The sequence below is a fragment of the Liolophura sinensis genome, chromosome 6 (genome assembly GCF_032854445.1).
Source record: "Liolophura sinensis isolate JHLJ2023 chromosome 6, CUHK_Ljap_v2, whole genome shotgun sequence".
NCBI classification, from domain to species: Eukaryota; Metazoa; Mollusca; class Polyplacophora; order Chitonida; family Chitonidae; genus Liolophura; species Liolophura sinensis.
In genome coordinates, this window is record NC_088300.1 from 51,351,194 (window position 1) to 51,423,282 (window position 72,089).

Sequence of the window (72,089 nt, forward strand, 5' to 3'; positions counted from 1 at the left end):
ATACGGCCTTTTGTCAGTTTACCTCATTTAGGGCTTTGTTCTAACTGTTCATGCATATTACACGCCCCCAGCACCATAACTTTAGCAGAATTAGTTAAAGAAAAGTAGTGGGTGATATTAATTACAATATATTAGATGTGACAGGTTTGGAATTACTCGACATACAGACATCGTGAATTGGAAGATAAAAGCATAACATCTCCAAACCTGCCTGGCAAGCCTCCAAGTATGAACTAGACGCAGACACAACGGGGGTTGGGTTTGAACTGACAACTTCGACGGGAGAAGGCTGGTGGTCTTCAACCATAGCATTTCAAGTGAAAGAGCTACAGATTGTTTGGTATTTTACAGATTCAAACTCATACGGGGAACATTTCTCGCCTAAACAAGCCAGTTATAAGCAGTGTGAAAACACACCATTCTCTGCTGTCACACCACACTGCTTATGGACTACTTCTTTGCACTACGAAGACAGAAACTGTGACGTAGATCTATTACAGAAAACATCAAATGGGTACACCTCGATGTCCGACTCGTTTTATGCGCGCTGTGTTCTCCATGTCAAGAGTCATCAAACACATTCCTTTCCATTTTCTACCTTTGTTTTGAAGTATCTATCTAATCAGTTCCTTCATTTTGCCAGTCATTAGCTTATCCGTTCGTTCTATCATTCGAACATTTGAGACATCGCTTTGTCACTAATTTTCTTCACCTTCCCGTCTGCGCACAAACTCTTTGTCTCATTCATTCACCTTAAAAAGGTGCAGGATTGCGTTCTCCTATTCTTACACCAGAGCACGTGTTCAACATGTGCTACATATTGGCTGTGCTAATCCATTAGCAGATAGTCCACAATGCCACTGGGCTAATGAGCAATTACCACATTAACAGGCAGACTACTGCGAGGTGGGCAGAATTCATACTTATTCCGTCGGCCTTCCCACGGTTCACGGTCGCCATGGCGCAATAATGACAGTAAGACTTCTACGACACAAACCACCCTCAGTCCTCAAAGGACGGCCAGCATGTCAGGCCGCTGGTCCTCGACGCAATCACGAGCAAGGCACGTATAATGTGTCCATTATTACCGAAGAATTGGAGACTGTTTTACAAAGCCATTGCAGACTTCGGTCAAGAATTGTAAACCAACTTAAACTCTTACATGTAAATATAAGCATCAATTCCATAAGATTTTGAGCGGTGATTCTGAGCTGTGGTGGTGAAATCCAGTGAAGTTTGAACACAAAGCTTTAAATGTTTTGTTTTGTAAAGAAGATTACAGTCTTGGACTTAAAGGCGAAATGGCTTTGTGTAACATGCCCCTTGAACCTTCTTGACAAGAAGACATTGCACAGTTATCGGTGAAAACTGTTCTCCTTCGCCACATACCAAGCTGCGTGGCTTAATGGCGTAGCTGAACCAGCAGGAGTGAGATTCGAACTCTCAACCTTAATGGTGAATAACCTGTTGTCGGTCAAGAACAACACTATTCATCACAGCCAATCTGGTTTTGAGAGGTCAAATATTCCAGTCAAGAACTGAACTTTACTGCTCCACATATGTTCTCTTTACGCTACTGCCAATGTGGTGTTAAACTTCTTTCTTGCAGTCATTCCAACTATACTAAATGGTAAAAATCCTGAAGAAGCAAAAAAGTGATTCTTAAATTATGTTAATGTCATTTTGAAAATGTGCTAAAAATACAGCGATATGGTTTACTGCGTTCATTTTATATGGTTTATTTATTTTTAATTTATTTATTTGAGTGGTGTTTTACGTCGTACCCAAGAATATTTCACTTATACGACGACGGCCGGCATTATGCCGGGTGGGAGGAAACCGGGCATGCCTGGCTGAAGACTACGACCATTCGTAAATTGCTCACAGACCTTCCCACGATCGACAGCAGAGGAAGCCAGAATGAGCTGGACTTGAACTACATTGGCGGGAAGCTCCTTAGGCATTGTGTTAAATGGTTCAAGTGCGTCCTGAAACGCTGTTGGTTGAATGGGATTACCTTTAATGGCCTAGGTGTATGTTCAAATTATACAGTGTTAAGTGGGGGGGGCGCTCAGTTGGTTAGCACGCAAGCGCAGCGTACTGATCCAGGAGTCTCTCACCCATGCAGTCGCTGTGAGTTCAAGTCCAGCTCATGCTGGCTTCCTCTCCGGCCGCCAGTGGGAAGGTCTGTCAGCAAGCTGCGGATGGTCGTGGGTTTCCCCCGGGCTGTGCCCGGTTTTCACCCACCATAATGCTGGCCGCGGTCGTATAAGTGAAATATTCTTGAGTACGGCCGTAAAACACCAATCAAATAAATAAATAAATGCGGCGTGAGAATACAATGAAAAGGTGCGTCTTAAAATGATACCAGCAATGTACCGAAATGATTTCAGTATATAGGTCGGAGTTCCAACATAAACCATTGTAGTTCTGTGGTCGGTTCGCCATGTTCTCAGCACACCTTCCGGATTAACCGATCTGAATAGTTACATTCATTAATCTGGAACTCGGTCCTGTCGCCTGCGCTGGTCTCAAAGTCACAACGTTTTACGCTTCAAAAAGAAGTGTCTCGTTAATTGAAGTAATTCTTAATTCATATTACCTCATTACAGGTAAATAATAAAGTCCATAACATCGCAAAAGACACAAATGTGACCGACGCATCCAGTCCAACAGTATCAGAACTTCGCAAAGCACGATTTTCGAATCATTTTGACTCCGTTGATATGGTGAAATGAGCTGCTTTTAAGATAAATTATGGTTTATTCTGTTCATTATTAAAACGAAAATTACAGCTGACTGCGAAGTAATTTGTAAATCACCCTTTAGATGGTATAATTCTGAATCGTTTCAATTCAGTCATTCCACGAGTTTGACTTTTGCCGGACGATGCCAAGTGCAGCCAACTCGAATTGAAAATGGCGGTTATGTATATGGTACCGCTAGGGAATACTTATCCTTTCGTGAGCGATACTGTACAGCTTAGTAAACGGTGATCATTCAGTCATTCTGCTAGGCACTCTTTATGTCTAGCGAGGTCGGATATCTGCTACAGATTAGCAATGACGCTTATCACATTAACATCGCACACTTTAACAACCGTAGGGAACACACAGACATATATGTTATAAAGATTTTGCTTGTGTTGGCAGGCGATGGCAAGTTTAACTACAGTTATTCTGGAATCTCTGTTTATTTATGGGCATCCGCGGCAGAGGTGGTTAGCGTGTCAACACGGCGCAATGACCCAGGAGCCTCTCACCAGTGTTGTCAGGACATCTGGACACACCACTATTGAGCCCGAACAAGATGTAGAGAAGCGGTCATTCGGTCTTGTGACCTCAACAGTTCACTCAGGAAATGTGTAAGGCCATTTTGTACTGCATATGGCCGAAACAGAGGTCCTGAGTTTTGAATTCTTCTCTAATGACTACTCAGATATAGTTTACTGTAATATATATATGATCCTTCAAATGAAGTCTGGGTGTTTCCAACTGACGAGCTCATTTGGTTATTTTATGTTTTAAATTCCTTAGTAAAGGATGTTCTTCCCCAGCTACATAACAGTCTCCTACGTGCGCATTTCAAAAGAACACCCCATGCATACATGATCAGGACCAAGAAAATCACCCCCACCCGAACGACAATAACAACAAAACCATCCACGTAATGAAAATAAGTGTAGCCCTATTCTCATTTGTCAAATCAATAGTTTTTGTTGACGAATTACGTGTTTTTGCGCATGTCTGGGTGCATGCGTTATACGTATCATTGTCACTTTGTCTTGTTTTTCCAGTAATGTATCTTTCTCGAAACTCTCCATTCTAGACAGGATGATGAAGAGCGTGTTAAACTCTAATTTAGTCATAATAAACCGTTAGATTAATTTAACGTTTGAAGATTAACTTTATGCTGCTGCTTTTCATCAATAATGTCTTCACCTAATTGTGCACACGACATGCATATTTCTGGATTGCTTTCGTTCATTTATCTTGTACGCATGACATAATCGAAAGTTTTCTGTGTTAGTGTGGGTTTTTTTTTCCTTTTTTTTTCACCGCGTCACTACCATGGCTCCGCAGTTCTGTCCCAGGCCAAGAAGTGCTATGTTGAAATACAGTGGTAACGAAGCGTTCAGCGTAAATCAGTTAACAAGTTAATCTATCAATGAACACGTCATTTGTCTCCCGGCATTCTTCACCAGTGTCTCTGTGACTTTCTTGATCTTGTTCTGATAGTCTCAAGGGAATTCCCCGAGTAACTGACGAGTGATCCGCCAGAGGCTTGGAGTTGGAGCAGCACCATGGCCGGAGCCGCGAAGGTCGTTTCGCTCTAGAATCTTAGCCCACCATCCTGCCACAACTTGAGGTTTGGTCCTCCATGCTGACGGCCTAACAGATTCTGACAAATCCATTAACATTGGTAGTCCACCGACTGCGATGTCATAACTCATTTTGCGTCGACACGCGAGTCCATGACCTTATCTTTCGTAAATCAAGTCAGTGGTAACCTTCCGCGGTTACTTTCTGCGTAACCACATTAAGTGATTTTTGCCTGTCTGGTGAGTGACACCGTCTGCCTAAGGTCACCGTTATTTCAAATTATTCACGATGTCTCCTATATAAGACGACGTAAGACAAAGTACATAAATAGCAAAGATGCATTATATAATTGACGTCACATTCGATTTAGAATCACTCGTTGGATAGTTCGATTAACAACAATTTTAGCCACATGAATATGATATATCTCTGTACTTATAACCTGTCCAGATTGCTTTTTAGTAAAGTCTCCTTAAACCGGGATCCAAATTTCGGTTCAAATAAGAGAATCGTACGGGGGAAGGTCTGTCAGCAACCTGCGGATGGTCGTAGGTTTCCCCTGGGCTTTTCTCGGTTTCCTCCCGCCATAATGGTGGCCGCCGTCGTATAAGTGAAATATTCTTGAGTTTGGCTTGAAACACCAATCAAATAAAAAAATAAATAAATCAAATAAGAGAATCAAGACAGCAGTCCTAGAATATAATCCCGGAATTGTGAAAGTGAAAAGTTTTTTAGCTCAAGTAAAATTAAAATTTTAGCTGGTTACAGTAATACACCAGTGTTATTCTCAATATTCAAATTAAAATTTCAAATTTACTGCTTTTCCATTTAATCCATATTTGGCCTAACTGAGTCTTGGGTTATTCCACTCATCAATAACCACACTTCCAGGGGCCAGTTTCCTAAAGCCTACCTGGCCTTAAGTAGCTTTTACCCAGGTGTACTTCATATCTCTACAACATTTGTTCTTGCTCCAAACGGATACAGAATCGACGCTGATTGGCTGACAGTGGAGATAGGGTTTCCTTGGTTAAATGTTGCAGCGGTGGTCACGCTTGAATAAATGTACCAAACCTAAAATTCAGTTTACACAAGGTATGGCCTGGATTTGCCTATCTCTCACCAGTCAATAAGAATCGATTCTGTATCCCTTTGGCAGTTAATCCATATAGGGGCCTAACTGAGTCGTCTTGATTTATACCACTCATCACTTTATCATCATTAACTTCATTTCCAGAGGACAGTTTCATAAAAACCTATTTAGCCTTAAGTAGCCCTTAGCAAAGTGTACGTCAATTCTCTACAACATATATTGTTATTGTGTTTATGACTCACTATTGCTAAGTGCGCTTCATGAAACAGGGGTCAGGAATTCTGCTATTCGTTTTTTCTTCGTCACGTCTGAAGATTTGTCTATATAGAGAAAATTCTGTGGTTTCATTCGAGCTCTGTCAGGTTTCCCCATTTTGAAAACCTAGCGCAGTTCTTTGGTTCTCAACATCTTCCGTTTCTCTATTTATAAACTTAATCGCCGTCGCATGTGTGAAATAGTCTTGTGTAATGTGTAAAAACACCCTTCAAGTAAAGCAACAACGTAAGTCTCGAGACAAGTTAAAAGAGGTACTTTCGCCCAATATAATCGCCAATATATAGTGACGAATCTCTGCATCAGTTTGTGCATTTCACCAGTAAGATTGCTAAGCATATACAAAGCTCAAGATTATTTTGCTGCTGGTTTACATTTTTCATGTGAATTAAGATACATGTATTTATTAATCCAGGTATTATAAGCGACTTGTTGAAGAAACTGTAACAAATACATTTCCAGTATATTCGTGATACAAAATCATCTCCCGGGGCAGGAAAATCCGCAAAGCCTGCGCCATGTCGCTATACCGTACACCACATGTTTCTATGCGTTGCAGTGAAAGAATTGATTGGGAGGCAAAAAATCGTGCAGCATGGTATGAAAGAATGATTTGTCACAACGAGGCTGTGGTCTGAACAGTTCTAGATATATTTAAACTGATCAAGATTGGAAAAATCACAACCATGCCATTATCAAAAATATTTTTATTTCAAATATTGGTGTTTACGTAGAATTAGAGTAACCAGCGATTTACAAGAGTACCATTTGACAGGTTACCTGGGGAGGGGTTGACAGAGCTGGAACTAACTATCTACAAGTTTAGATACCGTACACTGGGATTAACTTCGCCGATATCAATCTGAAGACGAACAGTGGCAATGCACAATTTAGTAACCGGTGTGCATCACGTCAGAAATATTCAATTCAAGTCTCTGTCAGAGAGCATTGCGATAATCAGTGTGTACACTTTCACACAGGAAATGTTTAGAGGTTCCTAACACGTTAGGGTCGGAGGAGCTATTGAACACGGTGTAGCCGGCACGAATTCAAGGAGGAATACTATAATCCTGACACATTTTCACCCCCATTCATTCTCCCTTAATCTGGTGTAATTAAAATAAAATAACCTAAACGAAAGGTCTAACCGTAAAATGTATGTACAAAAACCGTATCTTTCAACAGAAAAATATGTATTTCCATAGCATCACTCCTACATTGCCCTTTACCCTCTCGTCGTCTACCGCGTGAGGTTTCGCGGGTATGTTTCAGTGAAGAAGTCATTGCTCACTTCTTTCCCAAAACGCATGAATCTTTTGTCCTTTTCAGTATCTTCCTCAGATTGTTCGTTGTCACGTCCGAACCGCATGAACCTTTTCTCAGCCGGATCTCGGCCGAATCTCATGAACCGCTTTTCTGCGGGATCTCGCCCAAAACGCATGAATCGTTTGTCTTCCAGAGCTCTACCAAATCGCATAAATCTCTTGTCTGGTGTTTCTTGCCCTCCATCAGACCTTCCAAAGCGCATGAAGCGCTTACCTTCTTCCGTTATTTGGTTTTCTTCGCCGCTTTTGCCAAAGCGCATGAAACGCTTTTCAGCCTCAACTGGATCCCGACCAAAACGCATGAAACGTTTATCGGCGTCCCCTGAATCTCTGCCAAAACGCATAAAGCGTTTCTCAGCCTCTTCGGAGTTTCTTCCGAACCGCATGAACCTTTTCTCCTTTTCTGCGGAATCCCGACCGAATCGCATGAACCTCTTTTCTTCCTCCATGGGAGTTCTACCAAACCTCATGAAACGTTTCTCTTCTCCAGATTTTCCAAATCTCATAAAGCGCTTCTCCGGGTCTCCTTCCATTGCGTTTTCATCGTCATCGCCATCTTCAAGAGCACGTCCGAATCGCATAAACCTCTTTTCATTATCCCGCCCGAATCTCATGAACCTTTTGCCAAAACGCATGAATCGTTTCTCGTTATCTCGTCCAAATCGCATGAATCGCTTATCTGCCATTCCATCTCCCATTTCTTCACCACCACGACCAAATCGCATAAATCGCTTTTGTTTATTGTCCGTTTTGTTGGCGTTGTCATTGTCTTCCTCTTCGACTTCCGACGTCTTAATCTCGTCTTCAGCTACTTTTTCCGTCTCAGGAGGAGCATCAGCTGATCGTCTTCTCCTCAACTTTGTTCCCTCCGCCCTCTCGATATCATGAATTCTGAACAAGGCCTCTTTAAGAAGGTCCTCAATAGCCCTGTCCCCACGGCCAAATCGCAGGAACCTTTTGTCTTGGAACGGTAAACCTCTTCCGAACCTGAGGAAACCATCACCGCTTAGAGCTCTCCCAAAACGTAGAAATCGCTTTTCTTTTGCGTCTCCATCTGAGGACTCTGTAAAAAAACAAATGAAAGAAAGGTCATCAGAAAATGCGGCAAATATACATAGATCTAATCTGATGCTGTAAAAAAAGTTTCATCATTGATAGAATAACCAATCGAGAAAGAAACAAGTTGTGAATTCAACGCACGAGGGCCACGCCATGCAAGAACACCACACGGGGACCAATTGCTAGCAAGGCAGGAAACAAGACGCCTACCCTATTAAATCAGCTTTGGGCGAATTCGCTCAATAAATCGTTACAAATTATCTGTCTAGGTAATAATGATCGAATGGGGCGCCTGGAGAGCCACGTCAACAACGTCACTTAAAACTGACGGACAGTCGGTTGCGTAAATCACTCTAACCATAGTGATCTTTCGTCATTGGCCAATTCATGTTGTAGACGCTATCGCTTGACGGGGCGCATTTGCGTAGGGAAGGAGAAGACCTGGACTATAATTAACCTCATACATATTTCATAGAGTTTAGGGAGAGGCTAATTTCAGTGAAGACGACGATGCAGGCTGCGGCATTACGGGTCAGCTTTGGCCACATAGTCCTCTGTCATCACCGGTTTCTTGGGAATTGTCACTATCTGCTTTCTGCCCAGCTATCAACCTGACTCATGAAAATTCATCCGACTCAGAGTTCCTCGGAAGGTGGAATCTCGTCGCGTGTTTTCACCTTCTCATCCCCCAGCCCTTTAATTATTTTCACACTTTTCTCAGGACTACTTTCTTTCCCGACTCACGAAGTGCCAAAGTTCATTTTCGCTAACTCCCAGAATGGGACCATCATCGTCCCTGAGTTTTCCTCACCCTACGCAATGCTTTAAAATGCTTCTCTTCGTCGTTTCTTTTTCCAGTTTATTGTTAATCCGTTTAACCCCAAAACTGTCATTTGACCCCACCAATATTGTTACAAATGACATTAAGTAGGTCCTGAAATCCCAACCGATAATGACACCAATCGATCATCTGAACTAAACGTGAAGTATTGTACATTTTGTCCGGTTTATTAATGCTTTATACGTTGAATTCACATGAAGACATGGCGGATAGGTACTGAGATCGTAAACATTTCACATCTGGTGCCTTCGCTGCGCAGGTTGTTGTTGTCATAACTAACGCCGTATAGATACCTGTATTTTACCACTGTTACCGACCGTCTATTACGAGCAAGAGATGTCTGTTTTTATGTACCACAAGTCTCATTTGTTTTTATGATGTCATCATTACATGTTAAGCGCTATTAACTGTATCAGGTTGTTTATCAATACTAGTGTCCAGAACACAGTGTTAACCAACTTTAGTTCTGGTGTCAGCAATGCTGGTGTTGTTAGTAAGGACGTAAGCTCTAAGGTCGGGTGGAGAGGTTTGTCTGTATGGCCTAGCTGTGGTGTTCAATTTACCAATTTTGTCAATTTTGCGTGGATTATACGAAACATTTGCCTTGCATAAATGATAGGAGTGCCTGTGTTGCGGTTTTATGTTTGCTGTTAATTATGTTTATGGAAACTGATATCTCGCTGATTATAACCCACGAAGTCCTAGCCGGCGACAATTGTCACTCGGTTGCAATGGGCTATTTGTTCCAATACATTCAACATCAGCAAAACAATTAATGGCTTAAATATTGTAGGTGATTTGGCGAGTAATGATACATCGTCAAAAAATCGATTTATTCGTAACGTAAAAAATGTTTTGGTTTTCATTTTCATCTTGACAAAGCCCTGTGGCTAGAAAGCTAGTCTACGTTACGAATGGCACATAAATATTGTCATTAGATAAGCCATAACGTCAGCTTCAGATACATTTGTTCTCAAGCCAAGACCACAAGATACACGGATGGCAAGCATGCTTTATTCATTGAGTAGCATGTTCTTATCATATCGTCCTACTTCCTGCATATTAGCCGATACGTTTATCTGCGGGTCAATGAAGACAAGCATGAAAGTCAGTGAAGACAAGCATGTTGCACGCATAGTCGGTATAGATGACGGCTGCACGATGATACAAAAGGACTAAACAACTATAATCCCTTTGAATTCATGTACTATCTTACCTAATTCGGATTAGGCCATGACAATTGGTATGTGTAAGTTGTTACTGTTTTCTTCCACAACATGAACAGTTTGAATAAAACCCTAACTGAGGTAATTGCCAAGAGTATCTATTTAATTTCCTCCAATTTCCTCAAGCAGACCCACGTATACAAATAAAAGTATAATAACACGTTGTCATTTTTACTATAATTTACCATTCACAGACGAAGTTATTGGCGTCATTTTCACACATAACGAATGTATAACGAATGCCAATTTAAGAAACAGTGCTTGGATATTCGTCACCTCACGTATGATGTATGCGCTTGTAGACCTACACAGTTTCTATTATTGTGCCACGGATGTTTCCGAAAACTAGAACTGCTTCGTCTAATCTATATTCAATTGTTGCAGATTAGCGTTTTGTAAGTATCAATACACCAGTGCATATTTATCACCATATTTTCAGGTACATATCAGTTACCAAAATCGATATCAAAAAGTCTCTATTTTTTGTTTTGCCCTGAAATAGGGGAATGAAATGGAAAATGTCTTAAGCATGCGTTATCTCACAGATTCGATACTGACCGATGTCTTCTGTTCCAGTGAATGAAGGAAATTTCAACAAAAATAGCAACTTGACGTGAATCACTGCAATGCTAATTTATGATATGACTCGTAGTAAGATCACACTGAGGTGGAGGACAGAAGTTAACTTCTTATATGATGATAGATTTGATTGTACATACAGAAAGAATTTTTTTAGAATCTCTTTCCTTTTTATTTCTCGTTGAGAAAATAGAGAAAATTCAAAGGCATAGGTGATTAGGGTCTTACCCTAAAGCATAAAAAAGGACCAAGAAGCAAATAATTGATACTAAACTGAGAAAGTAATGTGAGAAAATTGAATTTACTTGCGGGCCCAAAAGGTTGCAGTAATTTTTTCTTTCAAAAATGTGGTTTTACGCCAGGAATTTCAAAGAAATTTTGAAACAGAGCTTGATGGATAATCTGATTGGATCTCGAAAAAATCATAGTGCCCGTAGTAAACCCTCAACCTTAGTCAGGTACCAGACAAACCTAATAACTTCGAGCCAGAACGGAACCAGCAAGAGCCTTCGCCATGGTTGGCCAGGGGACGAAAAGAACGCTGCAATGTTGAGTGAAAAGGTTTTTACTCTCTTTTAAGAGTACGTTTTTACTTTTAAAGTTATGCTTGAATAGTCGGAAAAGAACCCTGATTGAGAGAATTAACAAGAGGTTAGGTGTGACCATTTTGCCAACTATCACTCTGTCTTTACTACCCCCGGGTTTACTATCTATGCTGTACTCTTTAATATTTTATTTATTTATATTTATTTGTTTGTATTGAAACTGGGAATGTTACCAAATTACAACCTAGATGGGCACCGAAAAATGTTGGAATCGAGGGCAAATGGTAACCTATTAGAAAGAGCTAGCGACTGGTTGCACTGGTCATGAGTGATCACTGATTCAAATCCGTCGTATAGCACGGCCAAGGGGTCGTGTTCAAAACGTCTAATCTGCGATTCCAATTCGTAAGAGGGCCACAGACAGGTCTTACATGACCGTACCAGTAGTCGGGCAACTGGTCCTGCCACGTGGACGTTGGTGGCCGAGTAGTTGCACGGGCGATTCAGTCGCCTAGAACATACATTGGGTCTTTCCAATATCAATGAAAACTGTTCACTTGCTCCATTGGCATGTTTCCGTCCTATTTTCGTACTTTCTATACTTTATTAGTTCTTTGGCTATTTATGTTAAACGTCGTTATTGCGATAATTGATCTGGTTGACAGCTAGTATACGAATGTCTGTTTTGACACATAGGCGCGTAGCACCATTCGTACGATCGGTCGCTGATCGCCACCACAAGGCCCACAATTACCTGTATACGTTGGATCTTGTCATTATTGATGACTGCACAGCCATGCGTAGCACCAATCGTGCAATGACCTATACTACCAGTTTTACAGGGCAATCGCAGCGTCACTTACAAAAAAGTGAGAGTGGGATTGTCCAGAAACTCCCTGTCTAAAAATCTGTCCTCATCAATCTTTGTGTAACTGGGACTGTAAATTGTCGTTAAGTAACTGAATTAATATGTTATCTTGAAAACGGAATAAATAACGTTAAATAACTGTAAATTAAACAAGCACATGTATGTAAATACATATACGCTGTATGCAAACAAATTTTACATCATGCATTGTAGTCAGAATTATTAAATTTTACAAGTTAATCAAGTGGTAGTTAGAGTGGTTTGTCTTTTTTTTACTTTATTTTTTTCGGAAGTAACTTTGTCTGGGTTCTAGTGCTGAATGGCGCTGTGATTTAGGAGACAATTTACGAAAAGCAGATTTAGAAAGTTTTGTCAATGCCGGTATTTATGGAGGACGATTTCAGCCATAACGTAATAAAGTATGTCGAAAGTTGAAAAACTTGTGAAACCAATCGACCAAATCTAACTACCAGATGAAAGCATTATCTCGTACAAACACGAGAATTTAAATGTCAAAGCCATTCCATACAATGTATACTTTCTTGGATTGTGTTAAAGAAAAGGCCAATGAAGACTTCGTCTTCAAGGGTTTACTTTCCACTATTTGTGAAAATATCGGAAGCATATGCCTTATGTTTGCCTCTCAGCAAGCCTGGTTATTATGCGCTGACATGCTGGAGCGTAAAAGGCCCAGCAAAGGGAGGCTTGGAACTGTTCGGGGCAGAGCAAATATCGTCCAGTGAGTTGAATTTGCTTTTACCAAAGAATATGTCCATGCATGGCCCATGGCAATTTTGAAAAATGGCTACCAATGTGCAAGATAAAATTAGATTTGGGTCCGTCCATTACCGGTGAGCCCGTAAAGGGAATGTCCCCCTTGTAGAGCCAACAGAGCAGACATGTTGCTTTACACGCCCGTCAGCTGCTCGGAGAGGCGCTTGGGGAACTGGCTCTGTTGAGAGTGCTAGAGCACGGTGGTTAATAAAGCTTTCGTGAGGCACGTCATAACCCTCTGTGTAAGCCTACAGACCAGGCGGCTTGAAAAAACAAGCACTTTTTTTAGGCACTGCCTTATAACTGATTCGATTAGAAGCCGATGTAGCTGACCTCCCCACAAAGGTCGATGGGGTTAGAACTCATCCCGCTGTGTTGAATAGCCGTCAAGTTTTAATGGTTGGATTGAGAGCCGTTAGATATCCTGACAGGGACACCGGTTCTTAATCTCCCCTTCAAAATTTAGTTGTTCAACCCATCATCAGATTTAACTCAAAAGTGACGAATTTTGGTGTCAGAAATAGGTTCGAGATAAAATGGCGAGACGCAGCTGTTAATCCACATGTCTTTCTTTGTGAAACAAGGTGTCTCACGGACATATATATATATATATAATATATATGATAAATATATGACAAAACTGTTTCTTTGGGTGCATATATCATAACCATAACTTTGTGGCGTTCCTATACCGGATAAAATAATACAACGTCTATTGTCTTTATGTTACCAAAAACAGCAAACACAGAGAAATCTACTGATTTAAGGTTGTGCGACCACGAATGGTATTGTTTTCGTAAAACCTTTCCAAACAATGACACACAATAGAATTGCCATGGTGAAAAAATAAACCTTTGGGCTCATAACTCCATATGTAGGTATTCCATCATGTTTGTTTGCAGTAAACGAACGAAAAAGCATTTTTCCCAGAAGTATTTATTTATTTATTTGTTTGATCGGTGTTTTACGCAGTACTCAAGAATATTTCACTTATACGACGGCGGCCAGCATTATGGTGGGGGGAAATCGGGCAGAGCCCGGGGGAAACCCACGACCATCCACAGGTTGATGAAAGGCCTTCCCACGTAGGAAGTCAGCTTAAGGTGGACTTGAACTCACAGCGGCCGCATTGGTCAGAGGCTCCTAACCGACGGAGGCCCCCTTCCCAGAAGTAAGCTCATAACAGTTATTATGTCTCAGCCATGAAATGCAAAAACCCAAGCACTATTCCCAGTGCGAAAGCAAAAGGACCATCAGTGCCACGGGGTATAAAAGGTCACAGTTCTATTTGCCTACAGCCTCTCAGACTAATATAAAAATACCCCGTTAGTAAATACTTATATTGACTTTCATTCCCGGAAAGACACATAATGTTTAACTCATAGACGAAGGGAAAAAAACCCGATATTCTCTCTTAAGAAGATAACCATCGATCAGTAACAAAAATGGCGCAGAGAGAAATGCACGATGTCTCTTGGGCTGCCCTCATGGGATAAAGTTGAGCTTGAACTAAGACTGAGAAATAAGACTTCTTATGAAATCAAATTGCCTTTACTATATCATAGGCTCAGAATCTGATACCCTTAGTAGGTTTTTGAAGAAAGCTATTAGTGGGCTGCTTAACCTGTTGGGGGAAATCCTTTTATATGAACATTGTTCGAAAAAAATTTACCAGTAACAGGCCTTTAGCTCAGAGTGGAATTGCTAGGTCAAGTGCAAAAGCTCACTTTGTCTCCAATGCGACAGTCCAACTGCTGTGCTTTAAATTCTCAATAATTATATATAAAACACTGAATGTTGTGGAAACAAAGAGGTTTTGAAGCAGAAAGTTCGTTAATCTTTTCAAGTAGTTTTACGTCTATTAATCATATTAAATCTGTTGGTTTCATTGCAAAAGGCCACACTTTGGAGAGTACAGTCAGAGCAGCGACAACAGAGCGATCGCTGGCAAATGGCCACACGTAACCGGCAAAGTCCAGCCTCTTCTCAGTTTATCTCAGTTGGTGTTTTATGCTATATTTTCGTGTGAATGATTAAATCGTAGCTACTCAAATGCCTCCTATATCTATGGCTTCAGAACTCTATGACTTAAGCAGAGAAAACAACACGGTGAAGTAAAATTTGCTACTCATAATCTAAATATCTGGTTGATGCAATCAAGGCAGTAAAACCTATAAACAATATTTAATCACGAAAAATGAGACGCATATATTTGGGTCATGGACAGTTTTCAGTCGCTCTGTTTTCTTTATGTGGCTACACAAACCAACCTGTTTTCTAGAGGGACAAATAAACTACTTACTTGTACGTACAGCGGATATTAAATAATTAACAGTGCTAGTCTTGAATAAAATCTACTCGTTTTCTTTGACCGCTATTATCCTTGTCATAACAACGAAAGTAGAGCTATACAGAGAAACACGACCTACGTATATCTGTCATGGCGCGGTAGGTTTGATCGCCACAATAGTGGTTCCTTATCGCCAGCCCTCCCCGTTGTCATCAGAGATGGCCTCGTGTCTAAGTGTTATCGCTCTACAAAGCACCGGCCAGTGAATGCCCCAGGCAAGGCTTTCTGTCGTTAAGTGTTGACAAAAATCGGATATAAGGCTAACAGTTAGCCGCAGCCTCTCCAATAAGGTTAAAGCACGTTCAGGGCAGTTTTAAAGAACAACTTTGAGTAACACTGACATCAGCTTTCCGGTACTTCCGCGATTCCTTTCAGTTCTTCCGTCAAACTGTCAATGTACTTTTCCGGAAACTTCACCTGTTTCCTTGTTACACCTACAAACTGTCTGTGGAACAAGATCTGTTTTGAGAGAAGAGTGAAGACGCCTTCTCACATCCAACGGCAAACATCCACAAAAAGACATTAGGACATTCTCCTCTTGACAGCAATGTAAGGCACTTAGTACAGCTTCAGAACAAAATACTCCAAGTAATCACTTAATCCAAGAAACCCTAGAAAAGTAGCTCCCTAATTTATGTCATGGTTATGAAGTTCATGTTAAATATGAATTAACGGCAAATACCCTAATTATGACATCGAAACCCACAAAAAGTATACAATGAACTGCCGCGAAGTTAGGTGAGAAGGTGACACAGCCTTTACACGCGGAGAGAGCGGCATTTGTGTGCAGTAATCCAAATCTCTTTATCCGCCATGTGTAATGGTTATGTTTAATACGTTAGCTGTCTAAAGTTGATGTATTTGTTTCAAATTTACCATGACTAGTATATGCACAAAATTTTGACGATATGGTACTGATCAATCTCCTGTGGCTAGACTGTCAGCTTTCGATATAGGTAGTTCAGCTAAGGTCAAGGATAAAAGGAGATAACTTCATTATTCAGATTCTGCGTTCATAGGAATAGGAAAAATAGTGTTTTAGTTCAAGGCCACCAATTGACTGATGCATTTCGATTTTACATATTGGCGGCCAATACAATTCAACCGTAATACACATATTCCTAAAAAAAACAAGCACAGGCCAAATCATTTTTCTCCACACATGAGCAAGATGATAATATCATTATTCGGGCAAAAATCGTTCGTTTTAGAAAAACATGTGTATTTAAAGGGACTTTACGAAGGAGAACAGGTTAGCCTCAAAGTTAAGACCGCTTTATTATGCTGTGATCTTCTGGTCTGCTATTGTACCACGGCCTTAGTATAAACCGATCCGGTTATTTAGTCACGTTAAGACCACTTATACAGAAACTGTCGTTATGTATTACGAAAAATAATGTTTATCTGTATCAATATTGCATATTAATATATTTTACTTTATTTCACTTGTGAAAAATTACTTGTGCCATCCTGTAGTAACAGTGACCCTGTTTTCAATTGCCAATGGGCTAGATGAATTCCTATAATCATTCATTCATTATTTGCTTATGATGTAAGTATGTATACTTTGGGTTTTACGTCGTAATTTTTCGGCCATATGACTTCGAGGAGTCATGAGATGTAGATAGATATACTGTGTCTTCTTGTAGCAGGGCGAGTCCATGCCGCCAAAGTGCTACCACACTGAAGCATCATCCCGAAGACACCAGACACGACACCCCACCGAGTCACATTATACTGACACCGGTCAACCAGTCCCGTTTCCTTGCTCTAACCTTTCGGTGCTGAGTGCCAAGCGAGGCAGCTACAAGTAACATTTTTAAAGTCTTTGATATGACTCGACTCAAACTATTATGCGGGGCCTCCGTGGCTCAGTCGGTTAGCGCGCTAGCGCAGCGTAATGACCCAGGAGCCTCTCACCAATGCGGTCGCTGTGAGTTCAAGTCCAGCTCATGCTGGCTTCCTCTCCGGCCGTAAGTGGGAAGGTCTGCCAGCAACCTGCGGATGGTCGTGGGTTTCCCCCGGGCTGGGCCCTGTTTCCACCCACCATAATGCTGGCCGCCGTCGTATAAGTGAAATATTCTTGAGTACGGCGTAAAACACCAATCAAAAAAAAAAAAAAAAAAAAATCAAACTATTATGCCACCGAAACGGTCTGCTTACATAGAAATGATGATTTGTGCGATGATTTTGTTTGCTTAAATATGATAAACTATATCGATAAGTGGAGTAAATCATGCGCTTGGGTAAATACGATGGGCTCCCCTGGTAGGAGTTGATCGTTTGAATTTAATAAATACAATACATTATCCAGGTAAGTTTATTGTTTGCTTTTATAAAGATGACGTACGGTGCCCATAGTCGTGTTTATTATATTACTTAAATATCACGACGGCCTTTGCGGGCAGGCAGAGTTCGGTGTTTTCTTGCATAAAGAAACTGCTTACCTTTTTGTACATACGCCAAAGTTTCACATAATTGCAAGATGCCAGGGTCTGAAAGTAACTGTGAGTCTGCGCATGCGGATAGGTCAGCCATCACACCGGAACTTGCCCATTGTATTATGACAAAACCCAGCAGATAATGCAGGGGCCGGCAGTACATGGTTGCCCTTCCAACAGATATCTGAATGTAGAAGAAAACATACAAGATCAGTTCTTTTTCAAATAGTTGCAGAAGTTTATGCCGTATGAGGATTTCCAGAACCATTCTGGACAATTAGCCCATCATTCTTAAAGACATTAATCAAAGGGCGAGATAACTCTCTAGAGTTCTAGATTTAGTTGTTGAATTCATGTAATAACGGGTTTCTTATATTTCATGAACTGGCCCTTGTTTACTTCATAAAACAAAAAGCTAGTGCTCTAACAAAAATTACTAACTTGGTAACGTTAGCTTTTTCACACAAGGACAAAAAAGCACACAAAAGTTCCAGATCTGGCTCTTCAGATGATAGTTTCGGGAGTTTTCAATAAAAATGCGTTGCTACATGATTTAATAGTTGAAAACAGCTAAATTCGTCAAAGCAAAGGTATGTTAGCGACAAGTTGATCGTCAGTATATTAATAGCCTACGCAATCTATGATTTATGTCATAGCTTTCACAGATCATAAAGGTCACACATTAATAACATCCTTTACTTGTTCTGTTACATATAACACGCCGTCTGCGTATTTCAAACGAACAGAAAGCACCCAGTTAAAGCTTCCCGAAGACTGTTGTTGATAAGACGGCTTAGAACATCTGGCCCTATGTGAACTCAACGTGACAACGAAGCTACATGTATAGCTGGAGCCCCCGACCAATGTGACGTAAATAATACGTTCACGTAAAACTTAGATCTGGATGGTAGGTTTCAATCATATTTAATTAATTAAAATCAGACTTTGAAATGTCCAACGTAAGACCCATTGTTTTGTCTTTCGCTCATCAAAGAATACAAGGGTTTGTTTTTTTGTTTTGTTTTTTGATTGCGGGAACATTTTTTTCCATTGCAGCTGTCCAGAGATGATGTGTGTTCATATCCGTGAGGGATACTCACCCCCTAAGCCTATCGTTAGATCAACTAAACTGTAGCTTTGTTTCTTAATACTTCATAAGTTTCCCAAACACACAAAGGGACTAGGCAGATAAATGGGGTAGCTTCTTCTAGCAATGGAACTAATATTACTACCGGTACATAATTTGGCTGATAATTCTGTTCTTTCTTACGAGTTTTACTGAATTCATTGCCTTTACAGTATTGAGAATGCGGAAGAGTGGTGAGTGCTTGCAGATGAAACTCTACCCCTTATGTTTATCCCCTGACTTAATGTCCCTCTTTACATAAGCTGGAGAAGTCTGATCTGATGTAGTTTAGCGTATTAACTCTGGTTATTCGACCGTGTGTTATACACGACATTAAGCACCCCTAAGCGTTTGGCGTCACGAGGACACAAGGCTTCCTCGAAACAATACAGAAGTTTGATTTCATACGTCATATTTCCAAACTATATATAACGGAGTAAAATTGTATCATAAGGATCAAGATCAGAACTTACCAAGAAAAACGAGCATTCGGCATTGTTAAATTCTGCGAAAATCCTAATGGGTTAACGTTTTGTATATATATACCTACTTGGATTGATTTGTGTCTAGTCTAAGTAAAATAACAGCCAGTAATACCGGAATTGACCCTTAGGGCGTAGTCTCCGATGGTTTCCGTGTTTGGTTCAAGGAAGTCCGAATGAAGCTGGCACCTGGTCAAAGGTTCGCCCGTGGATTTGCGAGAGTTTTGATCTTGTCAACGCTTCGCGCCCCCAATAACTTCCCGATAACGTCAGAAACAGCCCATTGGCAAAAGTAGCGGCAAAGAAAGGATTATGTCAAAACCACTTGCTGCAGACAAAGAGCGCGAGATGGAGATTATAGAGTCTTGGACTGACGGGAGATCAACAGCAGCCAAAGAAATAAATGGCCAACTGCTTCCTAATCACTGATGCTCCTTAGTCCGTGGCACCGTGAAGGATGCACCCACAATACTGATAGCTCGGGGAAGAAGACGCCAGAGCCACACTGTTGCCCCGTGCGAAGAATAGGTAGGAATGATACTGTCACCTCGAACGAAGAATGTGGTGTAATGCACATCTGCGCCGTTGTCATCTCCCATACACAACAGGTAGCAACTGACTACGGTGAAACATGCAACGGTATTTAATTAACATTGCTTTAAAGTTCTAATTAACTCATCGCTGATCGATGATACCGGTTATCGATCAATTTACTGTTTACCTTGAATTACCTACATTCCTGTCAGTGAGGGTAGCAAATTTAATAAGGCACCGTTATGTGAGAAATTCACCCTATAGCATTAGCGTTTCTAATTGCCATGTTGTTATGCACAAACACAGACGACCTCATCTTGACAATCAAGTTATTCATTATGCGAATGAATCCCAGTCTTCCAGTTGTCAACAGCGATGCACTGAATAAAAACTTCATCAGTATTAATTAGTTTTTATGACGGTTCTTTAACAATATTGATCATATCGATATTTGCTTATTAAAAATATTCAAATCGCGGCGTCGACAGCAGGATATTTGAATACTACCTAAACTGTTGTCTGAGCAAACCAGTACAGTACCATTTACCGTGTAGCTTATTTGCTGCGTTAATATAGACTTTAACTTACTACAAGTAATAAAGAGGAAATTGAAACTTGGGAATGTCGTTCATGGCTGGGATAGATTGATTATTCACTCTTACCTTGGAGATGACTTTCTTCGACTTCGGAATCACCAGTTTATATATAATTCACAGCAAATTACACACGGACCGTATCCCTTTTGTGGCCTCGCGGATGGGAGATGCTTTTGACTCCCTCTGGTGTGCCGCTGCTCGGTCCGTCACAAGTTCCAGTGAACCATCGAGTAAGCTAGAAGCTTTTTAACTGGTTAGTCACGTGGTCTGTTCTAGTGACGAATCCAGCCTTCGACTGGACGGTGACTACTGCGTTGTATTCCGCCCACTCGACGCTCCCGTCTCCATGGCTGCATGGTCATAAGGCGTTCATTGATGAAGGACTATCCTCTGTAGGGTAACAGAGAAAGGGCCTCAAGGGGGACACCCCTTCGATTCGGAAAACAGGAAACATTACCTAGAATATCCAACTCTTTTAAAGAGATGAAGCCGAAAAAAAAAATTAAATGTATATTAAGTCCCCGATGAAATGTAACTTCTGGCGTTTGGGATTTAAAAAAAATTACAGTGCTAAGCACTAAGTAAGACTACATACATTAGAACCTTTATTTCTCTCAGAAAACAAAGAATGCGGAACACTTGTACTTGTAATTTGATTTTCGGTTGTTGATTTGTGAACACTATATTTGCTGCATGATCCGCTGTCCGATTAAACATTCTCAACCACGTGCGTCAGAGTACCGTATTGTTGTCTCAGTAAACGACACCACTACAGATAACAGAATAATAGCCGAGTTAAATGCAACGCTGCTTTATGCAGTGTGAGATATCAATAGAAGGGGATCTCAAGCAGTTAGCATACATGTAGCGTGGAAATCACAGTGAATGTGCCTCGTCAAGATAATTGTTCATACACAGACAATAAACAGATTTCAGTGTTCAGTATGGTCGATTCAACAAGTTTTTCACGAAACATGTGAAAACAGTTCATCACTTTATCATATCTTATCGACGTTTTGACCATATCTATATTACTTTGTACGCATCAGTTTACATCACCAATGCGGTCAGTGTGAGTTCAAGTTTAGCTCATCCTTGCTTCCTCTCCAGCCGTAAGTGGTAAGGTCGACAAGCAACCTGCAATGGTTGTGGGTTTCCCCCGGTTTCCTCCCATCATAATGTTGGCCGCAGTCGAATAAGTGTAACCTTCTTGAATACGGCGTAAAATACCAATCAAATAAATATATAATCCCCTGCGTTATGCTATTTACGCTATCCAAATATACCTGGTCAGGCGGGAAAGCTAGCTCCTTGGATTATACCATATTTCTCGACGGTTGGTCCCTGCCCGATGAGGTCGCAAGTTCGAATCCAGCTCACGTTACATTTCTAAAGGTTGTGGTTTACCACGGGCATTAGTTTAATTTCCAGATTGTTCAATAATGTGAAGTTTTTCCTATCGTTAACCACTACTAAAGAGACTATACCGGAGATCTTTGATAAAACACAAATCTTATCGAAATTTTTCCTATTTTTACCTATTTTGTTTCAGAATAGTCCAAATAGTCACAAAATATCACCGCTAAAAATTGGTAATAATGTGTATGTAGGCTTGAGGTTTTATGATGATCCCAGAACTTTCGACTTCGAGGTAGACAGTCTAAATATTAGGCCAGCGAAGTGGGCAAGTGCTTAACACCATGAAAAGTGTAGCTACGCGTCTGATATCTAATGGAAGGCAGTAATTTGAGCTATTTCTAAGTAAATATAAAAAAGTATATGATAAGCGAATATGTTTTTTTTTTGGCAAAAAAGTGTAGCATCTTTAAACTGAAGTGAATCCCTTCTCGTGTGTACGTCTGTACTGGTAATCAAACTTAATGCACAACTGGTGTATATATAAACTTAGGAATCACTACTAAACTTAAACGGATAGCTTTAGTAAAGGATCTGTATTTTATTAATCACAATTAAACTTAATCACATGGGCCTGTGTATTACTAATCACGATTGAACTCATGTGATGGGCCTGTGTATTACTAATCACGATTGAACTCAAGTGATGGGCCTGTGTATTACTAATCACGATTGAACTCAAGTGATGGGCCTGTGTATTACTAATCACGATTGAACTCAAGTGATGAATTCGTGATGGGTAAACACGATCAAACGATCCAGTGAATCTTTAAACGCGATTTAACTTACTCGAAGAGATTTTGTAGCTATAATTAAGATTAAACTCATGCAAAGTGCTCTTTATTGGTAATCAAGATTAAACTTTTGGAAAGGTAATTGCCATTAAACTTAACACAAGGGCTTGAATATTGATAAATCGCGTAACGGTAATTGCGAATTTAACTGGCATAAAGGATTTGTGATAAAACCTTCAGTGGGTTTTGAATTGTGCGATGTTTCTAAGATGTTGTAAGCTACGACAAGATTGCGCATCGTGTCGTCTCTAGTTATGGACCATTGTTTAGCGTAAGTATTTGCAGTAGGCCAATAGCGCAGAATATCACAGACCACCGGTGATTGAGAGATACAGTTATTGTGTGATATCGCCCTTTTACACACAAATAGGTACCTAAAGGTGGAACTTCTAGTTGGTCAGACGACGCCACTTCCGCTAAATAACCACATAAAATATCATGTACCTAAAATATGGTATTGTGATATTGCAAGAAAATGTTGAGGTTCCGCTCACGTGAATGCTTTGTGTACCTTAAACACAACTTAATATAAGTTAATCGTTTGCGTATCGTAAACACAACTTAACATACGTGAATGGTTTGTGTATCGTAAATACAATTTAACATATGCGAATGGTTTGTGTATCGTAAACCTAACTTAACATACGTGAATGGTTTGTGTATTGTAAACATATCTTAACATACGTGAATGACTTGTGTATTGTAAACACAACTTAACCTACGTGAATGGCTTGTGTATTGTAAAACCAGCTTAACCTACGTGAATGGTTTGTGTATTGTAAACATAACTTAACATACGTGAATAGTTTGTGTATCGGAAACCCAACTTAACATACGTGAGTGGCTTGTGTATCGTAAACACAACTTAACATACGTGAGTGGCTTGTGTATCGTAAACACACAGCTTAACATACGTGAATGGCTTGTGTATTGGTAATCACGGTTAAACTTACGCGAAGTACCGGTGTACGGCTAGCCACTGTTAAACTTACGCGTGGGGCTCGTGTATTTATTTCATTTATTTGATGGATGTTTCATGTCGTACTCAAGAATATTTCACCTTTACAACGGCGACCAGCATTATGGTGGGGGAAAACCGGGCTCGTGTCGGGCTCGTGTATGGAATATCACTATTTAACATAGGTTATACATGTATGTATGGAGTGAGTACTGAATTTCAGATCAGCATAGGAAACTTTACTCACCTTCACACCCAATAGCATTGTCAGTCTAAGACCACACTGCCCTCTTTTGCAATGTTGCTGTGTATGTAAATGTCCAATTGGTTTACTACGAAAGAACACAGGAAACATGAACACATGCAAAAATTGAATCTCATGGATTCCATTCGTTATGCAACAGAACAGAGATCTCTTTTTGGAAACAATAGGTATTGCATATATATATTCGCTCACATCCAACAAACGATGTATTGGCATCACTGGCTAAAACATCGGCTTCTGTGTAATATTTGTTAAAAGAAAACATTTGTGCTAAACTGCCGGTTATTCTCTTGTTGCTCTTGTCATGACTGAAAATATTCCAATTTTTCATAGTCTGCTCATGAGATTACCAAATACTGCATTATTGCCTGCCGACAGATGCCTCCGACTCCTACTTCCAGACATCTGTGGTATATGATATGGAAAAACAGCAAGAAATACACGGCCTCCGAGTCTCCTTATGCCAGCCAAAGTTGATACGAGCCTCCAAGCCGTCGGTGTAAAGTCACGCCAAACTAGTCCGTCAGGGGCTCACCTTCCGCATCCGGTCATTATACAGGTTGACCTCAATTTTCCAACGCGAAAATCGCACGCAACTGCTTGACGCCGCAAATACAGCAACATGTTAGGATCCAAAGAATATACATACATGCAAGTCTTGGTGGCTTCCAAGAGTATGTTTTTATATACCAGTACATTGCATATTAACCTTATTACCAGCGACATGTACTGACACTTCATGTGACTGACATGTACAGTCAGCCACATGAAGTCATACAATGGTTTTTCTGTGAATGCAAATAGAGAGCACTAAAGGACATTGCCATACCGAGAAGTAAGGGAACGTTTAAACCGTTAAAGCTTGTCCTGAGTTCGGTGTGGTTTGTTTGACTGGTTGATTAAACCATGTTGGAAGCTAAAAAATAATCCGAAAAGGGCGTCCCATGAATACATTGGCAAGAAACATTCATTGGAATTAATAACTAAACAAATTACGCATATTAGCATGTAACACGGCTGGCTATACTTGATCATTTAGTAATTAGATAAATTGCACTGATATAGTATTTCTTGAATGAAATTAAATTCAATTCAAATTCAAAGCGTGAAATAAACATTTACTTTCCTTTTCAAATACTGACTAAATGTGATTCCCTGCAATGTGATGATTAAACAGGGCGAGGGTTAAGACAGTTACAATGATAAGTTACCCTCTTTACCGAACCACATCTACATGTTCTAATATTACTATGAAAATATTTTCGCATTTCCTGCTGAAATTGTTCTGGACCATAAAGTTTTAAATCTCTGAACAGCTTTGTTCTCCGTATTTTGTCTGCAAGTTGTACTGTTTCGCAGAATACCCAGGATAAACCAGAAATTCTGACGCAGGAGTGGAAAGACTGGCCCCAATAACAATCTCCGAACGGTATTTTTCAAGGTACACATATTATTTTTGTTTCCAATTCGACACTCGATGGCGACCGGAATGAGACATTGCCTTAGATGTGTACAGGCCAGACGTGTGTTTACTTTCAGCTAATGAACCTTTGTCTCAGCCCATAGACTTGTGGGTCGGGAACTGCCACGTCTCTTCTCGCAGCCTCCAGATGTTTAATTGAATTGCACGTGGTTCGGCTGGGCACGTTGACTAACGACGAGCCGTGCACCTTATAGACACCGCAGCCGGAGTCCGTTCGGTCGAGTCTCGTAAAGACGGCAGCCGTAAAAGGAAAACTAATCAGCCGATAAATACGTTAAAACACTATGGCTATAGAGCAGTGGTCCTGTTGCTTTCTCCTGGCCATTCTGTCATCGGTTATTCTTCCCCAGGCCTTCTTTGAAATCTCCAAATTTGACGGCGATCACTGCTAAGAATACAAGGAAGGAATTAATACATTTAGCCTAGGGATGTAAGTGACTTTGCTGAAAGTCTAAAAAGAAATCGCTAGGGATTAAAATACATCCAGACGAAGGGTTTTGTGGTTTTAATGGCATCATGTTCTTCCACAAACATTTCCTATTATTAATGCAAAATCTGTCAACCTTGGATATGTAAAGAAACATAGTATTTCGTATCGTCGTCTTGTAACCAGATCATCTTACATATTAACATAGCAACATTCCAAGTAGAACACTGAGCTAAAAAGTAATCCTGGAAGTGCTAGTTGTGACAATATTGTTTTTTTATTGAATGCAGCTTTCAGCTTTTCACTTCTGAACAATCACTCGTGATGGTGATCTTAAAGAGTTCAAAAGGTTTATCGTTTGCCATCTCGAAGTGGTCGTAGTGCATCGCTGTTCTTTAGTGTTTCGCTGGACAGTAACCATTCATTCTGTGTGAACACCTTCAGTGGTGGCTGCCGTGAAACATGGAGTCCAATTAAAGATAATTGTACACTGTTATATTCAAGATGTGCTGAGAAGACGCATCAATCAAGTGTTAATGACTGTCCTCAAACCACGTTCAAATGAAGCATGAAATCATTGCATATAATGGTTTCTTGTATATGAATTCGTTGCAACTCTGTAAAACAAAACTGTTATACTTTCACAATGTAGGAACAGTACACGTCTAATGCAAATGTCTGGCCCCATGGAAACTGAGGATATAGATTTAAACATTTACAAACATTGCAGAGGACATTGCAATGTGTCTGTACTAGTGTCATCAATGTTTCTCACAAAAGCGTCCATAAATGTAGCTACGCGTTGTTTTATAAAGGAACGAACGGGAAGCTGATCCACAAAACTATTTCTGACTTTGTGAAAATTTAAAATATGGTTACTAGAAAATGACCACTTAATCAATGTTATGTTCATACAAATGTGTCAAAATTTCATCTTCTGGTACCAAAACCAAGCATTGCACAGAGGTTTTAAGTTTTCACTTAAATCAAAATAGCTTGTGGAATACGGCCAGATCCGTTGCTTCTCTTTGGTATGTTGTTTTTGTTTCTTGTTTGTTTTTTTTTTCTCTCCAAACGTTTTTGAAAGCCTAAATAATTTGTTGTGAATCCAGGAATTATGCGATGTCTGACTCTTGCGAAATCCCGTGTGGAGGAAAGACTCACAGCACCCCAGGCAGAGATTTACCTGACAAGGGACTTCGCTCTACCCTCATTTCAGAGAGAAGAAAATGATATCAGGGCAGCGACGTTAGGAAATGTTAGGAATTAAACACGGGATTGGTGAAACAATACACAGCTGAATTCTCAAGCAGTACTCAGCTGTATTCTTTGATTAATTTTTGCAAGGTGCTGTAATTAGTACCCTACAACAAAACCAATGAAAATACCAGAATCACACACTTCAACAAGGCTTCAACAATAGAACAGCTACCCAAAATAAAGCATTTGGAGGCCAAATTTATAATTTCACTCACTCACGCATTTGGCTGGTGTTCGGCATAGCAAAGCAGTACTTACATTTTTTGCGAGAAAATGTCTTTTAACTGTACCTGTTGGGAATACAAGTAGAGTGCAAATGATAAGCCTGAATATTTGGCAGGAAAAAATATAATTAAAGCAAAGAAAAATTTTCAAATGTTAATGACATCTATAGTGAATTGTCATATATATTGAAGCAGAATGCGTAGTTGTGTGTTATTATCTATAACACTACCTGAAATAATATTTCCTATTGGCCTTCTATGTCAAATTCTACCGCAATATGGCCATTCTTTCAAAACCCATTTGCAATGCCTGAGGCCTTTGATTGGTTGGCAGCTATCTATTTTTAGCCAATCCTTTTGGACAGATTACAGTCAAACGCTTGTCAAAAGCAGTTGGAGGAATGCCTTCGGTTAAAGCCAGAGATCACAAAAGTGGCTTAAACAGTATTGGCATATAAAATTCTGTATAAAAAATATTATAAAATTTTTACAGGGTTGCCCTGTAGGGAATAATATCTCTACAACCTCGTTGCAAGGGTAAACCCGCCCGATGCCTTGACTTTTAATATCATGTTTTGCGTTACTGCTGATGTGCATACCTTTCTTTCAAATGTGTGGACGTACTTGTTTTTAAAATAAAAAAATATTACTGCATGCAAATTATGCCACCTTTCCTTACCATTTTTGTCAGTGGTTAAAAATATAAAGAATTTTAACGTTTTTCGTTGTGAGAAAAAAGGTATCTGACAGTTAGGTAATGTCTAACTCAGGCAAATACGTTTTCTAAACCTGCTCACCCCTCTCGTATCGCATACCTTCGTGTTCTCTTACTTTGGAAAACCAATGAATACTAATTTCAACGTGGGTAAGAAGGCCCATACCTCTTATCTATATTTTTACCAATTTCACTGGCATTTTACGTGTCAACGTTTTAGTTAAAGAAGTTGCTGAGGAAAAGGTTCTCACTTCCTTTTTACGGTGTCATTTTGTTGGAGACACGCAAGTAGCTGATGTTTTCTTTCATGCAAACTTCTTTTTGTCGTAGAAAAGTGTCAGTTCTATAAAAACAAAACTGTTGTTTCTGATGTGACAAACATTATTTTTATTTTACACTTATCACAAGTAATTAAGCTGTTTAAAGGGTTTTTTGTCCAGATGAACTGCATTGATGTTTGCCGTCTTATCAACTTCTCACCAAGTAGATCTGTATGACTGATTACATAACGAATGTACACATCAAGATGCCAAATATGAACTGACCATTGTTTTAAGTCAAGAGTCCAGTCGAGATTTTACAAAGCCATTATTTTGGACTTAAGTAAAAATATAAAACCTCTTCCCAATGTGTAGTTCTTGGTACTGAAATTTAACACGTTTGTCTGAAGTTAACATGCAATTATAACGGTGGTCGAAGTCTACGGCCAAAAAATATCCTTTAAAATTGTATTTCAAAGTTTGCCTAAAGACCTATAAAGTCTGTGTGGCAGTATAATCCATCCAATGTTCCAGCACACTTCAATTCGGAGACAAATCTTGGACTCAGTTGCACGAGTCGTACATAGAAATGGCTTCCTGGAATCGACCTACCATCTGTTAAAAAGAACCTCTTGTAACTAGATGGGAAATCGTATCACTCTGATGCAGTCGTGAGATGTGATTTTTTTCATATAGGGAAACAGGCAAAACTTACATGAACGTAAATTACATTTACTGTACATGATGCCTGTGAAAAACTGAAATGCTTTTTGCTTTATGGGAAGGCAAAAGCAAGGTCCATTAAGGTTCCTTAGGCTATTCCCGGTTTCCTCGATCTATCCATTCATCTTAGCCCTTGACCATTAAAGTTCCCTGGGCCATTCTCGGTTTCATCGATCTATCCATCCATGTTAGTCCTGATAACTAAGGTTCCCTGGGGTATTCCAGGTTTACCCGATCTACCCATCCATCTTAGCTCTTGATCACTGAGGGTTCCATGCGATACCCCTAGTTTCCATCTATCCATCCATCTTACCCCGTGAACACAGAGGTTCCCTGAGCTATTCCTCGATCTATCCATCCATTCTGGCCCGTAACCACTGATGTTTCCTAAGCTATTCCTGGTTTCCTCGATCTATCCATCCATCTTAGCCCGTTACCATTGAGATGACTTGCCCTATTCACAGTTTCCTCGATCTATCCATTCATCCTAGCCCGTCACCACTGATTTGATCTGCGCTATTCCCGGTTTCCTCCTTAAAAACTGAACCTTCATCACACGATTCGAAGGTTCTGGAGTACGGCGTTATACACTAGATATCGTAAGTGGGAAGGTCTGGCAGCAGTCTGCGGACGGTCGTGGGTTTGTCCAGGGATCTGCCCGGTTTCCTCCCACCATAATGCTGGCTGCTGTCGTAGAAGAGCAATATTCTTGAGTACGGCGTAAAACACCCATCAAATAAATAAATAAATAAATAAATAAACAGATAAATAAAGACAAATAAACAAGTCAAGTGTATCTATATTGTAGAAACGATGTAACAAACACAGTTTACATGAAAAATTATTTTTATTTCAAAATAGCACAGTTAACATTTTCGGAGAAGCTTATTTAATTGCGGCGTCAGTATAGGAGACTGGTTCCATCCTAGTCTGTAACTACTGAGGTCCCCTGGATTATTCCCAATCTCCTCGATCCATCTACCCTTTCCAGCCGTAAGTGGGAAGGTTTGGCACCAACCTGCAGATGGTCGCGGGTTTCCCTCCGGCACTGTCCTGTTTCCTGCTACCATAATGCTGACCGCCGTCGTATAAGTGAAATATTCTTGAGTACGTCGTAAAATACCGGTGAAATAAAAACATAAATTTGCACCAGACAGACAAAAACGACTAAATAGGCACCAAAAATGAGAAAAGGATAAGTGTGTCTGTAGTGTAGAAACGACGTAACAAACAATTAGAATAAAAAGCTGAGTTAATTGTTAAGAGGCCGTTTTGCTCATTTTGCATTGATGGTGACCAAATAATGTAGTTATCTGTGCAGGTGGAACTTCAATTGATGATTTGGTTTATTGAATGAATAGTGGACGCAAGCAAAATGTAGTGAATGAGCAAAGAGTACCAGGAACGGAGCGTGGCTGAAGGTATGTAATATAGAGAGTATTAACTACGTTATGAAACAGAAATCACACTACAATAATGCAGATTCCTCTGATATTTGCGCCGTCCAGACATTCAGTCCATACATGGAATGTCAGTAAACGGAAGGCGCGATCATGCGCAAAACCATGCTTACAAGGATTATGCTCGTAGGTGTGGCTTGTGAACATTAATGAGTGCGAACTTAAATGACGTCGTCTTCATTGCATTCAAGCTCATATATGTGTGTGTGCAGACGTGATCTAGCATGTACGGTTAGCCGTTGTGTCCTTTGTCCGTTCACAACTTAACTGACTGCATGATTCACGGAGTTTAACCCATTACAAGTATTCATAAAATGATAAGATTGTGAATGCTAGCTTTTTCACAATTTGATATATATTGATAAATTTTTCGGATTCTTCGGATAAAACGCCATGGCATGGAAGATTAATCTATAAGATTTTCGTCATTCCATTCATCCAGACATAGTCAGGATAGTGTTATAGCACTGTAATGCCTTAAGTTGTTCATTTTGCAAAATAGGAGAACCTGAAATTCAAACGCCCAAACAAGGATATTAAAATGGTTTCTGGAGCTATTGTTTCCTCTCTGCTTGATTTTGGGACCTCATAGGTCAATGTCGCCATTTCTCTTTCATCTGGTTGTTTCCTGAAGAGAGACAAGAAGGGTAAATTTCCCATATGTAATGCAATGTGTGAAATAAATATTCGGATTTGAAAAAAATAAAAAGAACAAAACATTGCCGAAAACTTCCAATGGTCTTTTGTACAGTGTTATATGTTGCTATCTCCCTAGCGTTTACATGAACAGGTTTAGAGTAAAATTCCAACTGAGGTAAATAGACTAAAGATGGGATTTCAATGGTACGGTATGATCCTTTGCCAACTATCACATTCACACCGCTCCTTTAGTTCTCTATACTGCAGTTATTCACATGACCAATAAATATCACCAAGACATCTTCTTATTTGAATCACCGGCCCTGGATATCACAGTTGGTAGAGTGTTTGCTTCGGGAGAGGTAGATCCAGGATCAATCCTGGGTCGAGTCACACCTGAGACTTTCAAAGAGGAAGTTGTAACTCAGTGGCTTAGTGAAGCAGCACTAGATAAAAGAGAGGCGGAAATCGGTCCTGCAATAAGGAGGCACATTGCATGCACTCTAAGGCTTCCTTCGCCGTTAAACCCCCAAGCACTCACTCTAATTTGAATCTTGTTGAGAACTCCGGGGCTGAGTATTCAGCGTGCTAGCGCAACATAACGACTCGGGAGCAATGACTGCAGTCGCTGTGATTTCCAGCCAAGGTTCCACGAGGGGAAGGTCTGGCACTAACCTGTGAATTATCGTGGGCTTCCTCCGGGCTCCGCCTGCATGTTCTCCCACCATATTGGTGGTCGCCGCAGTATAAGTAAAATAATCTTCGGTATGGCGTTAAGGGCCAATCAAATAGGTTGAATCTTGCACAAATGTTTGTAGTTTTCAAGTTTTCGAGGTTGTGTCAATACAGCAACACAACCAGACGCGCATGCGCAGTTACAAACACTAACTGCCAATGCCGTTCACCAGAATGCATGCAGACCGAAGAGGTCGCCTGGGCTATAAACCAACTCACGAGACCACAAAAGTCACTAGCCATGAGTTCAGTCATCAAGTAGTCAACTTATTAAGTGGTCAAGTGAGACTATTGGGCTAAGACGCATTGTTGGAAAGGCAAGATCAGTTTAATTCATGATGGCGGAAATGTTTATGAACAAGGAAGTCCAGAAATCTCGATCGATACACGGGACTGTCGAAGTTCTTGCGTTTATCGCAATATGAATGTGTGTTTTTTTCCGTGTTAAGTAGTTAAGCCTCGGATGGTAATCAATTATAAGAGGTTCCTGGAACATTGTAAAAAAAAAAATAAAGCCAGCGCACACTAGGAGAAATTTTAAGACTCATTTATCACCTAATATTACGCAATGTTGCGGGGGATATGCAACAATATATGTATTAATAAGGGCGACGATATTGACGTATGTCCAATGCAGCCGAATCTCTTTGGTTTTTAATTTTTAAACAACAGCTTACGTTTTATTACATTAGGATATTGTATTTGCAGCACTACCTTGCATCATTTCACTTAAATTTTTTAAATAAAAATTTTAATATCATTTATTTTCTGTATAAAAAGGGCAATTTTGAAGGTGTCTTTTAAGATGTTTCATATTCTGTATGGAAACTTAAATGCGTAAAATTTAAACCTCGTTAAAATACAAATATGAAATATGTGGAGGACATAAAAAATTAAAAAGCCCTTCAATTCTAAACATGGTTAGATAATACATATAACAGATGTGATTCCCAGTTTTGATTACTGATTCCAGGCAAGCAAATAATCTGGCGCGCGTGAGACGCGTGACGCCTTATGGCGTCTAGTTCTATGCCGGTGGAGTATCAAGATAGATCCCAATGGTTGGTTCTTTGGTGCCAAGCCCTTCAGATAACGAAGAGAATACAAATACAAAGATTTGATTCTTTTAAGTTGAACACTTTTGTGGAAAGAAAAACTTTGTCTTTCACAAAAATCCAGGACGCGCGTCGGTGTTACCATAAATTTGAACCTAAAAACTAAATACCATGCCGCTTACATTTCTCTTTCGCAGTATGTAGCGTTGACCTTCAGTAAGACTTCAAACGTCTTGTCTTAACTTCTGTTAAAAGGAAAGGCAAACAGCTTCATTGATGACCTGTTTTCGTTGACAAATAATCAAAGAAAAGCATGATTTTTGTTCCTCTTTTGCAAGACCCAAAACTCGTCTTCCCTGTACGCCTACGTAAGGGTAGAAGCAAAAACCCATTACCCTAAGGTCTAGCTGGGTTAATTACTGGTTAAAGCAGTGGCTACAGAGCCATAGTGCAGGTTAAAGGTGCGTCAAGGCAAAGTCTGGTCGAGACAACCCAATACAAATACCTTCACTGCGGTTCCCAATGTACACACGGTCACATGCAGGACGAGCTGTCATATATTGTTATGTAACATCTTTTCTTTCTCTACAAATCTTTTCTTTTTGTAGGATCTTTTTATAAGTTTGCTTTTGATATTCTGATAAAAAGCAATGATGGCGAATCAGCTACACATATGATCCGCGACCGTTGGTTTGTCAGTTGGAGTCTGACTTCCGGAACACTTTCGGATGGCTTGTGGCGTGAAGGTGTCGTTCAAATTACTTTTATTTAATAATACTTCTTAGATCAATACAACACGTATAAAAAGAAGTAGATAGGACATTCTTTGTAAGGCAGACCTTTGTCTGTAGAATTTAGACACCTAGCTCTGCCCAAAAACAAACCAGCGAGGACAGTTGGACAATTCGTTAACAGAAGTCAGTACCTGTAGCGTTCTTTTACCTCAGTCTGCTGGTTATGCTATTTCATTCATTTATATCATGCAAGTCGATTTAATGTACCTCAACTTAAACCGTGAAAAAATACAATTTCAGAATTGGAAATAAAGCCGTTCGAAAGTCACAATGCTCTCAATGAATGAACCTTCTAATCAGCTCTTCTTAGGGCCACAAGCGTCTGACCAGAAAATGGTTCAGTGAATCAACACTAAAAAACAACACGTTATGCTGGGTCATTTCTTGGACTGTCCTTGGTATACTATGTTAAACTGTTCAGTGTAAATAACAGTATTCTACGCACCCTGAATGCGTATGACTTACGTAAGCAATGAAATAAAGAATGATGTCTTTATTGGCCACAGAAAGATGCTATTAGTTCCAATTATGACATTACCAACACGCGTACCTTTCCTATCTGCCTATCTAAAATAAAAAGACCAAATGCAGAGACGACAATGTGAAAAAGCAGTCTCCAAAAAAATATATTTATTTTATTTGATCGTTGTTTTACCCTATATTCAAGGTTATTTCACTTTACGACGGCGATCAGCATGAAAGTGGGAGGAAACACACGACGATCCCCAGAATCCTGGCAGACTTAAAAAAATTAGTCTGGGAAGATATAATGTGTAAAGAATTTTCTTTGAAACATCTGTTCTCAATCCAGAAATGCAATACATGATTTGAATTTGTCAGAATGTCAAAGACGAAAAAGGTCTTCTTTCAAGCCGCCTTTACGACGAAAGGGATAAATTCAATTTTGATATTGTAAATTATCCTTATTTGGATAGCAATATACCAAAGAGTCCTGCATATGGCGTATACATATCTCGCCTTGTAGCATTTGTCAGATCTTGCTTTTGTGGTGATGACTTTAATCTGCGTCATAAGTTGTTAGTTCAAAAACTAGTTTGTCAAAGATACTCCATCAAACGGCGTTATTCTAAGTTTCTCAAATTTTACAATGAGTGTAACACTCTCGTTGGCAGGTATGAACACAGCGTTCAGAATCCCTGGCGATCTGCATTGTGATCAACCACATAGACGGCGCTGTTATCCTTATGTACAGATCTATCGCGAATATGGTATTTAACAACATAGATGGTGCTGGTTGCCCAGTGTAACTGTCTATCTTGTAGACAGCTTTTATACAGACCAGCATGTCATGTGTAACATCATAGATGGTGCCTCTTGTCTTATGAGATCTGTACATATTAAAGGGGAAGACGTAATCGTCCGTCACTTTTGAATCACACCGTGTTCGGTTGAGGTCTGTAATGCTCGTCATTTTCGAACTGTATCTAATACCGCTTAACCTGGGGCTAGGGGCCGTAAAGGTAGCCATGCTCATTATATCCGCATGATGCCTTTATGAACAGTTGCAATCAAAGCGCAACTGAGATACCTTGTTTAATTGTTGTTTGACCTGGAACTCATTCATTGACTAAGAATTTGAACTTTGATATGGGATTCATGCCTGGAATATCCATTGTCTGCCCGGCATCATTGAAAACTGATGACCGCTTCTCTCTTGTGTGTTACCTGCTTTATTTCCTATTTGTATAATTTCTTACATACCCTTGTCTTTGGGAGCTAGTGTTAAACGTTGTTTTGGAAATGGATCTTGCGATTATCAACTTGGAAGGCCTTTTACGGACTACGAATGGCATATGACTGTCGGACGTGACGCTTATATTCATAGTCCCACGGCTGGAGCAATGTGTCATGTACTTCAGGAATGTTATCATTTTAGTTTCAGATGAGTCTCTTTGGAGACGGGTATCGGGTCAGCACATACAAACAAGACGCTATCTAGCTGTATGTGCACGTACCCAAGAAATGTAGCTGTCTGCCTAGGGAAATATATGCTATCGAATTCCACCAATTTAAAAATATAAATCAGGCTATTAGGTCGCTCAGAATTAAGCTGCTTTCTTTTCAATCCGCGTGTTCAACCTCGACCACTGACGAAGAAATTTCATTTATTTATTTATTTCATTGGTGTTTTACGTCGTACTCAAGAATATTCACTTATACGCTGCGCTAGCGCACTAACCAACCGAGCCACGGAGGCCCACGAAGAAATTTGAGATTCATTCGCTCTTACTGTTTGGAGGGTGGGGAGGGGGCCTAAGTGACAATAATCTCGTGGCCCTTTTGTGTAGCATATTGATCGCTGAACGCGACTTTCTTCGGCCAATATCTTGTGTATGTCTGTACATCACACGTGGGAAATTCATCATGAATTACTTTGCCAATGGTAGATGGTTTCTATTGTCCATAGAAGTGGCCGCCACGGAAGAAATTGAAAATTCTTGAGTATAGCGTTAAGCAACAACTATGTTTTACGTTTCACTTGAATTGTTGTCTTTCTTTTCAGAAATAAATAAATGGTTTATAGTAAACACAGGAACACGTTTGTCGTGGTACTAGCGTCATATATTTGGATGTATTCAATTCAGTAGGAAGAGTTTGTTAATGTAAAGATCATCTATCAGGCTAGACAGACAAGACAGAGCAGGAACCGCTTAAATAGTAGTATACATGTGAGATCTCCAGATTCCTTGGATGTTTCCCTTCACAATATTATAACATTTTGGGGCGTGACATCACCACTTTACGAATCTGTGCATCTACATGTCTGCGTTTCAGGCAGCTCCGAGGAAATCAGGATATTAAGGGATGAGGCGGGGGTATAAGTTACAACTATTTAAGCATTTAATGTACAGTGCCATCATCGGTAAGAAAGAAGAAGGGTGAAACATTAATCGCTTTGGAAACGTCATCTTTCAACATGACAATCCTCAGAACAACCGTCAAAAGCAATTTCCAGTGATTACTGTCACAAATAGCTATACTGACAAAACGTACAGCACACGTAACAACCGAAATCATGTTAGAGAGCAGTCAGGGAGCTACAGTTGTGTCGAGAAAGGACATCGTCGATTCCAGACACGGTATCTAAAGCCAAAGTAAAATTCGTCCTCCAAGTCATAATTGTTTCAAGTCCATGTCCCAGTTGGAATAACCAAGTTCATAAATAAATTAGAATTTCCGACTCAGATTCGTTGAAAATGGTTATGGTATAAATGATGGTCTCATTTATTTGATTGCTGTTTAAAGTCACACTCAAGAATTTTTCACTTATACGATGGTGATCGGTTGTACGCGTGAAGGTAACAGGAATCCCCGGGGTAAAAATACCGATCGGGTTTATATCTGCTGGTGAATCCAAAACGTATCAATTACATTTATATCACTCTTTGGGTCGTACGAAGATATATACATAGCGTATAAAATTCCGTCGTAAGAGATGCTTGTGAACATTGTGATCTTCCAGTTACTTTCTCTCCAATCATGCAATCAATGTAAACGCAATCATCCGTCTCCATTAGCCGCGCTATTTGTTCTGTGGCTCAGAGTTGAAATTTCACACCTGTTGTTTAAATCCCCATATGCAAAAGCGTTCTCAGTACTCGAATAACCTATATTGTTTTCCCCTCATCGCTGAAAACTGCTTGAGTGCTTCTGTCTTTGGAATGTGTTGTAGGCTCTGTATATGAAACGTCCCACCCTTCAGATTTTATGAGTGGTGTACGAATGTGGGACTTGACGCTTTGATCACGTATACCATGAATGTATACCAGTATTATGGGTGGGCTAAAGCCGAGATGATCGTTGCTAACTTTGGCAATTTAAAACTGGCAAAATATTGCACGTGTGACGTCACAAGTCTTATGGAGAGGACACAAGTGACCTTCGGCGAACTTCATGCTAGATTAACAAGACTGCGCAGTCAAACACCTTATTTCCACAAAGGTTGTGAAAACAAAGGAAGAGGGAGAGTCTTGGAAATTACATGTCCGAGAATGGTATTGAATCTATGTCTCGCTTGATAACTTAGGCTTCCAATCTGAAAGCTGGACAGACCATCATGTTATTGTTCAGACTAAAAGTCTAACACCTGTAGGACTGGTTCCTGGTCCGCTCCCTATTGCCCTCTCAACATTCAGCATACAGGCACTGTATTATATAACCTCATCTCATAATTACAAGCCCGGTTGGGACATACCAATGACTTTAAAAATAGTACTTATTGCTGCCGGCTTAGCTCTCAGCACTAAGAGGTTAGAGCAAGGAAAGAAGACTGTGACAGGGTGGATTGTCATGTCTGTTCAAACATTGTTTAGCGTTTCCTGATGTGGCATTTGTCAGAATATGTGCCTGTCTGTATTTGAGTGTATCTTTGTCCCGATTTTACCCAGCACAACAACCAACCCATCAATGTACCCCTCAGAACACATGGAATATACATGCCATATCAAGACTATACAGGAATTAAATCCTTTGTAAATATATGGCATTATCTTGTGTGACAATGGCAATGACAAGAACATGCAGAAATGTCTACATTTCAAACTTAATAATGGCGCAAAACAAGCCTTGTGCATCCCCCTTGGGAACCCTACCCACACTTTTGGAAATTTCTGACAATAACGGGGTCAAATTAATCATCCAAAGTTTGGACTGATGTTGGTCAAATTTTTTAGTGGTGTGATGATATAAAATATGATATTTTCAAAAAACAGAGATAGGGTGCCCTACATTAACACATGAGTGTTGTTTTACATGATAGTGTATATATGTATATGAGAAATACAAAGAGATGTGCATGTTTTAGTCTACGCCACTGTCTTTGAACATTATAAGACTAATCTTAATTACAGGTGATATCATATATCTTGTACGTATTCACTTTTTGCTAATGATTATTTCGAGCCCATTATTATTGTGCAACGTTAAGTATAAACCAAGATATGGCCAAAAACAAAATTGCATGTATGTGACCTCAGGAGACCCTTAAGTACGACGTAAAACCCAAAACATACACACATACATACATACACACACACACACACGTACACACATACATACTGTATATACATACATACAGGCGCGGTTGTCTGAGCCATCGCCAGCTATTTGTGAAGTGTTTGGATCTTGGTAATTTGCTGACAGAGCTAAGCAGAATTGTAGGTTGGCAGACATATGTAAACACAAGGGTTGTTCGAGGAAGATCTGGTATGTGACGTGTGTGTCATCTTTAAACAGGTATCAGTTGTTGTCGATTTCAAATCACCGTACAGAAAAAAATCCAGACAACCCAACGGGTACTGCCAGCATACGATGGAAATGTGGCTTTGCTTTATACCATGGCCCCGCTCCTCAAAGGAATTTTAGTATTCATTGTGCTAAGCTTAGCTACGATCACAATAAATAATTTGAGCATGTGTGGCCATTGTACTGACGATTATCCTTGCATTTAAATGATTCTCTAAAAGAATACTATGGAATAAGACACATCAGTACTCGTGAATACTCTCAACCCGAGGTTTCAACAAACACAGATATGGCGCCTTCATCTTGGGTTTCAAAATCTGTTTATAGAAATAAAGCTTCAGACATATCCCTTACTTTACTCAGGCAGGCTGCAGAATCCATCTGCACTTTGCGCGTGTCTGGGGTATCTTCAGTTTCAATGTCATCTATTCATTAACTAATACACAAACATTTGTCAAAAAGAGAGTCTTGGTATATACACCTATATGTTAGTGTACATGACAAATCCTATGACATATACCTTCTAGTAAGCCAGTTTCATTTCTTAAAGATACAGATAGCATTTCTGTTGTTAATTATTAACAAACAAAAATCGGCAAAAATGTATAAAAAGGACATAAAGCTTTTAAGGTAATTACTGATGAACAATTAAATTAATGGAAAGCATCCACAGAACACATGAAATGTATCGGTGTCTCGTAAATTGGAAAAACAAGTCGACAACAAAGTAGATACATATCCGGATGTTGCTGCTGTCAAGAGTCTTAAGGGGCAATTTTAAGACTCTTGGTGTTCCTTTGCAGTGGAACACCTTAAGCTGGTGGCGAAAAAGACACCTGTAATAACTGTTTGAAAGCAAGTGTTCACAGCTCCAGACAAAGATGTTTATGTGAAGAAGTAAGAGGAGACCGACCTCCCAAGATGATTCTCAATCTCATTACAGCAGGTAGTTGGTTGGACAAATAGACAGAAAACATTCTCCAATGACCAAGTGCTATGGGCGTCCGTTCCTTGAGAATAATATTTTAGGTTCGTGTATTTAATACATGACTAAAATATATATAACTATAAATGATATTAGATGCAGATTTTTTGTTTCTGTTATACGCCTGTGACAGGATTTCTCATTTTAACTTCCTGAAATCGCTTACATGGTCTCACAGGCTTTATGTAAAGTTTACGAGCATTCGGGGCCTATGAAACACGTGGGTCCTAGCCTTTTATATTTTTTCGACCCCTTCCGACCCCCTTTACATCGTACTTAAGGGTCTCCAAAAATATCCAAAGTGTCCATCGTCCAAAGCGAAGCGAAGTCAAAATCAAGGTAAATATCAGTATAAATCTAAGCGTCCAAACACTCGTATACCAGCAATCCACAATAATAGGCTTTCCGGGACATTCATATTCGAGACATTTGTATACCAGCCGTCTACAATAATGGGCGTTTCGGGACATTCGTATAACAGCAGTCCACAATAATGGGCGTTCCGAGACATTCGTATACCAGCCGTCCACAATAATGAGTGTTCCGGATCAGTAATCGCAAGAGCCATTTCCAAACCAACGCTCAAAATAAACAACACAGATCAGTCAAAGGTATGTGCCAAAATACCATAATTTTAAGGGGGGCGGGGGGGGGGTATAAAGAAAATCCAGTATATGATCATTGTGCCAGTTTAAGAATTAATGGATCAGTGTGATATAAACAATTACGTCCTATTCATTTTACAAAAACGTAAATAGTGCATAAAGCCAGAATAGTCATGTGTTCCACCATACAACAACTATTCATTTCGTCTTCACCAAGAAAAAGTTGGCCATTCATGCCAACACAACATGCTAACACAACATGTGCCAATGGTATTAACTACAAAAAGATAAAAAAAATTTCAAGATGCTGTAGAAATCGTTGCCACTTTACAATGTCAACATCAAGAAAATAGCAGAAAGTATTAAAGCTGCTCTCTGTGAAAATACTTATTGTTTATACGGCCTTCCAACATTTAAATGTCTCTTTTTCGCCACCCAAAACCTGAAAACCGTTACATAAGTGAGGAATCCTTCTGCACGGCATGAAAAACCAATCCATCAATCAGTCAGTCTGCATGTCATTCACAGAAAGAATAAATTACGTTAGGTTTTACGGTTGTGTCCAGTTCCGCTTAACTTGGGACTAGGGGCAGGATATTCATCGTGATGAATTATATCGCCACGTTGGATATATGAACAGTTACAAACAAAGCGCAGCTGACATGCATATTTTATTATCATGGTACACGATATGACTACTGAATTCACTCATTCTCCTAGAACATACCTTGTGCCTTTCCAATATCACTGAAACTGTTGAGTGGTTCTCTTTGCTTGATTCTGTGTTAATTTCATACTTTATATACTTTCTTAGTTCTTTGATAGTTTGTGTCAAACGTCGTTTTGGAGACTGATCTTGCGATCATTGACCTCGAGCGTCCATCTTGGTTGACGGCTGGCATACAATGTCTGCTTCGACGCATAGATTAAACAGAAATGTGCGGCACCTCGGAGAACCGCCTTTGCTGATCTTTGTTTCTTATACTACGCTATAGATGTGCTATATCAGGCAGTGTTGTTTGCCTTAATATTTTTTCAGGATACGCAAGGAATAATTGTTATTTTTCACCTTTGCTAGGTTAAATGTACTCTATTGAACCTGGAGTCCTCATGACACTGGTGATATCATGTGATAAAATGGCGACAAGGAGTGTCACAGGTTTCCGCGCTCTGTTGGTTTACAACTCGCTGTGGTCGTTTTGCTCGGTCTAACCAGACGCCCCGTGGAGAAAGCGACCCTTGTGTGCCGTAATAGAAACGAGAATTTCCCCTTGGACTGTGACCCTGGGAGCACTTAGGTGTTAAGTATGTCTGCCTGTTAAGGTCACATGACGTTTTAGCTTCCTCCTTCAATGACAGTATCGTACCGACATATACGATGTCTCTATAGGGTATCACGTGCCGATATGTGTCAACTGACCCATGCAGTCTGTGAAGGGATGTAACTACAGATATCTCGTAAAATATTCCCTAAAAGTTCTTCTCCATGAAACCTTGCAGATTCGTCACTTCAAGGTTGAACAACACCTCACACACGTTCCAGTACCTAAACAAATCCTTACGCTATTTATTTCTTCTCTTTTTATGTATTTATTTATTTATTTTGTGTTTAAGTTTTGTTTACGTAACTGAATTTTAACGCGGTCAAGAATATTTCTCTTACACGACAGGGGTCAGTTCAATTCATGAAATGTGCCTCCGTGGCCGAGATCCTTAGCGATCCAGCATGATGTAATGACCCAGGAACTGTGAGTTCAAGTCCAGCTGATGGTGGCTTCCTCTCTTAGCCGTACGTGGGAAGGTCTTCAGCAACCTGTGGATGGTTCCCAGCATGTAGCTCACAGATTTTCGCCACATAGACAGCTCATGTAATGTGTATGGCATATTTATGGAAGGCAAATAACCTTCAAGGAGCTTCATATAAAACTACCTAAACGGCCATACGAACATTCTGTTTATTGCCCTTATAAAAAGGTTCAGATTTCGATAGCAATTTCATTCCCAACATGTTTCAACTGTTAGACGTTTACAAACACAAAACACCGAATGGAGCTGGAGAAAGTCCTCATTTCGCAAATTGTCATGTAAAACCACAGAGAAACGCAGACCATAGCTCATCGGTTCTACCAAAGCCTACTGATTAAATCTAAAATGAACCAAAGGTGACAAAATAGTCTGAAGAATGCACGCTGTGACATACAACTATGTTAACGTGCATATAAATATAGTACTCTCGGTTGACGTGACATTTTTCTCGAAAGTTTGTTGGCAGCAGATAAGTCCAAGCCCTGAAAATTGCCACGTCGGTTTTACTGATTTAAAGTAGGTTCCCTGTGAAGTATTTAACACCTTGTCAAGCGGTGTCTGGTTACACTAACAACATTACAGATCATTTTGAACTGAGATAACTGGTAGCTGTCATGACTCGGTGCTGCTCCCACGCTTGCAGCCAACCGTTTGGACCGTTTTGACCGTTTTGACCGTTACGTAGCTACATTTACGTTGCCAATAACAAGAATGGTTCATTGGGGTGTAATGTCACATATATATATTGTTTCCAGCACACTGACCGTGTTTATCTGATGATTGAGCTCATAGAAAGGACGTGTCCTGGAGTTTTACATACATTTAAAACTCACATTTTGACCGCTTAATGGGTGCCAAGATCAATGGAAAGCAATCAGGTAAATGTGTAGAACGATTCTGAACACATACGACGAGCAAGAAGCCACTTCTCTGACTGCTATATGACTTCTTCGTAAAACTCCTAAAGATCAATCCATTTCCCCCCGTTAACACATCGGCAAATAAACTCCAACAACTTAATGGATTTACTGGAGGCTGAAGGAGAAGCAGTCGTAAAGTTTTTCTTTGCCGTTGAATATTTCCACATCTCCAGTAAGTTTTAGATGATATAATCTGCGCTCGGAGACTCAGCTATATTTACTACAACGCGAGGCACATAAAAACATTTTGGTGATGTTTATTACTTGTTATTTTTTTTTTCTTGGATCCATTGTTTTGAACGCTCTTTTCTTGACAATCCCATATAAACGTTCTCCAGATCCTCTAACCCCATAGGTTAAATGTTCTTTGCAAGGTGTAGATGGCAGCATAGGTTTAAACATAGGGAATTTAAGCTATCGTCTCGCATCTATACAATACTATAGATTAATCCTGGAATAAACGTGTCTGATTTTAATTCATAATGTATTCAAAAACGCCTTAATCATACATTACATTAATACATTCCGTAGGCCGACACAGCCAAGAAGACAACGTGAGGAAAAAAGTAAGTGTTTCTGGTGTTGAAATGAAATTGATTTTTCGGCGTGATTTCGTACTTGAGATACGTATTTAGGCCCGTGTTGCACAACAAATAAACAGATGGCAGTTGACGTATAGAGACGAAACGTCGACCTGAAACGTATGGACTATCCCTCTGTTCGATCAACTAGGTAACACTCTGAACACATGGGCGTCACGTAGCAAATACAAAGTACAGAAAATAATGTACGCCAACAGAAAAATGGATTGTTCCCCCTTGTAACAATAAGCATTTCACGTTCTATCAGAATCACGTGAGTTTGACTGACTAATGAACGGATACTTTCACAAAATTCTTCATAGGGGAAAGCTTGGCGTGTTCGTAAATCTTAAGTCTAACAGTATATATGTTTTCTCGAAAAACGACAACCCACCCCCAGCCCCCTTATGCTTCCTCTGCCCACAAGTTGACCGTCGCGTATATCGCTGTTACCTGGATGACATATAGTGGGCTGAGTCTAACACTTATCCTGTTTACCCTTCAGTCATTACTGCAGATAATGGTATTTGGTTGTTGCGATAGGGCAAAGTGGGTGACAGGTGTCCCTATATGGACTATAAACTTTGCTTCTCTTACTGCCATCAGCTTTACATATTCACGTGAGCAATCCTTTTTTATGGTTGTATAATTTCTCACATACCTTTGTCTTTGGGAGCTAATGTTAAACGTTGTTTCGGAAATGGATCTTGCTATTATCGATTTGGAACGCCCTTTACGGACTACTAATGGTATACGAATGTCGGACATGACGCTTATATTTCCCTCGCTGTCACTTTTTCTACAGATTTCCGATTTTGTAACACCCTCCGGCTACTTTTCTTATTTCAATCGCGTTGGTAAAAGCGTCCGCAATATACGTCAAACTTTTGCGGCGGGAGAAATCTCAGTTATGTCCACTTGGACAAGGCAGATACTATTTCTCTCACCGAATTAATGAGGCTTAAAGGCAACATTTACTTTTTACCTTCAAATACACCTAAAAAAGGAGAATATTTTTTATGACTCTCGCCGTCGTTGTACGGACAAGGGTTATAAATGTCGTGCAAATGACTTGACAATTACCCTCGTGTTTGTTGGCGTGCCTGTGAATATAGCCCCGCCATATGAGAAGCGCTCAGGGACACTTCGACGGGCCGAAATACCAAGCCCCTATTAGCATTCGCCCCATAGTCGGGAGTCGGTTTTCTACAGACGCCAACTGACGTTCCCAGGAAAAATGTTTTTCCTAACTCCCTTCCGAAGCTTTCATCAAGCCTAAAGCATTTGTTAACATTGACATCTTTTAAATTTTTTATCCATTACTTAAATCAACTTAAGCCCGTTGCCGTATATATTTGGCTCTCGGTTTCTAAACCCGTATATGTCCTGTAGTCAGTATTGTCACACAAATCCAAATTCCGTTTTCGTGAACGTAACACGTTACAGTTTCTTAGTCTTCTGAACAAACTGCCAGGCCAAGTCGATTATTATATTAGGGATCTAAACAAGTGGGCTGAATACAATGAATTTGTTTTTGATTTCCTTAAATTCAGGGTTTATGCAGCAAAATACCTGCTGAGAATTTGAATAGGTGCTTCGTTTTCAATGGGCTGCAAAATTCGCATTTTCGTATTGTATTTTTGTTTTGTAGAGACAAGTTATTTAATTCAAAATTTGGTTTCATTATTTGGTTAGGAACTGTATATACGTATCGGATTAAAGGCATTTTACATATGCTGATACATGTTCTGGTAACACATTAACGTACTAAATGTGCAGCTTAATACCTCAGTGTATAATTAAACAGTCAATCACAACATGTACGGGTGTTTTTGTCTATAATTTTCTAGCTGCTAGAGAATTACAGATAATCGTATGTAGGCGTAAAACTGTACACCAGAATTTGTAAAAATTTGAAATCTTTTGTTTGATGAAGATTACTCATGGTAATAAAATTTCTGACTACTCGTTTCATAATTGTTTTGAATCCATGCTATTAAATGTCTGCTTCTCCTCGCACCTGTGTACAACATTTATCGAAAAATGGTGTGTAACATGTGTTTTCTTTTTTTATCATTGGCGGATGTAAGGCTTGATCACGGATGGCCCGTACTGTGGTTAAGGAGTGGATCTGGGAAAACCTTGTGTCGGACGTATTTTGAAAAACAAGGTTGTTATATTGGATGAATTCCGCCATCCAGACTGGAGATGTTGGGCAGCTTGGCTACGGAAACAGGGTTCCAGAGTTTTCCTTTCGAGAAATGATTTATGTTCGTTTGAGTTTGCGAATGAGGACATAAAGCCTCTTCCCACCGGCGCGCCTGTTGGGCCGTTTAGTTCTCTCTTGTTCTGGTGGCTCAGTAATTTACTAGAGAGATTCTGGTTATCTGCAGACTTTATGCCATCGTTCCTTTTTTCTGTGCGGAGCAACTTGCTGATTAGACACCTCACCGATAACGCACGAGAGCATCCACTGTAAACACAATAGTTCTATTCATGAAGTGCTTATCTTAACCCTAAGAATCTAGTACAAGTTGAATATGGTTTCAAGGATTCATGAGCATATGTTGTATGCACAACAGTTATTTATAGCATAATGATTAATTTTACAATGGCTATGTTTTCAGTACCTATTTTGTTAAAATTTTAGACGGTTACATTTGGGAGATATAGATACCATGCTTGTTTATTTGAAATTCATATGGGCATATTCGTCATTTTATTCTAGTAGCGTAGTTGTTGTATTACGCTTTAACTCATTTGGCCTATTTCGACTGACGGTTAAAACGTCAGTTTATACTCACTTTTATTTATCAAAAACGATGAAGCTATCCATCTCACAAACTCACAATATTTTCCCGATTATCGACGGTTCATGATCGTTCATCTCTTTGCTTTGATTTGATGCAATGTAAATATACCAATCCAATTATAAATTTTATGCTGTTTTGCTCACATGATAGGCTTCTGTCAGGAGGATAGAAAGTCCGTAAATCGGTCATGAAAAGCCAGTATAATGGACGAAAGGTTCTTATGGCCAGTCTTTTTATCTTTCATTGTTGTAGCCTCAGTAGTCTATTTTTCACGTTACTTTCGGTAATACTCCGTGCCCATATTGCAAAGCAAGTCTTTGCCCGTTGTCTGATCTTTTGGCAATCCGCAAAGCTTCGAGTATGAATCAATGATACCTCAGTACTGAACTGTCTTTTTACAGTTGAAAATGACACCAAGGAATGAGATGGGGACATGAAATGTTCCACCAAATTCAACCATGAACACGTCACTGGTCGAGTGTGGTATGTACAATATGTAATTCCAACTATTGTTATACTGGAACATAAAGAAGAAAAAAACAAAAGCCTAAGAGAAGATTGTAATGTGTGCTTTGAGGAGAACAGAATGACTAAAAAAAAAGAAACAAAAAAAATAATTAAACTCATTTAACAGATGCACGCAACCCTATTGGTGGAATGGAAAAGTTAGCTTAATTGTTTGAGAAATCTGGTCCTGATGATGATGATAGTTTTATAACGGTTCCATTCTTTTGAATCGTTTGCGCCAAGTTAGTGGTATCTGTTTAACAAAACTAAACTCATCCAATGTTATTACACTGGATGGACCTCCCTCACAGGAAAAACAATTAAAAAACAACCATCTGCAGGTGTATACATTCGCATACAAATAGGAACGTACACATATGTATTAGTTGGTGATTACAGCAATAACTTTCCTATACGTACATGTATAATTATGACGTACAAGCGCCACCGTCAGTACACACGCCTGTAGCGCCGCCTCCGAGACTCCCACCTATCCTAACCAACCCTACTGACATGTCTTGCTGGCCAGCCCCCTTCCGTTCGGTATCCACTCCCCCGCACCGTATATTCCGACGACCATCCTCTGAATGCCTTCAATTCGCTGGCCAGGCTATCGCTAGCTGTTAAGGCAGTCAGATATTCCTCTAAGCGTTAGATGACGCTTTTGAACATGTTTGTGTTGGACGGGGTGTACTTACTTATATTTGCCCGTCTGAAATGTTTGTGAATTATATAGATCTCCATTTACATAGCATTGCATCTCGATGATGATCAATATACTTAAACAAACAAAGAAAAAACAAGACGCTCATTAGTATCCCTTATACGATTGAATGATTCACCGAATGACTGTTGTTTAAAATCATACACACGAATTTATTCTTAATGGGCATTCTACTACAATCAAACTTTCTAACCTCTTCGATGTAGTCGGGTTTTTTTCTCTCTGTAAAATGCGTCAAAGGAGATCTTAGCTGACCAACTTCCTGCTAAACAGTGTGCTTCGTTAGGCGATGCTATTTGTCTTCTGGCATTTTTGAACGCTATCAGTTTCCCATACAAAATGCACGCCTTTGCTTCTGTTAACGCATCTTATGTACAATGCAATTCCAGTTAAGAATCAGCCAGTCCCTGATGATTTAATTATCCCAAACATCCTTAAGAAATCACCAGTTTTAGTTTTCTTTCCTAAAACCTTCTCTATCAGGCCTGTAATTTGTATATTGAGTTACGTGTAAGGGACCTTGTGCAATCTTGATCATATACATGTCACCCCTGCAAATTACGCCTAATAGCTTTACTCTGCCATCTATTGTATTCTCGGGTGCTTTGAAGGTGAAAACTATCCATATGTGGAAAAATGCGTCAGTGTCTGGTAGTCAGTGTACAACTGCCTGAAACTCATTTGGATGATTTCACCAAGCAATGACGGCACAATCTAATCGGTCCGCGAACAAGCATGCTAGTCATTGCTTCAAGGAATCAACAAAAACGTAACCATACTTTTTTTTTGTTTCTTGACTTTTCCTGTCCATCATCTGGAAGTGAGAGGCCGGAATTGAGCCGGGAGCTGTTCTGTAACAGGATTAGGATCAAAAGACCACCTAACAAGTTTTACAGTACTTGTGGCCGCGAAGAGAAGTTGTGACCGTCTGTGGCGCTCGGTGTGGGCGCTAAAGCAGGAAACGTGTAGCGTTAGGCCTGTACTGGCTGCCTCAGTATGTCACGTCTGGCCTCTAGTATACCTCCGTGTATAGGCTAAATAATGCAAAACTTCACACCCGCACATCTGTTACACGGCTTCCTAAGATCTGGATCCACAAGATTGGTGAAAATAAAGACCAAGTGAAGACCTATGTACTGTTCGCCTTCATCTACGCACGTAGTTAAGGAAAATGCCCATTAAGGTATGGTGTAACTGTATCATCAGTATGTCTCACTTCTCAATGCCTGACATCCTTAAACGTTCCTGTTTTAGAAAGACTGCTCAAAGAGTTTGACGCATTGGAATCTCCCGTTCCTTGTTTCTTTTCAATACTATCTCTTAAATATGAAATGTTATGATGCAAAATATTGTGATAAGTAATTCACTGTCGTACTCTGGCTTAATGTGAGTTTTAGCGATTAAAGGCTGATTTCTACATAGTGTCATATGTTAATACACCACGCGGCTGCTCTCAAAACTGTTGAATCATTCGAATTTCCGATTAAATTATGTTTCCTTTTTAACGGATTTCATCACAGACAGAGTATGCTTGTTGAGAAACTGGATTCTCTGTATACAGTTTCTGTGAAGTAACCAATGCTCTGTATTAGATATACTGAAGTACTAGGGAAAGGCGTCACAGAACTATTTTTCAGCCTATCACAGTGTTGCATAGCAGAGCCTATTGCCATCTTCCACGTTAATATTGATAGGAAAGTTACTATACCGTGGCGAGTCATCAGGGGCCTACATTAAACCTAGCGTTCCAATCAGAAAGACTACCGTTTAGTGATCACTTTGATTGGTCTTAGTGTCAATAGTCATAAATTCTTTCTCTATTGCTGAAAGTAAACTTTGAGTACTCACTGGTCACCACAAACTATACGACCCTAGGAATGTCTTACAGCCTGTGACCATAGGTACTTCACCATACATTTTGAACCATGCACGATATTCGACGTTTGTTCGATTACAACTATCTAAGGAAAATAAATGGTCAGTTTGGAAAGAATTCGTTAGGGTGAAAGTATTTACTTATTTTTTTGATTGGTGTTTTACGGCGTACTCAAGAATATTTCACTTATACGACGGTGGCCAGCGTTATGGTAGCAGGAAACAGGACAGTGCCGGAGGGAAACCCACGACCATCCGCAGCTTGCTGACAGACCTTCCCACGTACGGCCGGAAAGGAAGCCGGCAAGCGCTGGACTTACATGGACTTGAGAGACTCCTGGGCCATTACGCTGCGTTAGCGCGCTAACCAACTGAGCCACGGAGGCCACCAGGATGAAAGTAGAAAATCTCCAGAAATATATCTTTATATATAACGCCTTAAACCTGAAAAGATTCAATAGCTGGAGACATTTCGTGCATTTCTAAACCATAAATCGCAATGGATTGATTATGAAGCTGCATTATTGTTTTTGCTTAGAATGTTTCTTCAACACTATTTGTAACTTGCGTTTATTTCATTGGTTGACCGTGAAAGTACTCGGAAACGGCCGACGATCTAATAAGTTACATGAATCTCCGTTTACTTGATTATCGTATATGATATGATGTATTTATTTATTTATCAAGTATACTAGTACACTTATTTATACGTTTTATAATTGGAGAATCCAATTATGACAAGTAACTGACGAACTTCCTTACAATTTTTCCTTGCCGAACATGCATGGAAGGCAAGTGACCACTGTTAGGGACTCTTCCGAATTAAGACCATATATATATATATATATATATATATGGCCTTACGATGCCGGCCACTTTTGGATATTAATGCTATGGGAACAGAATTCCCGATCTGAGCTTGGCGCTGAACCAACATACATCGTGTTTCTGAGCGATTAAAAGACAAACATCTGTGCAGTCGACCAAAACAAGCTCCTATTCCATGGCATGAATAACATCTGATGGATGGACTGATCCGTGGCCTTTCTCATGAGAGATGGATATAGGGCCTACATCATTTTTTAATGTTTCAAAAGACGCGTTTTATAGAATAATAATTTGTATGTGGGGTGAGTTACTCGTAGGTAACATATGTCCTTAATTGCGAATACAGGCTGATGAACATTTTGCATGGCATACCTCGTATCCCGAAGTCGTTTTTCGTGACCTCAATCCACCGCATTATACTGTTATCTTGAAACATGTCCATCAGCCTTTGACCTGACGTTCCTGTTTTGGGATATAAATTGTTAATCCGCCGTGTTTTTATTCAATTTTCCTTAGAGTGACCGTGAAGTGACTGTATTTCTAGAGCAATTTCTCTCTCCCTGATGCCATTTGTTCGCACCTCTAATGGACTGAACCTCTTTTAGACTTGACCTTGTGCCCTTACCTTGCTTTACTTTTCATGCGTCTCATCATTTTTTCATGTACATCTAGCAAAAACAGTTAGCAACACCATACGCACTTTGGATATATATTTGAACTACATGTAGCTATGTTTCCTTAAACGTGGAATGGTCACAAGGTGCACGCGGTTAGCGTGGTTTTGCCAAGGATATATTAACTGTAAAACCCTGGTTTTAGCGCAGTCACGACATACCCATCTGTTGACATAAGTAGTATTTGTATTGTTAATGCAAGTCCACTTCCAACAGAGTAATTCACTTTCGGAATTTAAATCTGCCCGCTAATGGCAATTTATATGACCTTTCTTTTATATCTTCTCGGTTAGTTCTATATCGACTGCCATCAAGCTATGCAGTGTTCACGGTTACAGAGGTGTTGTACACATCTTGGTTATCTGTTACTGAAACTCTTGACGGAAAAACAGCAGCTGCGTAGTACAAAACATAAATTTTCTTTGACACATTAAATGCCCCTCTGTAAAAAATGAAACAAAACGTTGAGCATTGGTCACTCACAAATTGGAAGCTAATTAAACTCGTCCAAGATTGAATTTGCAATAATTTATTATTGATTTATTTGATTGATGTTTTACGCCATACTCAAGAATATTTCACTTATGCGACGGCGGCCAGCATTATGATGGGAGAAAATCGGACAGAGCCCTTGGGAAACCCACTACCGTGTTTGCTGATTGCTGGTAGACCTTCCCGCGTACGACCGGAGATTAAGCCAGAATGAGCTTGACTTGAATTCACAACAATCGCATTGGTGAAAGGCTCCTGGGTCAAATTTGCAATAATAATCTTCTCCTTTATTTAAAGACTAAACGTAAGCCCTGACTAAATATTATTAAAGAAAGGATATGTGTTATTAGGTCATACTAAATTCACTGATTGATTGACTTCTGGTTCCTTCTATTATCGTATGTAGTATTTATAATACTGAGCCCGAAAACTACATGGGTGGCAGGGGAAAGTTGAGGGGTAGCAGGTAACTGGGTGAGGTATCATCTATAATGTATTGGAAGGACATTGGCAGTAATAATATCAGACGTGTCATTACAAATCGGAGAGAAAGAAAAACAAAGCAATGCTCCAATAAGATTATCTTAGAAAACGAGCTTCACCTACAAAACCATGAAAGGAACATGCGAAAAAATTGTCTTGCCTTCATCAATAGATAACTTGTTAAATATTATTTTCCTAAACAAAGATTTATTGTCTTCACCGCAACCACAGCAGTGTTTATATCTGGTATGAAGTTTAAGTATATGGTAAACCCATATACACTCTCCACGGTGTTGTCTACACGATATGCTTTGGGGTTTCTTAAAGACATCAGTGTGCCCTGCTGACATTCATCGTCTTCGCTAAGGAATTGCGATACAACTGAACAGACTCTTTTGTTGAAATAGCTTTTCCAGAGGTGTGTATAGACGTAATAGCTTTGTCAATCTTCGTCTATACATATGTATGTGTAGCAAATACGTGGGAGCCCTGTTACCATTTGTACAAGACCTTTTTTGGATTCCCAAATATACATTCCCTTTTGGTTCCCAAAAATACATGTGCCATACATTATCAAATAAAACTAGCGACATAGCCGCGGGTATGTGTTGTAGACAAAATGTAACTGCTCGCTATATCAGTAAATATTACTTGGGATAATTTCCTTAGGATGCTATCAACTATCTCCTCACACTAATTCTTTCATTATTCAGTTGACGCATGTCAATCAAAAAATCCACAAATGCTATTGCGTACTGAGGTATTACAGCTTATACCAATTCAGGTCGGCAAAATTTGAACCGTTAGTTATATATTTTTCGAGACAGGGTGTATTTTTTGCAAAGACGTATTTTTCTTGTCGTTTTCTTTTGGTTTACTACACTACATGTCATTTAAAGCGATGGGAGGAGGAGGAGGGAGGCGGGCTCCCAAACTGTGTTTATGGAATACACTTGTAACAAACAATAACCATTTAAAAACAGTTAATGTTGCGTTTTAGGCCAGAAGCCCGGAGACAGAAAGCTGTTCCCTGAAAAAAAACACATGAAAAACACATGACATTTGTGTAAACACAGCACTTGAGTTGTGAACATGGTGCTCTTGAGACAGTCCACAAAACGCAAAGTTTTGACGTACCCACATGATTTAAATACCTCTGCACTGTTTTTCTTGCTCTTCTCTTGCTAAAAATAGATATATTTTTCAGATCATTAAAGCTCTGACTCGATCAGTGCCATAGCGTGTTCGAATTCAGCTGTCGCTGTTTCGGTTCTGGCTTTAAATTATTCGATTTTGTGCTTGAGGCGTGTAAGTTGCTGCTTTTTAAATAAAACCTGGACTGAGGTATATTGACAAGACGCCGGATTTAGCCGGTTACGTGTGACCATTTGCCAACGATATCACACTGTCGTCGCTGCTTCGGTTTTTTTCTCTATATAGTCCAGGCTTGTATGTTTAGCTTATATACCTGGATGATGAAGGTCGAAGAATTAATGCAGAAACACCTGTTTCCTCCACCCCAATTAAAGTGAAAAATTTTCGAATATGGCGTTTTATTCTGGTGGAAATCCAGTGGCCTCCAGAAAATTTCATCTGAGAAAACCGGGCGGAAAGAGCTCGAGGAAGTCCATTGCCATTAGCTATGTTGCAAACAGACCTTCCCAAGTACGACCGGAGAAGAAGCCGGTATGACTTGTTCTTGAGCTCACAACGATCGCATTGGTGACAGCCTGCTGTGTCATTCTGCTACGCTAGCACGCTAACCTCTAAGCCCATTAAATGCGCATGTAGCTATTACCTTGTACACTTTCATGGAGTCTTGGGTCTTAGTAATACCCATATCCCTGTGAAAAGCTGTATAGTCTACACCCTACACTTAAACCTATACATACAGTGTGCGCCATGAGAAAAACTTCAGAACTTGGAAGATCCCAAGGGTAACGGGATTGCTCGCGTGGGCGGTCGTCAATTGGATATCGGAGTTCCTATTTGGTGTACATGTATGTACCACAAATGTAAATTATTCAGGCTATGATCTGTGCACCTATGGCACTGTACTACATGGTAGCATTTCCGTGTAAAAACTACCCAGATACTCTACCATTCATCTGTCTTGCTTCTCTGTGTTTTTTCATCACAAAGCGACCATTTATCAACTATCAAGTTTTCGTATTATTTACACATTGCTTTTGGCCAGTACAGTTTGTTCAAATGATAATAGGCAGCATACTCTCTCAGACCAGGAGAGGGTTTACTCCTTGCTTAGGGTAGATGATTTATGGATTCAACGCTCTCGTTCTTTGTTGGGCCTTTTGGGGCAGTTCATGTGCCTTCATAGATACCTTCACGAAAACAGCATGTAGGACGTGCAAGTCTTCAAGTGGGAAATTTCGTCAGCATGTTGCCAAAATTAGATGGTTTTTACCTCAATTATTCTGGTTTCCTCCACCTATAAACCTGACCGCCATCTTATATTATGTGAAAAAAGGGTTGAATCTTGATGTGAAATAAGAATCAAATAATTTATTAAAAAATATACACGTCATAATCTAAAGCATCTGGTAAACTTGGGTTTTTCATCTTCTTAGTACTAGATGTTAACAAACTGCGAACTTCCTCATGACTAGACAGTTTGAAGGTAAAACTGACTTCACTGAATTTTGAGGTATTACGGTTAATATAGACTTTAAGACCTGCCATGATATTACCACAAGACGTGTGGATTTCTTTGTAAATCTGTCAATATATCCAAATATTTAAGTTATTTATTAATTTGATTGGTGTTTTATGCCATACTCAGGAATATTTCACTTGTGCGACGGCGGCCAGCATTATGGTGGGAGGAAACCACGTAGAGCCCAGGGGAAACCCACAACCATTCGCAGGCTGCCGACAGAGCTTCCTACGTATGGCCGGAGAGGAAGCCAGCATGAGCTGGAGTTGAACTCATAGCGACCGCATTGGCGAGAGATTCCTGGCTCATTTCGACGCGCTGCAGTTCTAACTCCATCGGCCAGGGAGGCCCCAGTATGACCGAACAGAATAGAGCCTGCAATACCACCCTACCTGTAGGAGTAAATATGTGAAGACATCAAGGCCCTTTAACATCTACATAAATGCCTACTGTATGGTCAAAATAGGCCTATCTGGTTTATTAATGGCGGTAACTTGTCCCGGTTTACCCAAACCATTAACCTGACTGCGAAATGCGAAAAATTCTCGAGTACAGCGTTATATACCAATCATATATAACCTAAATAAATTAACTGTTAAATGTTGACAATAACTGATGATAATTTGTTCGGGAAACCGAATAGTGTTTCATAGAGAACTTGAACGACTGCATTGCTGTAGTGAACTGAATGACACGTATCTTTTTACTTAATTATTCGAGTTTTATAAGACGGCGTTAAATGTGTGAAAGTCAACCGAGGCATTTATCTCGCTTGTCAAATACGGAAGTCGTGTTTTTATGCAAATCTCTTTCCTTTCCATAAAATAAAAGTGGATTTTTATGTGACGGAAAACTGACTTCATTTGGTTGAATACTGTAATATTACATCAGATTGGAAAGATTGAATTACATGTGAGCTCAAAAGCTGTTCCCAATTTTAAAGCCATTTCTACCACAGATAGTCACTGATGGAAATCACATAACCTTACGAGAGGGTTTTTTTGTCTCAGGTCCCTTGTTATTGTCACTCATCAAAGTTGAATTTAAACTCTGCAGGTGTTTATTATAATCAAAACAAAATCTACACAAAAGTCACTTATCGGAGAGGTAAAGTGCAATAAATAGTAGAGTCCTTGACTACCACTTTAAACTGTTTAATTAAAATCATTATCCGTTTTCATACATGTCAATGCTAATAATCGATTCATCGGAATTCCTATAAAATATTGGAAATATCTTTATTTATTTATTGGATTTATTTGATTGGTGTTACGCCGTACTCAAGAATATTTCACTTATACGACTGCGGCCAGCATTATGGTGGGAGGAAACCAGGCAGAGCCCGGTCCAAACCCACGACCATCCGCAGGTTGCCGGCAGACCTTCCCACCTACGGCTGGAGAGGAAGCCAGCATGGACTGGACTTGAACTCACAGCGACCTCATTGGTGAGCAGCTCCTGAGTCATTACGCTGCGCTAGCGCGCTAACCAACAGAGCCACGGAGGCCCCAGGAAATATCTTAACACGGCTTAATAATACACAGACGATGCAGTATAAATCATCACGACAGAAGTAACAGTTGTTGTATATATGAAGATATAGTCGCTGCCAATCCTCTCAACAGCGAAATATTCGATGACATTATTAAATTATGCACGTGACAAAGCACTCCCTGTGTGTGGTCAGCACATTATACTAATGCCAACGACATACGCATGGTCGATGAAAGCTGAACATTCAAAGATCGTGAAAGGATTAGTGTTGGTAAATGAACATCGGTTCATAGCATAACAGTGTATCGCACTGTATCTCAGCAGTAATGCTCACATGCACCACAAACATAAGCACGCCAGCATCGTACACTTTGTTACGTACACGTTTTGTTCATATATGCTTCTCATCAGTATTCATGTGCACTGCAGTTGCGTTCATATGCACGCTAGTATCGTACATACAGGCCCGGATAGCACAGTTGGTAGAGCGTCCTCTTCGGGAGCGGCAGGTCCAGGATCAATCCTTGATCGAGTCACACCTAAGACTTTAAAAGAGGAAGTTGTAACTTCCTCGCTTGGCGTTCAGCATGAAGAGGATAGTGCAACGACTGGTTGACCCGTACCAGTATAATGGTTCGGGCAGGGCGACTGACTTACCTACGGTAAGTCGTCTCAGTGAAGCAGCACTAAATAAAAGAGCGGTGGAAATCCGTCCTGCGACAAGGAGGCACATTACACGTACATGCACCCTAAGGATTCCTTCGTCGTCATATGACTGAAAAATTGTTGAGTACGACGTTAAACCCCAAGTACTCACTCTCTCACTAGTATCGTACATATGCCTTATAGCATTGTCCATATGCACAGCAGCATCGTTTATATTCACACTAGTATCGGTCATATGCTACATTAGCATCGTTCATATACGCTGTACAGCATCGTTCACATGCACAGAAACACCGATTATATTCACCGCATCATCGTTTATAGGGGAGAGTGGGGTTAGTTTGTACATGGGGATAGTTCGGGCAACGTTTATGTTTGCCTAACAAGAGGTGTTACAATATCTCTGATTGGTGGGATAGTTTTCAAACCAACAACAGCGGTCACAGCAAGAGTTTTGCCAGGCCGTCGTGTTTCTCAGGTAAAAAAAGAATTTGTATGTAATTTTCTCATTCGTATTCTGTAGCGATAAGCAAGATGAGTTTTGAATGTTTAGCAATGACGCGATATTATGTGAAAGTCTTACCTCTGGCACATGTTTCAGATGCCAAATTGCTTGCTTTGAGTGCGAACATTTTCCACACCAACGTTTTGTTCAGTTTCATCAGATGTGGGGACGTTTCGGACGCTTCCCTATATGCCCGAACCATCCCTTTTGCTAATATTTATCCGTTGTAGAATTTCCTATAAGACCACTTTCAAGATGCCCAGAATGTATAAGCGTAAAACACACAGAGTTGTTAACCCTGGAGAGATGGAAATAGCTCTGCAAGATGTGGTTGATGGCAAACTTTATTTAAGAAAATGGGCAGTGTTAAAAATCTACATTAAGAACTATGTGGATAACGCACGCAAAGGTTTTGCCTTCAAGGTTGGGGAATTTAACACCAGACAGGTTTTTCCTCCAGAAATGGAAAACCAACTAACAAAGTATCTACTGAAGTGTTCTGTGATGTACTATGGCTTAACACCAAAGGTACTGCGCAGATAAGCGTATGAATACGCTAGACAGAATAACGTCAGAAATGAAACCTGGTCAGTAAACAAAATATACTGACCTGACTGGTTGTATTCATCGCAACAAACGTCTTAGTATCCGTAGCCCTGAAGCAACTAGCCACGTTTTAATAGGACAACACACTTGCTGAAGTCATTCAACGCTACAATATCAAGGAGTCAGTAATCTTTACATAAGACTGGGTGCACAACAGTTTATCGCGTCCCTAAAGTCATCGCCCATGAACGTGTTCACCAGGTGGGTCAAACGACATCTCGAGAACGAGAGGAGTTTGTGACAGTGGAAATTATTTGCCGAAATGGAAATGCCCCCACTCCCCACCCCCACCAGCAAGATGTCTCGAGCCCCTGTTGGCGCCCTCGGTCAAGTGCATACATCAGGGTGGATGACAAGCGATAATTTCTTACAAGTATTACAACATGTTGTACAACACACTAGTTACACTCGTGATAAGAAGATTCTTCTCATTTTGCACAACCACGATTCCCACTTATCTGTTGATGGTCTCAGTTATGGCAAAGAAAATGGTATTGTCATCTTAACCTTGCCACCCATACCTCAAATAAGCTACAGCCGTTGGATCGCTGTGTTTTTGGCCCATTCAAAAAATTTACAATCAAGCAGCAGACAGTCGGATGCTCAGCCATACGGGTCAGACTCTCTCCATTTATGACTTACCACTTCTCGTCGCAACAGCGTGAGACAAATCTGCTACCCCAACATAAAGTAGGGATTCCGGTGCACAGGAATTTGTCCCTTTGACCGAGATGTGTTCAAGGATAAAAATGTCCTTATGGTTTCTGTTTCGGACAGACCAAACCCCATGGAGAGAAGCAATCAGTGTGCCAGGTCAGTCAGGAGAGGCGTCAAATCCAGTAAAGTCGTCTGACATTGCCCCATTTCCAAAAGCACCGGAGAGAAAGGGTCAACCTCAGATAGGCCGAAATGCATGATAGCCACAGCTACCCCCTGAAAAGGCAGCTATTGGAGAAATGAAGGGCAGATCTGCAAAAATTAGGAAGCGCTCACTGCTCAAACGACAGGTACTAAAACTACTGAAAGTAGGAGCAGCAGCTCTGACACAGATGTAAGTAAACAGGATGATTCAGAAGCGTCCAACCAAGAGGAAACTTACCTTCTAAGTGATGTACCTTTGGACAAAGAACCCTTGGAAAATGATTTTGTTCTCCTTGAATTTCAAATAAAATCTTCATTTCTTTTAAAGATCACGTTCCTAAGAAAGAGGAGAATGATTTCAAAATTTCTTACCTCAGAAAATCGGCAAAAGTCGCAAATGCATTCATTTACCCACAAGATCTGGCGTGAGTCAATATTAGTGAGATAAGAGCAATGCTACCAAGACCTCTGGAAATGTCAAATAAACTGTGACGTCAAATAAACGACTGAGTGTATACATCAAAGCTTGCATGTTCATTTGATGGACTAATTGTTGGTTGAAATAGTTTTTGAAGTTATGCAAAATCCCGCTGGCATTAATACGGACATTTGGGCACATACTCAAAATGTGCGGTTCATATACTTACAGCATTAATTCTTCGTTCGGAAAACCCGCCTTAGAACTGTCCAGTGAAAATACGGGCACATGTAATCTACAAATATTCAACGTGAACTTCACAGAAAATGAGAAACAAACTCGCCGCAAAGGCTCAAATTGGAACTTATAAGCCTTTTTTCAGGATTACTGTTTGTGTTTTAATTTGCAGAAGTCCGCATAGCTTCTGGTGACAAAGGCAATTTAGCCCCCAGTGTCCACGTGACATGCAATTACATGTTGTCCAGCGGTACCCTTCAGTCTTTCCGGAGTATCACTACAATTGGGCAGGCTTTCGGGCAGTTAGACCCCAGGATATTTACTAGCTTATGGCTGCAACTCTTAAAAGCTGGAATGTGGTTCTTGTTTTGTAAACAACTGACAACGCCACCTTTAATGTGACGCATCCATTAAATCTTTACCATCCAGAGTTTGGGTATATGGAGGACATTAGTGAAAAGTGTCCGAACTATCCTCGGTCTCAACTATGCACTGTAACATCGTTAACTTGATATGCACAGGAGCATCGTTCACACGTCCCACGGTATTGCTAATTTGTTCAGCAGCACCATTCACATACGTACATGCCTACAAACATGTTATTTAAAAACGACACATTCTTTGTTGCTTGCCTTCATACACTTTGTAATAAAATCACAATCATTTTTATATGACAACCTCACGAACATGTAGTGTACGTGACATGAGCCCAACCCATGTCATTTACATGCGGACTCGTTATAGTTCATACACAACAGGGATAACCCACTTCAGGAATCGATGCGCTCCTGACTTTCGAAAACCACATTAATAAAATTGTATGAAAATTAACGACAAAAACTTCTAGCAAATGAGTGATCAGTAAATTTCAGTGTATCATTATGGCAACAGGGAATGTGTTAATTTATCTAACTTATGTGTCAATTTATGTAACCGTTGCACCTTTGTGTGTATAAAATTTGTGCAGAGTAACTGTTCTACGACATGCAGTATGCGTTGCACTACACACGCGGGAATTTTTTCTCATTGCTTACTGTTATGTAAATCGAGATGATTGGCGCATGTCTTCAAAAATGTTACATGAACATACAATTATGTGTTTGATTCAAAGGCTATATGATGCCATAAACCGACAATACAGATCAATTATTCTATTCCCACGTGAAGTAATTATGTATAGTGAAATTTGCTCGTTACGAATTTGCCAGCATTTCTTGCTATATATTTACAGTCTGATAATGCAATGCCAGCAATTGATCTTGTTTGTCACGTTTGTGATTTGAGCTTGTCTGGGATTGCAAGCAGAATTATGTCATTCATAAAGTATAGTTTTCTTTACATTTAGGGAAGAATTCTACATAATAGATATATAAGAGAGATATCGACAATAAGAGACGTACTGGTACTAAGAATAGATTATTCACAGGACCTGATATATTTGAGCAATTTTTGGTGTAAGGAAGTCCTAGACAGTACGTAGTCAAGTTGAGCTGTAATAAAAAAAAAACAATTTTCGATTTCTATCTATAAATGGCTTAGATGAAAGCAGAGGGCTCAACGGAGCCTCCTGTTACACACAAAGAACAGCGGCTTAGAGAGAATTACTCCTTAAGAACTGAACATATATTTATTGGCCTACATACATGTATGCGTAAAATGAGTGAAGAGAGAAAAAAGTAAACCTATTTACGTGTAAGTAACATTTAAAAGACAGTCTTATTCTGTGAAACGAAATGATTTGACAGTTATTTGTCATTAGTAAAACACGAGGCAAAAACTAATTTTAAGATTTTTCAACCGACGCGTTCCACGAAACTGTGCCGATTTGAGTCAATTTATTCGGTGGAATTGGACCTAATCTTTGTTTTTGTCAGAAAGTTAATAAGCCGGAGAACATATGTGGAAAAAGTTTGCAATCGGATAGCCGCAAGTTACTCAAAAATAATTGGCCAGTCTCGGGAAGAATATTTACTAAAAACGTCTAAATATTTCCGAAGAAAAACGAATGTGTCCCTAGGCTGTAGAATTTCCGTAGCCTCGGCACGAGTTTTGCCGGGGTTATGTATTCTGATCAGAGGTCCACTTCTCCTGTTTTAACGTGTGTTTTCGTGGACTTAGGCACATGGGGTAATTGAAGATGATCCCCTGGGAGGAGCAGCCTTCGATTTTGACACCTGTTGTGGTTAATTGCTGACGGCCCCAATCAGGATGGCTGGCGATCAGCGCGTGGGGCGTACCGTAGAGACAGCCCCTCGGCGTGCCTGGCCCTCGGATACTGCCGACGTGTGAAGCTTCAGGCCGATATATCCTTTCTCCTAGCCATTCCCTCAGAGATGTCATTTCACCACGTCACCTTATTACTGCATTCTTGCGTGCAAACAAGACATTATGCGACATTCCTAGAATATATTTGCATATCGGACATCGGTCCTTGGAAGATATATATATGGCGTGACGTCAATAGAGACTGAGTAGATGACCCAGCGTTTAGGTCGCTGTCCGTCTCATTCTGCGGTCTCCAAGGAACATTGCTACACCGTCATTTCTTATATATATATATATATATATATATATATATATATATATATATATATATATATATATTACTAATATATGATAACGTACAGCCCCTTCGATGACATTTATCGTGGTTAACAGTAAATTAATGTACGATACGTCACTGTGATAGCTGTTTAGTATGTGGTCTAATTAGGGCCACAGAGTGCTGGAATAGCTCTTTTATACCCAGGCAACAGAATATCTGCTATCAGATTATAGCTACGTGGACAGGAAACGGGAGCTTTGGTTCAACTAAACTATTCCAAGATCGTTATTATTCATATATTCTGAAAATCCATCTCCTTGTTTTGCGGATCTTGTTGGAATCAGTTTTCTTTTCCCGCTTGAAAATCTGATTTGTTTAAGCTGGATTTAAAACATGTCTGTCTGTTTTGACATCAAAAAACATTTGTTTCCACCGTGTTCTCGCCTCGATATGGCTGAAATACTACCATGGTGGATTTAAAACATGTCTGTCTGTTTTGACATCAAAAAACATATGTTTCCACCGTGTTCTCGCCTCGATATGGCTGAAATACTACCATGGTGGATTTAAAACATGTCTGTCTGTTTTGACATCAAAAACATTTGTTTCCACTGTGTTCTCGCCTCGATATGGCTGAAATACTACCATGGTGGATTTAAAACATGTCTGTCTGTTTTGACATCAAAAACATTTGTTTCCACCGTGTTCTCGCCTCGATATGGCTGAAATACTACCATGGTGACGTAAAGCCATAATCACTCATTTATTCTTCCTCGTAAAATCACGTGCCAATGGCAGCTATTTATGCTGAGGACGTCGGTAAGGCCAATCTCGTTTCTTCTCTTTGAAAAAACATGCTTTATTGTCCTGGTGAAGACGACGTAATGTGAAATGAATATTTATATTGTTTGTTTCCAGAGGAAAGTATCGAGAGAAACTCATCGAAAGAGTTTTCCGAAACCAACACCTTAAAGTCTACTACAAATATGTGAGGGGTAAAAAATGAAAACCTAAAACTGCCTGACAATCTCACTGCCAGTGAAAATTTTTTGCCTCCCGATGGTCTTTTGCAATTCTGACAACACTCTTGGCTCTCATGGGAATATACTTGGATAAAAGAACCCGTAAATTAGACAATATTGGCGGATCCGGTGTTAACGTCATTTTATTTTCAATTCTCGCGGTTTTGTCTCTGGGAGACAACTTTTGTTATCCCGATGGGTTTGAAACGAACATCAGCAATCGACCCCGGAAAATCGTACCAGGAATAAAAAAAAATGGTTCCAAATAGCGAATGCGGACTTGAAGTATTTTTTCTTAAAGTGAAATAGACGTTCAACAGAAAGAGTTTGTTAGCAACATCACACAGAATGTGGTATTTCCAACGTTTGACAGGAACATTAGCGTTTAACCTGATGTTCTGACTTTTGAACGCAACCATAATTGTCTTGAGAATAAATTATTACCATTCGGAGAAAGTCAGCATGGAAACGCAGTAATCCTCCTCACTTGGGCAAACAGACACGCTATGAAATGTCCAATACAAATTAGTGAGTTTTGACAAAACCAGAAGATTCTTGTGTAAATTGACTTTCTCCCTGGTTTACCAACTCCGTCCTTTCTGGGGTCGACAAACAATCGGTAAGATTCGTGTCTACGGCCAGGAAGGCTATCATTAAAACCCTAACTGATTAATAACACGGAAACATCGCTGATGACTCCACATTTCCGATATTTTATTTCTCATTGTATAATTTGATTGGGTAAGCGTGTAAGACATTATATCGTCTTGCTTGATTGGATTCTGATACCCACTTATAAGGACATACGTGCTTTGGGATGAACAACGATACATCAGCTGTCCATACATTTATGGTATTCTTACTGTATAAAATAACTGAATTGATATGTTTATTCCGTAGCCCATCCAAGAATATTTTGCATAATATACGACGGTAGTCAGATTCAGGGACCAGTTTCACAAGGATGTTGTACATGTACGATAATTCCACATATAGGACAATAGTACAATAAAAAGATGTCGTACGCCGCTTTGTGAAACCGGGCCCTGGGTCCTAGTGAGGAGAATGATAACGATTGGGGAGTAAGTTAAGCACCGTACATCGTGACCAAAGGGCGTGGTCCATTCTGTCGTAGCTGATTTTAACAAGCCGCCCCAGTTAAGGACCTACAGACTGAAAGGACAAGCAAACAGGAAATTTAAGTCTGCGTTTGGGATAGGCTATCGAAACCCTGTGTCTGAAAACATTATATTTTCTACACTTTAAATAGTGATAAGGGGTTGATATATGTTCCATATGGATAAGGTATACTTCTTTAACATTCGCACAGATTGATTGATTGATTGATTGATTGATTGATTGGTGTTTTTACGCCGAACTCAAGAATATTTCACTTATACGACCAGAATTCTGTGTATTCTGTATATATTATATCTACTCACAGGTATAATGAATCTGCGCGTTTAGAATCGGATTTGTGAGTGAGTGAGTGCTTGGGGTTTAACGTCGTACTTAACAATTTTTCAGTCATATGACGGCGAAAGAATCCGTAGAGTGCATGTAATGTGCCTCCTTGTTGCAGTGCTGTTTCACTGAGACGACTTACCGAAGGGAAGTGAGCCGCCTCGCCCGAGCCAATAAACTGATACGGTTCGACCAGTCGTGGCATTATCGCCTTCATGCTGAACGCCGAAAGCGAGGAAGCTACAGCTTCCTCTTTTAAGGTCTTAGGTGTGGCTCGACCAAGGATTGACCCTGGATCTACCGCGAGTCGGATCGGGAGTAGATAAACTGTTTTAGTTTATTACTATTTTCATTGCAATTCTTTTACGTCAAAGCTAGTTAAACATTAATTTGTCAATTTTAAATAGCTAGCATTCCTTTGTTTTTTGATGCCAGATTTCAGATCTAACGAAGCATCGTTATCTGTCAAATTGCCGTGGTATTTACTGAAATATTCTTTGGTCACAAATGTGGCTTTGTTGTCATAATGTCGTAATCTTGTCATAATGTCACAATGTGGTCACAAGTGTGACATTGTTGTCATAATGTCGTATTCTTGTTATAATGTGACAATGTGGCCTCAAAGGTGACACAAATTGATCATGGCTTTAGATAAACTGATGTTGTCCGTTGTTGGCCCATATGGCCAAGCATTTGAACACATATTTGTTAAAGTGTCATCTTGGTTTCAATCTTCACGACTTTGAAGAAGTAATACAATTTTCTTAATGGTGTCCCCTGTTAGTTGCCGGCTTGTTAGAACCTCGCACCCCATGATACCAGAAGTGTCAAAGATGGCCGTCTAACTTCATCATATAGGTCAGCTGACTTACTGATAACGTGGACCTTCGCCGCACTTAAAACATTGTCACTGTGGCCTATCGACCTGTGACAAAGAGGTCAAGGGCTCGAATCCACCTCCTGCTGATTCAGCTGGAGTCTAGTCATTGCAACTTGTCATGTTCCAAACGATAGACGATGCTGTCGTATAATTTTAAAAAATATATTTACAAGCAGAATGACTGATTCATTGATTATTTACCCCTCTTAATAGTCATTCAGATCTTAGGTGCTTCATTGAACAAGTAAAACAGGAAAAAGAAACAAATATTTTTTGTTTCACTAAACTGTTCACACTTCGTCTATTGCTTAGTGGGGCCGGTATCTGTGTTTATCTTATCACACGAGTAACATTTCAAACCCATCTTAGAAGTGATTCAGAGTTTTTTCCATCCTCGTTGAGAAGCTGATATTCCTGAGCCTGTGTGTTGATCCCGACACCCCCGATCTTGATATTTCCCTGGCAATTTCTCCTCGGCGGACATCGTTGCCTCGTCCGGTCTGTATTTCAGCCGGTCAGTGGACAGTTCTAGACGAGCCTGTTGACTCGGGACCCATGTCATTATCACGATGAATGTTACAATGCCACAATTTCTGAGCCCTATATCCTTAATCACTTTCTCCAAGGTGATCGTTTGGCTGTGATTGATCTTGGCGTTAGGACCCAGTAAATCCGCCTTCTTGGGCCCTCTGGTCGCTTTAAGTGGATGGGGAAAGAAAACAAATGCTCTCGTAACGTCACTTTAGTGTGGCCAATTCACTCGCCCTCGGACATTTTCCGACTTGTTTCTTGTCGGTTTAACCCCTGTGTGGCCAACGATTTCCTCTACACTTGACCTCTACTGCTTTCATTCTGAAGACGCCGTTAAATTCTTTCCCGAACTGTGGAAATATATGCCTCCACCGGGATTTCCTTATCTCGATGCTTTCTTTGTCGGCCCTAAGAACACGCCGTATCTGTTCTCGTTTTATTGAAAACCACTTCAGCATGACCATTCCAGCACGTGATACAACTACACATTGTTAACAAGTGAGAACTCTTTAAATTAGAGCATGTCAATAACTTCGACATGGTAAAGGATTTACTTGACGAAATTGTTTGCAATTGTAAAACATCTAAGCTATAAGTTATAGACAAACATGTCAACCTAAAAACGTAACTTCTGTTTTCAGATTGTGAAGCTTTATATATAATATTTGACAGTTTAACACCCTTTGATGTGAATAAACTCTGTGACAAAGGAAGTACACAAAGTATTCATCTGAACCTCGTGACATAAGATTACGTCATCGATAAAGCTGTTTAAAAAAGTATACTGTCATTTTTGCAACAAATTACCATATTTATAGCTCTCACAAGACATGATTTACAGCTGTTTTCTGCGGCCGCTTTTGTTAACATACATTTGCCACGGGCAATAAAACGTCCTTGCTAAATAAAATCCACGTGATTTGTTCTAAATTAGACAGAATAAAACACTGAAAAAGAGACATATCTAGAAACACACCCACCTCCTGTGATATACACGGTTAGACAGTAATACTTCAGTGATTTGGCCACAAATGTTTTCCTGTGGGTCTACCGCACAGTCATTTGACACAATAAATGTGTAAGGTAAGTGTTTCGGGCAATTTTGTATACCATTTCTATAGATACTGAAAGTTTGCTTCTTATCAGCCGTTACTTGAAACACAAATTATTAATAAAAACATTCCAACGGTAATTACTGTGTGATTTTATAAGCTCTGTCGCTTTACTTTCTAGGTTCCAATTTAACTTTTATCTTTGGAGTTTTGGGTAGGAAGGAAATCAGTGAGTAGGCTGCGGGACTCCAAACCCACATGGCAAGGGTTCAACCTCGACCTTGAACTTTCATTGAAACTGTTCATATATTCGAGCACTTCCATTTCCTCGACCGTTAATACTGACTACCATGGAAAACTCCCTGAGCATTTTTGCTAAACCCAAAAGTGCATGTTGTGTATTACTTAAAACATAAAAACATTACATAAAAAAATTAAATTTATCATATCAAGATTTCAATGATTCTCTGAGCTCAATGGCCGTTGAAGAGATGAAATAATTATTTGATTTCCAATCCTCAGCTCTCAACCAATTTATCAGCATTGTGTGAATATGGGTTATTCAAACAACAGGATGGGTTCTTGATTGATTTCTAGAAAACATGCCTAGCATTGGCCTGACAGAAATACTGATGAGTAAAGTGAAGGAGGATAGCAGCTACACGAGGTAAGGGTTTCAACAAACTCAGAAAAAAACATAAAACCCTTAGCCTACGCAATGGAAAACAAGTTACGAATCACATTTCTTCGGCGACTACAATAACCTTTGATATTAGCCTACGGCATACGTCACAAGGTGCATCCTGCCAGGACTTGTTGGCACCGTCGTACTATAACCTACCAACCAACGAATCGATGAGCTTGGCCATCACCAATGATAATAATAATCGTCCGTACCCACGCAGTTTACCATCCGGTGTAAATACATATAACAACAAGCACCAATCACAATGCAGACTCTGGCTCACGTGGCTACTAGAAGTATATTTTAGTTCGTAAACATCTCAAATATCTAACATTTCTGTTCGAGACAGGATATTTCAGGTTTTCAAATTCTAATAAATTTAGAGAGAAAACCCACGAAAACAAAGAAGCAATTTCCTACAGCCTTTGATTTTTTTTATATATATATATATATATATATATATATATATATATATATATATATATATATATATATATATATATATATATATATATATATATATATATATATATGTACGGAAGCTTGTCAAAGTTTCCAAACCGTTGTTATGCTTGTTACTCTATCGATGTTACATGGTACTGACAGTTGAATAAGTGCCTTGTACTCTACTCACAAAAACGTTTACCTCAAAGCAATGGCCGACATCTGGGCAGCTAATCATTTTACACTGGCCACGTCAACTTTTCAATGTTGTATTCTACTTAGCACAACTTTATTCATAAATGTACACTAGGCTGCTTGGTGCCTTCGTGGCCGAGGTGGTTAGCGTGTCAGAGCGACGTAATGGCCCAAGAGGCTCTCAACTATGTGGTACCAACTCCGGTTCATGTTGGCTTCCTCACCGGCCGTACGCGGGAAGATCTTCCTACAATCTGCGGATGGCCGTGGCTTTCCGCCTAGGACTGTCCATAAAGCTGACCGCCGTCGTATAAGTGAAATATTCTGCAGTACGGCGTGAAACACCAATCAAGTAAATAAATAAACAAATAACTAGACTGCTGACATTGTCGGGATTTTATCAAACTACAAAGGAAGGAATCTATGTACGCCTTTATTTCGATATTCGAAACAACCGTTAATGCGATCGACTTCAAACTTGTCCGGTGTGTAGCTGGGGACCTCCCAGATTAAAGTGTCGGATAGTCGACAAATTTTGTGTTGGATATGCAAATAAGTCAATGATGACGTCACAAAAGAACAATTCGATGGTCTGTTAAAAGTTGAAAGCAAACCTTAAAATTGGTGTCTGTTTTGTGAATCTCGTCGTTGTCACGATAGTGTCCCTTAGAGGTAAAAATCTTTGCAAATACTGGTCGTAGGATGCATGATTTCTTAACCAGAAATGCCTTCTGCTTGTTGATAGAACCGTTATGCTGTATACATGGCTCTTGGGACGGAACAGAAATCACGCTGTAGGCTTGATGACCAATCGGAAAATGAAATATAATCTGATTCGTGTTGCAAGTAGCACGTGTACATGTATGTGCGAAGTATCTCAATTCTCAGGAATTGGGTTAATATCTCGGAATTGGACCACTTATAATAGCAATAGGTCAAATCCTCAATACCCCAGTGTAATACCATGAGCGTTAAGCCAGTGAATGTTTTATTGCCGATAGCTATATAAATATATATCTAAGTGAAAGACTTCACTATACTGTGTGCAGTATACCATATTTCACAGTCTGACATTTGGACTGTTTGTTCTATAATAGTGTGAACGTACGCGTGCAAGACAACGCAATGGTGATTTGACCTGGAAAAAAATAAACGGCAAATAAACGAGTAAAATCGGCGAAACGTCGGCATGATACCATTTATGTAAAATATACCTGGAGTTGAAGCAGACTATGTGTTCCCCTTATGTTCCTGTAATGGATTTATGCGTGCAGGTGTCTGTTTTGATCTTGTCTGAAATTAATATTCAAGCATCTAATTAATGTAACGCTTAATTAATCATTCACTTGATGCTTGGGCGAAATGTGTAACATAATACGTCCATGTTGTCTATTTTCCTTGGCAACCGTTTTGAAAGGGAGGGAAATTCGGCAAAGTCTCGCAATTCTCTTTCACTATTGCTTTCACTACTGCACAGTCCTATTGCTTTTTCACGAGATAACGTTTGCTTTGTTTCTCTGATTGTTTTTTAAGTTGTGATTCAACGTCGGTTACAGCATCATTTCGATCTTATCGTTGGTGTTTCCATGGAGACAGGAAGGCCCCATTAATCCTCCCAATCACATACAATGCTAAGTCACACTGCTTTCGCTTTTATTCTCCACGCTGTTGTCTATCACAGTATACATTCCTGTATAAACAGGATTCTCCTGGTGGACTGACCATCCTCTACGCCTTGCATCGTTTTCATGTAAATGTTGATCCAGTGTGATGACAACATACATGGTAGATTTTGAGTAATTATAGACCAGTTGTATAATAAATTTCAACTAACATCGCTATATTATGTTACCTTACTCTGTTTAAGCAATGATGCAAGGTGCGTGAAAGTTGCTACTAATTAAGCATTTACACGAGCACAAAATCCTCACAGCACAAAATATACCGTATAAACCGTATTTCACCGGTTACGTATGACCATTTACCAACTATCACATAATCGTCGCTATTCTGGAGTTGCTGTCTATATTATAGTCTTTTATACTGGGGCACAAAATGTCGAAGAAAACGGAAACCAGACAAAGACCACACAGTTTTAACCCGTCTATTTGTGATTGGCGAGTTAGGTGTGGATGTACGCCTTTGAGCCATAAGATACAAGCACTTAATATTGTAGAAGTCCTTACTACACGAGCCCTTAGCCATGTTTTCAATTACAGATTAAAGCCCACAACTAAATATTTTTAATGTGGAAATGTGTTTCTCCTTTCCAGATCAATTTTCCTAAAAATGAAACCAGACATACATTTATAACTAATATTTATTCACCAAATTATCCTTTATAAAGTGTTCATAGGTAATTTCACTTTTGATAAGATGGTACGCAAAATTTGCACGAGTTAAAGCATTAAAAACGATATTCTTTATTAAGTTACAAGTTTACATTTCCACCTTCTATGCAAAGTGCACGCAATAAACCTAATTACATAAAAATGATATACTTTTATCACAAAGGCAGGGATTTGCAAACAGGAAATATTTAAACACGTAGTTTCAATGGGTAAGGGCTCATGCCTTCAGGGCTCTCCTTCTAAGAGTCTAAGTTGTGTCGTCTTGGGCTCCTGTCCTTAAGTACTCGTCGCGCACAGATCCAGGTATCGCTAGAATTGTTGGTCGCCATTATGGCGTTGTATCCCACATGTTGTTGGTGGTGGGAACTTTACAGGTACAAGTCTTTTCATCTGTAGGCCACTGACCGATCAGAATTTTTCCACAGCATTGTGTATATAAAACAATATTTAGCACATTTAATTTAATGAACTGTTGTAGCGCCCTGACCTGACCAAACAAATGAAGAATCCTGTGATTCAAATTCGTGACTCTTTCAGAGAACTGCTTACTTTGAGAAACATAATGGTTGGTGTCGCGGTCTCTTTTGGCTTCACCACGTCCGGGATTGAACCCTGATCTTTCAAGAAATAATATATATTATAATCCATCAAATTTAAGGCGACTACTATATACATTTCCATTCCAAAGTGCGAGACCTGTCAAATTTTGACATATGGTTTGAGGAGATAAAAGCTACAATTAACAGCACCAGGCAATCTTCACAGAATAACTGCTAGGCAGCAAAGTAAACGGACTGGTGCGAATCACAGACTATATCATGCAAGGGAGAAAACCCTCTTTGAATTTTTTCGAATTTCAGGGTGGTATTCTAAGTTGTGTCCCTTGACGTGGACTACTCAAGTAGGCTAGTGTAACTCTTTCCACTTGCATTGTTTGGGGTTTTACAACAATATTTCAATCATATCGCAATTTCTTCGACTTGCCGTGGGCTGGTAACACCGGACGGGTACCTCAATGGACCGTCATGTCGAAGACACCATTCTTGACTTGAGTAGTTTTTTTATTAAGTCATTGGCGCATGCAGCCTTCATGCGTTTCGCGCCACAGAACATGAACCAGTCTTACATTTTATAATCTTGTATATAAGCAAAAGTTTGGAGAAGGTGAAAACAAAAATGATGTTAAGTACTCGCTATACAAGTGAATGCTATTTCATACCTAAGGTTTCAACATCTTGGCACTACGTCGGTTGGCGATC

At 39.8% G+C, this 72,089-nt stretch overlaps 1 protein-coding gene across 1 annotated transcript; it reads right to left on the bottom strand.

The window, feature by feature from the left end:
• Window positions 1–5,084: 5,084 nt before the first annotated feature.
• Window positions 5,085–20,620, bottom strand: LOC135467616 (FMRFamide-related neuropeptides-like). Its single transcript, XM_064745392.1, has 3 exons — window positions 20,501–20,620; window positions 17,703–17,880; window positions 5,085–8,076 (listed from the first exon to the last, which is right to left on the bottom strand). Exons 2-3 carry the CDS (start codon window positions 17,857–17,859, stop codon window positions 6,929–6,931), a joined length of 1,305 nt encoding a protein of 434 aa, XP_064601462.1. The 5' UTR covers window positions 17,860–17,880; window positions 20,501–20,620; the 3' UTR covers window positions 5,085–6,928.
• Between the last annotated feature and the right edge of the window lie 51,469 nt (window positions 20,621–72,089).

Bases quoted from the DNA above. Each gene is read 5' to 3' on its own strand.
- LOC135467616 (XM_064745392.1), bottom strand. From the start codon at position 17,859: ATGTACTGCCGGCCCCTGCATTATCTGCTGGGTTTTGTCATAATACAA. The intron at 8,077-17,702 runs GTAAGCAGTTTC...GTTTTTTTACAG, and splicing joins TTTGGCGTATGTACAAAAAG to AGTCCTCAGATGGAGACGCA.